The following is a 72,089-nucleotide window of genomic DNA, read 5'->3' on the forward strand; positions in this document are numbered from 1 at the left end:
AAAAAAAAAAAACTAGGAAAAGTAGTCTTGTACAATAGTAGATTTATTACCATTAAAAGCCAAAAAAAATACGGAATAAAGTAATTAAAGAATTTCATAATGAGGGATAACAACAAAAAGAAGGCTAAAAAAATAATAAAAAAATAAATAGAGGAAGGAGCAAAAATTTAAGACACAATCAACCAAAACAGAAAAAAGAAGGCAAATAAAAAAAAATGGTACGGAGAAAGATGTAAAAAGGATGTGAAAAGCTAGCAAAGAATGCCTCTTTACCATAAGCCAATAGAAAGCTTGATGTCCTGCTTTTTTTAGGGACTCACATGTAAAAACAAAGCATGTGATAATGTTAAATTCCAAATTTTAGGAAGGTAACCGAGAGTGTAAGTAAAAAAAGTTAAAAAAATATAGGGAAATAATAGAGAAAGAACAATATCTTGTCAAAAATCACATGAATAATAAAAAAAGAGGTTTGATATGATAGGACACTAAAATGAAATTTTTCTGCTTTATACATATAAGAACTTGTGCAGAAAATTATACACAATATAAAATGTATACAAAATATATGTAGATAATAATTCAACAAAGTCAACAAACAATTTTAAATGTTTCATGCCAGACATTATTTATATTTTTCTATATAAAAGGGAATGCTTCTATTATGTATTCTGATAAAATAACTATCTTCAGAACAAACATCTCAATTGAATTAGTTATCAGGAAGTGAAACAACTTTGTGATCTTGACAGGTTTGTTACAAAATAATTCTTTCTAAGTTTTTAATTGTTTTTTTAAGCATGAATATTATTATTTTTTAATTTATGGTATTTTATTAAAAACATATTAATTTTTTATTTACATGTCATTAAAGATATGGATGATACACGGTTTAATGTTATATTTAATGAAGATTTTGATGATGATTATAGAAATGTAATGAATCGCGTTGTAGACCAAATTAATTATTTTGGTTATGAAAGCAATGGTGCCTCATTAGGGGATGGTGGTAATGATGACAAAAACGACAACAACAACTAGGATAATGATAGTAATTTATGACGATGATGACAATGATGATAAAAGTAATAAGGATGGTGAATTTTTTTTAAGGAGACAATTTGATATGAAGAAATTAATTATATGCATAATTGGAGCTATAAACATGTATTATATTAATTATATTTATAAAGAACCTTATATGGTTTCATACAATATAGAGATACATTTGTTGAATGAAGTTTTCAGAAGTTATTGGAAACGATGTGTTATCATGTTTAGGATGGACATAACCACTTTGTTGAGTTTGTGTAATGATTTAGAAGCGCAATACAACTTAAACCCTTCAAGAAGAATGAACATTATTGGAAAGGTGACAATGTTTATATGTACAATAACATTAGGGGCTTCGAATAGGGAAGTGCATAAAAAATTACAACATTCAAGTGAAACTGTTTAATAACTCTAACATAATCACAAGTTGATCTTTCCTTACTTTATTGTCAAGTAAAATAAGCTCTCTACTTGATCTCTTCTCATTAAAAAAACCTAGAACAAGCTCTTTAAATTCAATTGAATGAAAACAGTAAATCAAGAAAGATATAGGTTGAATCAAGAAACAAACACAAAAGCTTGTTATATTAGTCTTGAGTTATATTCCATATGCAATCAATTGAAAATCTCCTATAATCTATAGTCACAATATGCGACTTATCTTTACAATTATTTACAAAATGAACCAAAATCATATTGACCTTGTTACGCACCCAAATCAACAATATAACAATTTATAACAATAAAATAAGTAGAATATAAACAAATTCAATAGAGAGATCAAAGAAAATTTTGAAATTTATTGACTAAAAATAAACATGTCTAAAGTTTCGATATCACCTTTAACAAAAGAAATATCTAGTTATACATGCTTAAAACATTAAACATCAAATTCATAAAGAAAAATATATATAAAAAGTAAAAGATGAAAAAATTAGATGAAACTTAGTTATGGTGGCTAAATCTCCTTTATAAAACTTTTGTCTTTCTTTTGATTTTCACGCGTGTTCTTTTCCTTTACTAGCTCCTTTATTTATAGTAGTTTACATAATTTCTAAGAAGTTCTATTCCAAGTTGAATTATACTAAAATTAATGTTTATCTCTTTTTATAACTTAATCTTTTAATGAGATCACATCATTGAACCAATAAAATAATTCCACGTGGCTCAAATAACATGATCAACAAATAGATCATAAGCTAACTAATTCCTTAGAGTGTCATTTGAATTTTCACCCAACTCATTTAATGACAAGATTTAGGCTCTTAAATCATTTCTTTTAGGTTCAATAACATAAACTATGCCCAAACTCATTTAAAAAATAATTAGGATCCAAAAAGTGTACTTTGTAAACCCTTAGCCTAAAAATTGGTAAAATTAAGAGGTAAAATTGTTTAGATTTAGAAGACAATTTCCATTAAATTAATTTAAATATTTAATAAGATAATGTAATAAACCGATATGTGAAATGTTTGTTAATAAATATGTCTTGTAAGCAATCAATCGGTTACACATAACACTGATTTTACTCATATAAAACATATTTATTATTAATAAATGATTCTTTATCTTTAATATTCATTTATATTTGATTAATGAATCTAGAGTAAAGATAAAGTTCATGTGACAAAAATGTTTTGCAAAGAAAATTATTAAGTTATAATTATGAAATTCTTATTGCATCAAAGCATTATTCTTAAATATTCCTAGTTAATGTTCAATTAAGATTGGACATTAATTAGAACTATTGAGGTCGATGTATATTATGTTCCTTTCTTAAATAGTTGCTCTCATAAACTGAGGTATGAAGGATACCTAAGACTAATATGCAGGATCTTATCAAAGGACACGTATACTAAACTAACTCATAAGAGAATTCTATATGGAAAGATCACCTATGTATATGAAAAGGCTCTTGTGATACTTATGTAAATAATCCTTAGACTTAGATCATTAAGTTATCTTATATAGGGAGTCTTATGCTTTAATCATGACCATACGTTTTTCTAATCAATAGTAACAAACAAAAAGATATTAAGTATAATATAAACTCTATGAAGGTCTTTGAGTAGTCAAGAGAGGATTCATCACCCTAGATGAATTAGAAAAAATGTTTCATCTGTTCTCAAATAGTATTAATTGTGAAATGCTTGGCTAAAGTAGAATGAGTTTTGAAAAGAGTTTCAAAATCTTATTCAAATAATCAATTACTATAATATTGAGAACTAAAATGATTTAACAAAGTAAATATGTTTCATTCTATAATGTCTAAATCAAAATATTTTTGATAAAGGGATAATAATTACATTATAAAACTGATCACTAAAATGTTAAGTTAACCCACTTATAACTTTCTTATATTTGGAGGATCATGACATGTTGTTAAACATTGTACTTGATCCTTAAATATAAGTCAATCAGTTATTGAATTGATAAAAAATTAAAAATTTTAATTTATTTAATCTTATTTTATTTATGATTATGATTTATATTTGAACCTACTTATTAACGAACTTAATGGGTCTCACACATAAGAATAATTTGTCATAAATTAAAATGAGATAATTAATCAAGTGTGACTTTATTGTAAATAAATTTTAGAAATTGAGAACTATAATGTAATTAATATAAGAGATTATAATTCTACACTTAGAAAAAATCAAGTAGGGACTTCATTGAATAGATTTATAAAATTATCCTGAAATAATATATGTGATATTATATAAAGGGTAAATTGATATTTTTCCTTTTATAAGGTTTATAGGTTTTTCTATATGTAAAATGTTATGCTTCTTATTTTCTAAGAGAAAAAGATGAGGAAAGTACAATACATAAACACCTAAAACACAAAAATAAAAGAAGCTAGCACTCTAAAGTATAGTAATCCATTTCTTCTAAAAGGGTTTGAGAGATTTCTTGCTAGTGGTTTGTGTGGATTACCACTAGAGACCTGACACTTAAACGACTTGTGGTTAACATCAACCCAACCTTGAATCAAATATTCAAGGAAAAAAATATATATATTTGATCTTCAGGTAATCTTCATATAAACCCTACACAACTCTAGATTTATCTAACATGATCTCAGAGACTCACAAAATTTTTTATATTTACCATTTTTGCTGCGTGTATGTGTTTCGGAAAACCCAATAATGTCAACTCAGTGACAAATTATGTAAATTCCCTAATTAGGTAAATTAATTATTTAAAGGAATTTTTTTAAAAAATTAGTGTAAAAATAGTAGCAGTAGTAGTAGAAAGACTCTAAAATCATGTGTTATCTATCCCTTTATTTTTTGTCTTAATTTCGTGTATTTTTTTATCTAGTTTGTTTTAGTTCAATTAGTTTTCTATCAAATTCAATTCAAATTTATTTTTTTTTCCAATTTGGTTTGGTTTTAAGATAAAAAAAAAGGTTTATTTATGTTCACATTAGTATATTAAAAGCTTAAAAAAACAAAGAGAATTTTTTTTTATAAAAGTGGAGTATTAGAATCGGGTTATTAACAAATTATTTAAATTATGTATTTGAGAAGCTCTTGTGGTAACTTCGAGTTATTAGAAGAGTTCAAGAACTAAATTGGGTTTCATATTAAAGTTTTAGTTCATTTTTGGGCTGTTCAATATATGAAAGTTTCGAGCAAATTAGGCATACAACTTTAGTTTCTCTTGTGGCATGTAAGAAATGAAATGGTAGATCATCCTTTTGGATCGAGGAGGTTTTCGATGTGTTGAGATTAATAATGAAATTATGATTTGAAGGGTTGAGGAGTCGCCACCTAGTATTATGGTTACTAGAAAACCTAATTGCAACAGTATAGGTAAGGGGACTAGTTGTGCATGGAAAATACACATCACTCCCAGTGCACCCTATCTAAGGTAAGCTGCATTATTGATTAATTGTTTTTTTTTCTAAATCATGTTTCTATTCGTTTGTTGATTGAAATTTCAAGAAAAGGCATTCTCAGTAAGAAGGTTCTTAAAGATTTGAGGTAAACCCCCCTTAGTAGGTAGATCTTTAGCTCTAGGGGCTCAAACAAATTCCCCTCAGTAAAGAGGTCTCTACCTTATTAGGTTAAAACTTTATCATTTTAATGCCTAAATCTTAATGGTATATTTATTTATATTTTGTATCTTTAATACCTGAAGATATACTTTACAATATAATTTTATACCTTCAAATATTAAAGTTTACAATTAGTTCCTAACATTTTATTTTTGTCAATTCTTTTAATTTAATACTGGAAATATGGATTACATTATAAAATTCATCCCTCAAATATTACATTCAATGAAATAATTGAAAAACATGTAAGGGACCGCCAAATAATCTTTAAATGGTCCCCAGACAATCAACAAAGAAAACAATCAAAAATTTGTTATGACATGTTTGCCAAATACGTCTTAAAAATAAAAAAAAAATACATTTTTCCTTTGTAAAATTTTGTAAGCCCAGACAATGCCTTAAACTTGGAATGGGCTTAGCCTAGCCATGTGAGTTGGGCTTCCTAGCCTGGCCCAATCCCTTAAATAAAGTTCAAAGCTCATTTATGACAAAAATAAGATTAAACATGCTTTTGATATGAACTTCGTCAAGAACATGAAGAACACCAAGAAGAAATCCAGAAATTAAAATACTATCATAAACCAAATTGTATCAAATAGAAAGTATAGAAATATGCAAAATGAAAAACCAATACACAATAATGCATTGAATATCAACAACAAACCCTGATTATAGCAAAATCAAAATTGACATTCAAGAACCTTATCCAAACATTCAAATATATTATGGGTCGATTGGCTTGAAATAAATGTGTAAAGGATGAAATAATAGAATAAAATAATCAATCATTGATTTTAGCTTTGACTAAAGCTTACAAGAGAGGCTAAAATGTAAAAACAAAAATGCAAGAAAACCTAAATCTGGGTTCAATAATAACAAGAATACCAACCCAGAAGCTCATGCAAACCTATAAATATCTAAGAAGCAAAAACCCTAGAAACAAACCTAAAACCAAAAAATGAGACTTAAGCATTGCGACTATGGTTTAAACATGTTATACAAAACTTGTGAACCATTAGAAACAACACGAAACTTTAAAAATAGAAAAAGCAACAATCAAAATATATTATCTATAGCAAATCAGAAATTCATTCTCTTTGGCATAAAAATTGTTTCATTGATCATTCTCATTGTCCATAAGCTCAAACATCATGCTTACAACTTCAACAAACTCAGGAAACCAGAAAATCACCCCAAAACAGCTTAATTTTGAAAACCATGATGGTTTTTGCTAAAAGGTTGTTATGGAAGATTATTATTCTTTATTTTCTAAAACCTCTCCCTCTAAAATAGGTGGTATCCAGTCCTTTTTTATCTTCATATAAACAAAAATCACATATGAGAGAATAGCCTGAGAGTCTTTTCAATCATAGTGAATTTTTCTTCAGTCATAGATGATTGTGTTGTGTACTTTATCAAGATCGTTGTAGAGATTGAGCTATAAACATATCATTTATTGACCTAAACCTTATAAAGGGAATGCAGATTTATCATTAGGAACAAACTATACTAGATTTAGAGGTCTAAAACTCCACATTCATTGATTCGAAGGTGAGCTCTTGATCAGCTTAAATTTGTCAATATAGAGGTAGCTGATCAGGAATAAGATATTGTCGAGTTCATTTAGCTAAATGAGGTAAAAACATGTGATAATGATAGCCAATCCTTGTATAATAGATGTTTTTAAGTCGAGTAATGGTGGTTAGAGCATCTAAGGTGGTCAGAGATGTCACGTTCATTCGCTTGAAAGTGATAACTTGATCAGCCTTCTCGGCTGAAAGAGATGATAAGATGGTTAGACGACGTGTCACTCGTTTCTTCATTAAAGTCTAAGTGACTCTTATCGTTCCTTTAAATCCTTAAAATTAGGGTTTTTAAAATAGGATTTTAGAAATATTATAATTTAATCTATGTCCTTCCAATTTAAGCATATGAATCCTCAATTAACCCTCTTAATTTTGGCAATTTCACCGCTAGAAACATTGATTTAAATCTTTTAATTTGATCATCCTTTTCCTTTTGGTATTTGGCTTCTAGATTATGCAATTTAACCCTTATCAACCATCAACTTTGAATTTATTTCAAGTAGACCCATGATTTGATTAATTTCAGTCCCTGAACTCACATGTCTTATACATTTTGGTCCTTGGTTTTGAAATTATTCAATTTGACCCTCAATAAGCCTTTAATCTTTAAATTTATTTCAATTGAACCCTTTATTGTAAAAATTTAGCCCTTTCAAGTTTCAATTATGTCCATAATCTTCTAATCTTTGCATTAGGTCTCCAAATTTGATTTTTCTTCAATTGAATCCATAAAATCTATCAGAAGTTAAATTAAGCCCATGAATTTAGTTAATTTTTCTAATTTTATCCAGATTGACTTTTAAACTTAATGTTTCTTCAATTAAATATTTAATTAAGCCAATTAAACCTATTAAAAGTTTAATTAAGTCCTTAAACCTATTAAAATTTTAATTAAATCCTTAAACCTAATTAATTCTTTTGATTTTGGTCAAGTTGGATTTCAACCTCCATTTTCTTTTTAGTAAGTCCTTATTCAGTCCATCATGTCAAAATATCTTAGTCTGATTATTTTGGTCTGTCGTGGTTTGAGGGCTTATCTTGTCATGTCCCAAAAATATTTTTGGATTTTAATTTTTTAATTTTTGAATAAAAAATAAAATGTGTTTTTTATTAAAAAATAGGGAATCAAAAAGTGGATTATGAAAAGTTTGTTGTTTCGATAAATAGTTTAATTGAGGATTTGTTTGAAACATATTTGAGAAAATCTATATAGATTGGGTTCGATTAGTTTGATATCTATTCCATTATTCATTTTAGGTCTAATTCTTGATTCCACAGTATTTATTTCATGTATATTTTTCTTGTTTCCATAATTCAGTAACGTAATTGCTTGTTCTCGTCTTGTGTTTCCTTTATTGTTTCCATTGATTGAATTCATTTGGTTGAACTTTGTAATCTGAATTTTATTGATTGTTTTGTTTAGTTCTTTAAAGAGTTAACTAGGGTAATTCAAGAGGTAAAAGGCAAAAAGGTAAGCATTATATCATGAAAAGCCATAATTTGAGTGAAACATAAGTGGAATAACATCTATTTGAGTGTTAAGACATGAGAGAGTATGCAGGGGAAAAACTTTCTTGTTACTAGCTTATTTTGCATACTGAATATATCATCCAAAAATGAACCACCATGTAAGGAGAGGAAGTTGATAATTCTTTTGTGTTTTAGGACATGCAATAATAGTTAGAGCAAATACAATTAATGTTTAGCAAGATCACAAATTAGTTAGATCAACAAGAAACCATGATTATAGAAGGAGGACCACTACAAATGTTCCTAATTATAGAATGCTATAGAGGTGAGTTACAACACTTATAGATGAGTATATTAGTGAGAATGAGGATGATGATGCAGATGAATTTGAGCAGGCTTCATTCAACCAAGGGCAAATATTTCAGCAACAAGGGGGTTTTGAAGATTGAAGGTTTCAACCACATGCCTAGGGGTTTAGCCGTGGTTTTAGGATCCATGATGGTTTGGATAGAAACCTAGGGAGCTTCAAGATGAAATTTCCTACTTTTCAGGGGAGGAACAATGCATAAGCATATTTAGAGTAAAAGAAGAAAGTTGAGTTAATTTTGAACTATCATAATTATTTAAAGGGGAAACGGTAAAACTTATTGTTATTGAGTTTACTAACTATGTTATAATTTGGTAGGATCAACTTGTTTTGAGCTAAAAGAGAAATCATGAAAAGTTTGTTGAAACTTGAGAGGAGATAAAGGCAATCTTGAGAAAAAGATTTGTCCTTAGTCACTACTATATGGAGTTGTATTAGAAATTACAAGGTTTATCTCAAGGATCAAAGAGTGTTGATGATTACCATAAAGATATTGGGATCACATTCTGAACTTGAAAAATATATAGAATATGTTTATTTTCCAATGTAAGTGGTGAAATTTCGGGCTCAAATTGGTTCATGGACTGACAGTAAACCCAAACTCTCTAAAACTCTCAAATCATGACCCAAGCCTTATTTGAAAACAAACAAACATATTTGAACTATTTCCATTCATTTTACAAGCCTTCAAACTCATCAAAGCTTCAGTTGTGTTAATCTGACTTATTAAGGCACTTTGTAGTTGTTTCACCTGAACTCTCGTCATTGGACCATTTAAATGCTCATACACATTAAAATTAACCCCTTCTATGTTAGAATCACAATGCATATAATCACCCTCAAGTTGAAACTAATTTATCCTCAAATCAAAATCATTAACATCTTCCAAGTAAGGTGACAAGTCTTTTACATTAAAAGTAGTTGAAACATTGTATTATCTAAGAAGGTCAACCATGTAAGCATTATCATTCACCCTTTAGTATAACTCCTACTATCTATAATCATATATATACCTTATTTTCAACATTACATCTCATATGAAAGTTGTTCTCTCTTTTCTCCTCTAAATCATTATCTTTAACCTACACATTAAATCCTCACCTAACCACAAATGACTCTCCCTCAACTGCATACTCAACATCAGCACCACTAGAATCTTCAAGTGACGACATTTTCTCCTCATCACTATTGTCACTTTCAGTTACAACCTCCCCATAATTTTTCATAACCATACCTTGCTTATTTAGACATTGCAAAACAATGTGACCTGCTTCAAAACAAAAAAAAAACATTTTATATCACAGTTATAAGGTGTTTGAGCTTTATATTTACCTTGACTATCCATGAAGATGTCTTTCTTGTCTTTAGGAGGTTCGAGCCTACTACTCATATTTGACTTGGATTGGGCAACCCCTATATCCATCTTCCAATTAGGTTACCATATTACAAAGAACCCAAAATTTGGCTAAGCCATAAGCTTGCCTTCCTCTTAAATTGTTGTTCCACTTTGGTAACCATATGCATCATATCTTATAACTCCATGGTGTTGTAATTCCATAATGTTTGTAATCTTGTGATTAAAACCATACACAACTTCAAATGGTGAAAATTTCATAGCTCCATACATACTATGATTATAAACAATCTCCACAATAGGCAAACAAGTGTCCTCACTCTTTAATTTTTTACTTATAATAGCTCGCAATAAAGAAGAAAGACTTTGATTCACTACCTCGATTTGTTTATTGGTTTGTGGATGACACGTCGTATTGAATAGTAGTTTCGTTCCAAGCTTCCTCCAAACAATATTTCAAAAATAGCTTACGAACATTGCATCATGATAAGATACAATACTTTTAGAGACTCTATGCAAACATACAACTTCTATAAATAACAAATCAACAATTTTTACAACATCATTATTCTTGTGGCAAGGTATAAAATGTGACATTTTAAAGAATCAATCAACCACATCCATAATTGAATCCTTTTCACGTTGTGTTCTAGGCAACCCAAGTACAAAATCTATGCTATTATCCATCTATGGCTACTTCAGAATAGGTAATGACAAATACAACCCTTATACATTCTCTTTTCCCTTAGCCTTTTTGCACACAACACAAATGGCAAATCATCTTGTAAACATCCTTGAACATATTAGGCCAAAAGAAATGTTCTTTTATCATAATCTAATAATAATCACTCACTAAATCATTCTTAGAAAATAATATAGCACCATACAACTCATCAAGTCTAGGTATAGAAAATTGATACTTAAATGTTATCTTGTTAATTTCATGGTATCGTCCTTCTTCAGCTCAAGCAAGGTAAGCACGGAACATGAACTAAGTGACTGTCGCACGTAGCCTTTCTTTAAGAGCTCACCAACCAGTCTTTGAATCTTTTTTTTTCCTTATCTCATTTACACTTATAGGATGGTTGATTAGGAAGTGAAACTCTCGACACCAAGTCAATTTGATGCTTAATCCCATTAATAAATGGCAAACCCTTAGATAACTCTTCTGGAAACACATTCAAAAACTCCTCAGTCAACTTTATAATTTTTCTTGGCAATTCCACATTCTCTACTTGCAATAATGGTTTCGCCCATACTATGAAAATAGCTCTAATCAAAGCTAATGCTTGCTTGATATCTCCCTTCTTGGCTAACTAAGCCATTTACCTGATTTCACCTCTTTTTGTTGGCTTCACAGTTGATCCTTTTTAACTTGTCGAGAACTCAATGGCAATAAATTCACCTTCTTTCTATTTAGCATAAATAAGTAAGTGTTTTTTTCGTCCATTATAGGTCATATCTTTATCAAATTACCACGGGCACCATAATAAAATATGGCTAACTAACAACAGAGCCGCATCACACAATACCTCGTCATGATAGGTTTTGATGGAAAAAGGCACATGAACCTGTTTTGTTACCCAAATCTCCCTATTCTTGTTAAGCCACCATAAACTATATGGTTTGGGATGTGGAACAATAGTTAAACCCAATTTCTTCACCAAAGTAATGGATGCAATGTTAGAACAACTTCCATTGTCAATAATCATTCCACACATCTTATCCTAAATTTGACATCTCATATGAAAGATGTTCTCACAATGTTTTTCATTAACATTAACTTGTGCATTCAAAATCCACTACATTACTAACAAATCCCCTTATGCTAGCTTATATATATTGATGGTTTTTAATTTAAATATTATAGATTTAACTATTGCTATTACATCATGAAATAAATAATACTTTATATAAAATATTTTTTATTATTCCATTAAATTATCTACAATTCCATCACATATAAAATACATCCGACAAGGACTACAGTTTTCATAAATTTCTTAAAAGTGCAACAACATTAGGTAAAATATAATCACGAATAAAACACAATTAAAAATAAAAAATATATTTTGTTTTTATTTTGCTGGGTTGGACCTGGTTCAATGTATTTTTAGCTTTGAACCGGACCCAGTCTGGCCGGAACAATGGAGAATGTCTCCACTGTTCACATGAACAGTGTAGCTATGTAGCTATGCTCTACTGTTCATGGGTTTCTCAGCACAAGAAGCAGCAAATAGTTGTTTCTTGTAAACCTGTGGCACAACCACATTTGATGGTGGGCCCTACCAATAAGAAATTGCTTTTCTTGCATTACCAAACAATAATAATTGTGGTTGCTGTGAACCTCACCCATAACCACAATACCAAACGGCATCTTAATTACGTTGTGGCTGTAGCAAGCGTGTGTGAATTATTCACGCATGCTTGCAGGTAGAAGACAACCAGGTCACTGGTTTAGGCCAGTGACCCAGCTAGGCCTGCTGGGTCCAGCTCAACCACAATACCAAACGACATCTTAATTACGTGGTGGCTGTAGCAAGCGTGCGTGAATTATTCACGCATGCTTGCGGGTAGAAGACAACCAGGTCACTGGTTTAGGCCAGTGACTTAGCTAGGCATGCTGGGTCCAGCTCAGCCATATGGGCCTAGCCTGAAGAAAGAAAAGGGAAATTTTTCTACTGAATTTTGCTTAGTATTGATTTGTATTTTTATACCGTAAAGATATAAATCTAGTATTAAAATACCCAGTTTTCATCAAAACATTGAAAAATTTTAAAAAAATATTTTTGTTTTCAAGCATACGGCTCAGTATCTCAAAGAAAAAAAATCATATCATATTTTCATACAACAAAAATTCAAAAATATGCATTAGCATGCATTTTGGCTTTAATAACCAGTTTATTAAAGTCACAAGAACTTGGCCAATATTTCAAAAATTTCAAAAAAATTATTTGTTTTCTTTTAGTATCTGGGGTTACGACCTTATACGTAAAACATATTCCAGATATTAAATTCTTTTGTTGACGTTAGAACGGTTAGGCTTTACCCGATAAAATAAGGATCTTTTTACCGAGGAGGACTTTTTTTAAACCATAAACGGACCAACAACTAAAAAACACGACAAGACCTTAGATTTTATCAGACAATAAAACAATGCAGCTTGCCTTAGGTAGGGTGTATTTTGGGTGCTAATACCTTCCATTTACGCAATCAGTCCTCGTATCCGATCTTTGAGACCAGTTAGGGTTTCTAGTGACCAAAATATTAGGTGGTGACTCCCACTTTATTTTTCCACAAATAAAAGATAAGAATTTCTTGTCTCCCTATTTTTTCTAATTTTTCTAGGATACCAGCATTCTAGGATTTGAGAGTGGAATTTTTTTCACTGCGACGCTGCACACGTGCGACACCCCTCGAAACTTTATCTCTTTCTTCAGCCATTGTATATCAATTTCTCATAATTCACACACAAATCTAAACAACAATGTCTTTCAACTCATATCACAAATTCAATAAAGAATACAAATGACCACGACAATTAGTAAGGGAAAACTTGTTCCAATCCAAATCCAAGTCAAAGAAAATAATTTGTTTCAGTCCACAATCCTTGATATTTGTAATCTCAAATCAACCATATACAAAGCCCCAAATCAATTTTGAAACCTTGACTATGATACCAAGATGATATGCCTAAGCTTCCTAACCCGAACAAACTAGTAATTTGATATGAAGATGAAGAAACGTAGGTTTGGTTATATAATTTTTTTTCTTATAGTATTTAGGCTGGAAATTATATAATTTGTAATGGAAATGAGGGATAAAGTCTGAATGAAACTCTTTGATAAGTTAAAGACGTCACAAAAGAATTCCTATCAAGATAAAGACGTCATACTCTTTGTAATTAAAAGTGATAAGTCTGAATTGTTCTTCAACCAATCCTTGAAATGGAGAACTAGGAAGAAAATTCTCTAAATAAGAAGTTGAAAAGTTTTATATCATCTAAAAAGTGCCTAATATTTGGTCTGAAATATCATTATATATTTGGAACAACCTTTTAAGTCTATGAAATACCAAAATGATATAATTGAGACCCAAATAAATAACTTTGTTAAAAAAAACTAGAAAAATAATAAGTAATAAACATTTTTTACTTGTAGAATACATACAGACACAAAAAATAAAACAACAATAACTTTTCATACAAAAATCCAATGCATGCATGGTTGGGCAAAATGAAAAGATGGCATTCTGAACTTGAAAATCATATAGAATACGCTTATTTTCCAATGCAATAAAATGTGAAAATTCAAGCTCAAATTTATCCACAGACTAACTGGTAAACCTCAAACTCTCCAAAACTCTCAAATCATAACAGAAACCTTATTTGAAAACAAAACAAATATATTTAAACTATTTTCATTCATTTTACAAGCTTTCAAATTTATTGAAGCTTCAATCGCGCTAATCTAACTTGTTAAGGTATTTTGTAGTTATTTTACCTGAAATCTCGTCATTGGATCATCTAAGTGCCCATACGCATTAGAATCAACCTCTTCCATGTTAGAATCATGATGCATATCACTCTCATCATCATCATTTCAATTCTCATATCGATCAAGATCCTCCTAGAGCTACTAAAATTGCCTTATCATTTCATCCATTTTAAGGGCATGAATGTCTTTATGAAATTCTTAAACATGATATCCATGAATAGCCATGGTTGTAAATCTTAAGCTTTGATACCAACTTGATATTGGGATGATACATATAGAGTAGAAACAATATACTTACACAAATGATAGTTATGCTCACCAATTTAAGTTACAAAACCAAAGAGATATAAATGCAAACAACTCATCACTCTAAAGATACAAATTCACTCACCACTTTAGAGATACAAAGTTAAGGGATAAAATTTCACCACTTAAAATGATATATATAACCGAATAGGGCGTCAAAAGGTCAAGTCAAAGAGTTTTTCAATTCAATTTCTTCAAAAAATATTTAATACAGGTTTGAATGATCATTATATACTTGGAATAACTCTTCAAATTTAGAGATAAACCAAAATGACATAATTAAGACCAAAGTAAATTAATTTTTATAAAAAATAGATAAATAATAACTAACACACGTTTTTTACTTATTAAAAACCCAGACACATAAAAAGTTTCAAAACTAAAATAGCCATAACTTAGTATATAGAATTCTAATGCATACATGGTTGGATAATCTGAAAATATCACATTTCAAAATTTAATATAACATAAGATAAACTTGTTTTATCATTTAATGAAGAGAGAAGAATTCAGGCTTAAAGTTAGCTCACAGGTAAGACTATTAGAGGACTCTGGTGACAATAAATAACATTAAAAACTTTATTTATTTGTATTGTTAATATCTAAATTTTAAGTAATAGAATATTAATAGAACTATTAGAGGACTCTCATGTCAAATCACTAGGCTTCCTAGCAATTTGTATTTTTTGAGATTTCGTCTACAATCTGTTGTATTTTTAGAGATTTGGTCTCCAATCTGTTATTGGTCTCAGGCCATAACTTAGTAGACAGGGTGATGTATTTAGGTGAAGGCTTATTAGTAGTATAGTTCAATATTTTCCCTTCTTTTCCTTTTATTTTAACATGTTATATGTTAATTCAGTTTTGGAGACTGAATTAGAGAATTGTATAAGAACTAGAAAATAGCGTGGAGGGATAAAATAAAAGGAAAGATTGGCCGGCATGTGTAATGCACGCCCCCAACATAAGTCACTCCCAATTACTTGGACGACACATATGACCCCCCCTGAACTTCAACAGTGGCCTTCTATGATGTTATTGGATTTTTTTTAATGATGTGGTTTGTGTGCTGATCAAGAGCTTCAATGTATATCGGTGTTTTATTCTCTCTTTCTTTCGTTGAAATTTGTGCCTTTTTCTTTGTTTGGATGGCTTTGTTTGGGTCTCCTTCCGTTTGGGTCTAGTTCCAAATAGAAAGGTTGTCTTTTGAAGATAGCTAAGCTGTTTGTTTGGTTCAGACACAAACAGAAGAGCTGTCCAGCACAAACAACGCTCTCTTTTTTTCTTTTTTTTTGGTAGCCCATCACCATCAAGTTTAAAACATAGGAGGTAAGGCAATTGCCGCAAACACAGGAGGCAAAAAGGTAATGTTGACTTAGTTGAGCTATCATGACACCATCACCCTTCCAAGAAGGTGGCAAGTTTAGATAGCCTAGTCTTAAATATTTGGACCCTTGGAGAAGGTGATTGGTTTAGATAGCTTTAAATATTTGGACGATAATCAACAACAATATGTGAGATTATAAATTTTTGCATAAAAAGCTAAAAAGCCTGGACTCGGAGAAGTGAAAAAAAGTTGGAAGATAAAATGAAATTACACCAGAAAATGCAATGCACACTCGGCTATTCATAAAGAAGAAATAGGACGATATCGTTTCTTCTTGAGAAAATGAACTAGCAATACAATCATGCAGTCCCCTAAAGAACTCTACCTGCAAAATAAATCCTGTGGACATTGCCCTGCAAAGCTCTACTCTTGCAGGTTTATTCCTCATGATTCAGTTAAAAGGACGGGAGCAAGATTCAATAGTGTAGATAGTGATGCCCATTTATGCGAATAAGCATAAACGTGCAGGGGTTTATTTAGCAACGAAGTTAATATATGTAAGGAATGCCAAAGTGAATGAAGGATCTTCCCTTACCCTATGGCATTATCAGCCAAAGTAGTCGGTACATGGTCAAAGTATACTCTTCTACAATCAACAGTAAAGTAACAAGTAAATAATTAATACATTGAGAACATTAACAAATAATTAGAAAAATATCTAGAATTATAGAACTGGACAGCACCCTCTTAAAAATACAGCATATATAATCAATCCGGTCATATTTACAAACCCACAACTCTAGTTTTCTCCTACCCTACAACTGGTTCAGGCCAGACATCATATCCTCTCAACTAAAAGTATAAATCCTGTGATATATACATGTCAAATGGAGAGAAAGAAAGAATAAAAGAAAAATTACAACGGCAAGATCTTTGGCCAACCTGGCAACTGACCTGAGCAGGAGCTTAGAGGATTAATAGTCAGCATTATGAGCATTGAGCATTTTTATGGTCGGACAAATATGTATATTTTCCCTGGAGTAAAAAATGAAACAGATGAAGCTGCTCAGGGAAGTGGAAAGGAAATGAAAACTTCCAGTGTCAAGGCAAGGCAATCAGGCAATCTTGATGGATGATGTCAGAAACCATCTTTCGTTTCTGTTTATCAGAACTTTTTGGTGAAGCATCAGAAACCAGCTCCTTTACTTCCATACTCCACCTTTTCTCCCCACAAATACCTGGACCCCAATGATACCATCGTATAGCCTGTCATTGCACAAGGAAAATAATGTATCAACATCTGTTGTTTAGGAAATAATATCAAGTCTCTCCAAACTGAAGATCGGTTTCTTTCCTTTTATTCTTCCAAAAAACATGGTTTACAAATGCACACTCAGAAACTTCTTGTTTGGCTCAGTGGGTCATAATCATAAGCATCACCAGCTTTGACAAAACGACCCTTCACACGCCTTCTTACATCTGCCCTTGCTTTGCGAGACGCATACCTCACTTTCTTTTCAAACCTATGACAGAATTAGCCAAGCCGTTAAACATAGGACTGCCATAAAGTGCAGAACAAAATGCAGAGGATTCTGAAAATCCACAAAAGTTTCAAATAAAGTACAACCATAAAAACCAGAGTTCAGAGTCTAGGTGAGCAAAATATTTGTGAAAATCACTAAAGAAAAAGGTTACTTGGGTATACAGTATGGTATGTTCTCTTGAATTCTCCTCAAACCAGGTCAGCTAAAAGAAAGAACTTATATATGCAGTCATTTATCTTCACATGTGAACTACAAAAACAAACACAAGAAAAGGATAATTTATACACTCAAATGCATGCGTTGTGCTATTTCTTGTGAATTGTATGATATCTTAAGACTGTATTGCTGCACTATATGGACATATTACATGATGATAAAATACAAGAAGAGAAAAATAATATTGCACACAATATACATGTACAACTAAGTGAGAAAATCAACCAAATAATTTTTTGTACTAAAAATAAACAAGAGCAGTAGATGTTCACTTGGTGTTTGTAAGCAAACCAGTGAAATAACTAAAATCAATCGAGAAGATGAGGATTTAAGTTATTGATCAACGATCAAGTCTTATTCAAAACATGAGTCTTTTGCAGTTAACATTGGTGAATGTTGCAGTATAATTAGAGTTATAACACTTACAACTGTCAAGAGGTGGTGCACGAATAGGAATTGCACTAGGATTCAGGTTCTAAAATACTTTTTTTCCATTACAAATTATAAAAGAACTAGGATTTATAGTTTATGTAAAACTCGATCTCTATAACATTATAAATAGGTCGTCTAGTACCTGGAAACAGGAGTCAGCCCAATATATATGATTTCTTTACAAGCTTTCTGAAATTTATTGATTTCATTGATTTCTTTTATTTATCGCAATTTAGAACTTTCTTTTATCTTTATTGCTTTACTTTTTACTTGGTTTGTAGATTTCTTGGCATTACACACCTTCATCTCTTAACCTATTAAACCAAGTTAAGAATTCCATTTTGTTTGATTTGCGAGATTGTCACCTGCCTCAGCTCGGGATTAAATTTCTAAATGTAGCTTTTCGTCATTGAAAAAAAAGAACAAATAACTAGCATATTGTTCGAAGAATTCATCAATTGATTAACACCCTCATTGGGACCCATTTGTTAAAATAATAACATATTGGTAATCATGCCAAAAAAAACATGGTAAAAATCATGATTATATTAACTGACAATCAATCAGTCCATCCAATTGATAAAGGTCATTTCCCTGACACGAGGAGTCTGAAAACAACTCACAAACATATAGGCCAATGGAGTAGCCTCCATCAAACGTGTCACAGGATGGTTCTTCATCATCTAAGTCACCCCATCAACAAAGAATTGCACCTGGACATAACCATAATGTCTTAACGATGCCACACTTCCCAACATTATTACCTCTACCAATTAGTGGTGGATATGTTAGTGTTTTTATACCTCCTACAAAACCTTATGATGGTAAGATCAAATGCTCACAACTGACTGGGCTCTTTCTAAAGGTAAGTCTTTTTATCATAACTTAAATCTATCTAATGATGATTTAAAAGTTATCTAGTTAAAAATGGAAAATACAATTGTCATAACTTACCACAATAATATTGCTATAGTCAACAAGACCATGCAAGTTGTGGCCAATCAGCTCAATTAAATCTAGAACAAGCTCAAATAGAGTCGATTAGGCACTCCTTTTGACTAGTTTCCGATAAGGCAAGTCCTATGATATACTTCGATAACAAGTATCTAATAGAAATGTTTGGAAGTTCTTAGCCACGTCCTATGTATCACATGACCACACAATAAACAACACAACAAGCTTAGCCCAAGTTAGACACAATCGGCCACGAGGTACCACCTGCACCGCAATTGTATAGGCAGTCTCAAGCTAATTACAAGGCTCACCCACCTTATCTACAACCATCTCAACTAGTACTTTTGCAGTTTAGTGCTCCATAGACTGCCTTTAAACTAGGCAATCTCGATCTTTAGATGCCTCAAGGACCTGTTGTCAACCAGCAAGCAACGAGAAAAATTGATAGGGTTGAATTAACCCAACACTTAAGGAAAATAAGGCTTAATGTTGGACTTATAGCCAGATGCAAAATAATCATTCATATCCTGAAGTGATTGGCATATTAAATCCAATTCTCAAAGAATGAAGATAGCTAACTTCAAATAGTTTTCTAAGGAGAACTACCAGTCAAGAAGGAAACACATCACCAAGTTTATTGTAATTGTGATGACAGTGTTGCTAATGCCTTTTTGAAACTAAGTTTATTTGGTTCATCAGTGACCAAGACTGTCTTTCACAGGTTTTCCACACTGCCACCCAACTCCATCAATAGCTAGGAAGAAATGGAGGCTCATTTTCATAAGCATTTTTATAGAACCAAAAGTAACATTGGCTAACTTGGATAATCCAAGACCAAGGGGGAGTTTATAAAAAACCATGTCCTTCGTTTCAGGATTCTAAATATAAAGTACCCTATAACCATAATAGAACAAAAGTGCAAAAAGTTAATTATGGAAAGGATGCAATGAAGCATACGAAAACGATTTGTAGAGACCAAGTACTAAAATATTTACACCCTTATAGATGATGTTGTTCGATTAAAAAAAAATGTTGTCAACCAAGCAAAAAAGAAGACACTTAGAGAAATGTACCTAGTTGGCTACTTAAATGAGGTCGCAATGACACATTCAAGCTTTGAGGAAGAGTTTGAAGAAATTTAGTAGAAACAAATATTGGTCACAGAATTCAAAGATGAAAAATCATTTGAGATTGTTGCAGTAAAAAGGCCGAAAAAGACTAACAAACCTACTAGTAAAGAAACAAAAGTAACCATAAAATAAAATAAAAATACTCATTTGACATCAAGAGGGCCCAAGAGATATTCAACTAATTGATGGAGGAAAAATCAAACTTCTGAGCAATCACACAATCTCCGTTATTGAGCAAACAAAGGGGAAAATAAACTGTAAGTGGCATGACTCATGAGTAAATTATACTAACAGTTGTGTCATCTTTACGAATCATATCGACAAGGCATTAAAAGTTGGTAGCATTCACTTTTTGAAAAAGAAAATGAATCGAGGCGAGTCCCCGGTGCCTTTTATTTTTCCAAGCAAGGCAATTTAACTAGGCGTTGCATATAAGCAAGAGGTGTATCGATCATATTAAAGCCAAAGAATTGACAAATTAAGAGAGAACCAACTTGGGCAAGTACTTATTGTCAGTGTTGTCAAGAGGTGCTCCAAGCAAGACAAGGTGAGACCCCAATGCCTTTTATTTTTCCAAGCAAGGCAATTTAACAAGGCATTGCATAGGCGCTCGCTTGGAATGCAAGCACCAGGTACTAAAGCAAGCACTCGTTGAAATTTTTATTTTTTTTTCTATTTTGTTAATTAATGTGTTTTGACATATTTGCCCGTATTCTTTCTATCCACCACCACCACCAAAAATAATTTAAGGGTATAGTTGTAAAAGTAAAGAGTACGGTTTAAAAAGAAAAAAGAATCATCAAAATGGAGCTGCAAGCACATTTAAAGAGAGCATTGTGGGTCAGTGGCAGCCAAGGTTTTTCAAAAATGAAAAACATTGAAGAATCAGGTACATCTTTATTAAGAAGTATAGGAGGAGCATCAAATTCTAGTTCTGGATATGAAGTGGGATCAAGTTCTAATTCTAAAGAAGTGCCTTATGATTTAAGTGATGATTCAGATGATAATCTTGAAATGGAGGATATGGGAGACTTGAGTGAAGGAGATGAAAGTGCAAATGATGATGTTGTGCTGGAAGATTGATGATGATGATGATGATGATGATGATATTTAAGTTTAACTATTTTAATCTACTTGCTCTTTTAAATTGCCTTATTTTGTTTTTAAAGGTGAATAGTATAACTTTTTAATGACTGTTGAAATATTTTAAGTTTCCCATTGATTTTCTAGTCTTAGTTTTTAAAATATATATTTGTGATTTATATATTATACTATTATGCATAAATTTTATTTGAATTTACAACTTAGTGCCTTGTTTTATCCAGGTGTGCGCTTGAAGTTTTAGACATTTGACAGACTTGACGCCTTAGGGTGCCTTTCACTTTTGACAACACTGCTCACTGCAACAAGGAATGCCATGGATTTGTCACTTCTTACCATGGCTAGGAAGGCTTCCACATAGCATCAAAAAAAGAAGCTATGGAATTGAGTATTCATCAACCTCTCTCCAATACAGATCAATCGAGGGTCCAGGGTTGTCTGTGTATCACTAAACTCGTGGAATAGGTTACAGCCCATAATTGCACCCACCATGAAAGGATGTTGCTCGCTCTTGCCTTGGCATTCCTCTAAGGCCTTGTAAATTTGGCTAAGGACAAAAGGCCCTAAATCATGGTGCAACCTTCTACTAAGGCAACAATATCTTCAAGATGCCTTTGAAGGCTTCTTGGACCTGGAGTAGATTAGTAATCTACATACCTAGTATAGCAAGAAAGCAACATGCTCACACTGAATTGCAAGGTTCCTTTCTTTCTTCTCTTGTTTTAAACAAGCATCATACACAAGAGTAGCAACTAATTGGTCTTCAAATTGACTAGTTAGCACTTGTTAAAAGACACATAATTCTTCACCCTCTATCCAGAGGTCTCTTATCATGGAAAATCAAAGAGGATTACAGTCTACATCCCATACCTAAAGTTGAAGACGTTACCAAACTTCGACCAAAAAGAGTACACAACCAACATCACTTTGTTTTGTTTGATGGTGATCCTATAAAATTGAATGGCATTGAGAATCCTTTGACATTTCCACTTATCACCAAGGTGTTGTTCAATTCAGTTATAGTCAATTGGTATAGTCAAGTTTCCACTTATCACCAAGGTGATGTTCAATTTAGTTAAAGTCAATTGATATGATCAGAAGAGGCTATGTTAGGCCATGTTGCAATTTATTTCTTCCAAACATCAAGGATGACATGATCATCTTGAAATTTTTCTCTTTTGATGTCTGATGGAAAGAGAAGCCCTTTCAAAACCAATTTCTTTTTGGTAGCCCTTTGCATTCCCCAATCATACCCTCTAGGGATGCAAAGGGCCTTACTAGATTTTGAAGGACAATTTCTTTTTGGTAAGGCCCTTTGCATTCACCATGTTGCAATTAACATTGGGGATGCAGTGACATTTTGAAAACAAGTAATTAGAGAAGGTTTTAAAGGAGAAGTGTTGTTGGCCATGACTTTTTGAAGAAGAAAACTTAGGTTTTGGGGAAACTTTAGTTTTTGTAGAAAAATAGTAATGATTTTGGGAAGAATATGAAGAGCTGAATATAAATTGATAGAGAATTAGAACGACAATTCTTATAGCTCTTAAAGTATCACACGAAGGCAAAACAACGCTTCATTTTGAAATTGCTTACTTGATTGACATGTTAGAAAGTGAAACATAATCAATATTTTAAAGTAGTGCTTCATTTGCCACATCAGTGATGGTCATTTATCAATCAATTTAAAGAGGCATGTCGACATTACTTCATTTTTTCTAAATAAAAGTAATACAGGAGCATTGCTTATATAAAAAATAAACAACCACGTGTTGTTTGATCAAGAGCAGTAGTTGTTCACTTTGTGTTTTTGAGCAAACCAAAGAAGATAGGATTTAAGTTACTGAACGACGAACAAGTCCTATTCATTACAAGAGTCTTTAGCAGTTGACTAGCAAATGTTGTAGTATAATTAGAGTTGTAATACATAAAACTTCTAGGAGAAGACGCACAAATAAAATGTATAAATTGTGTGCTAGGATTCAAGATGTAAAATCCTTAATTATCATAGACAGTTTGTATAGGACTAGGATTTATAGTTTATGAGAAACTCAATTTCTTTATAAAATTTCTGCAAGTTCTCACTTTTTTTTTACTTAATGTAATTTACAGTTTTCCTCTATATCTTTCTTTTATCTTTATTGCTTTACTTTTTACTTGATTTATAGATTTCTTGGCATTGTGCACCTTCACCTCTTAACCTGTTAAACTCAGTTAAGAATTTCAAACTTCGTTTGATTTGCAAGGTTGTTACTTGTCTCTGCTCAAGTTTAAGTTTCTAAGTGTAGTTTCTCCTTGTTGAAAGGAATGAACAAATAACGGGCACCATATTGAATGAACAATCCATCAATTGATGGACTATAACATGATAAGATTTTTTGAAAAATAAAATAAGGAAATAAGTATGAAATATATGCAAGTCTCATTTTGGGAATCACAAAAAAACTCCAAGTGAACCTACCAAATAGATTTTCATATTATTAGATTGATAGCATACTTACTTGCGTGTCTTTTTCTTTTCCATGTAACGCTTTACCGCATCACTTCGGTTAGCTGAAGGTAAAGGACTCTCAGGGCATGGGGGACACCATGAAGGCTCTCCCATGAGAAGCATTGAAGATGCTCCACAGTCTTGATAATCTCCAGCATTACTCTCTCCAGTAAGGCCAGAAAATGATAGGCTGGAATGGCCTTGCCTTGCCGTAAAACAAAGGATTGGTTCAGTCTTAGTACTAATCATAGAACCAGGAGATGGTGCGTTGCTGCATGTTGGCTGTATTGTGTTGACCAGTCCAACTGATGACCCCTGGAGAAATCAACATTTAACTATGAATGAAATAAATAAAAAATGTCTAATGCTAAAAGTGTTTATAAAAGACAAGTGACCATAGGCAGGTAGATTTAAAATTGTAGTAGCCATGCACATTATCATGCAATCGAAGGTAGGTAGAAAATGCCTCGGAGACAAAGAGAACATGTATGAGAATTGGGAATCAGGACCAACTGCTAGGTAGGTACAGTACCATGAGGGTCAATTAATCCTGAAATGCATGCACTGATTTATTGTTCAACAAAATTCGTTGTTGACAACTAAAATGATGCCATACAAGTTGATGGCAGTTTTTAACCCCATGGCAGAGCATTTTCCTACTTCCATTCCAAAATCAACTAGCCAATGTTGTTTGATAATTACTTCAATCTGGTTCCAAGATCAGTAAAATCAGGAATTAAGATTGTTTCAGCTTAACGATGAACATTTCTTCTGCAGCACATGTGAACACATTGCCCTTATCAGAACATTTACTTCCCTTTTCCCTTTAGGCAAGAATCCATAAAACACAAGGTGAGATATAGTGAGAAATCAATTCATGAAATATATATCAACAATAAAAGTATTCTTTTCAATCACGTCAGAGGGAAGTATTTAAACTATATAAATCCCCCATCCCCACCCAAAAAGAAGGGAAAAAAAAACCTATAAATGGAAAGGAAATTGACCGAAGAGAACTGCTGCAACTTAAAACTGTTCAATATTATCTTTTTCCAGTGACTAATTTGACATATTAAAAAATTAAACAAAAAAGACATGGTAACCCCGAAGTATACATTTATTTTCAATTGTTACAACAAGGAATAAACAAATCAAAAGACAAAGATACATGCACAGAAAAAGATAAAAATATAAGAAGAGAACCTCAGCTGCAACTGCACCCTGACAATTGGAATCAACAATGGGCATGTCCTTTGTCCCAAATAAGCTATCAATGCCACCATTCTCAAAAAGCTCTTCTGAATTATTGAGGGTAACACCAAATAGTTCTTCATAGTTTTCAAGATTCAAATCCATTTCAGCCATATTGAAGTCCTCATAAAGATCAGCATCTTCATAGCGTGCAGGACACTTAGTCCCAGGACAGTATAACTGCAGATGGATAGAGTGAAATTTGCAAAAGGTCCTTAAGAAACAGAAAATAAAAATTTCACATATCCAAAAAGCAAAGGTAACAACTCTCTCTCTCTATCTCTATGATCACGCATGTGTGTTTATTTCAGTTTGCTAACTTGAAAAGATGAAATGAAGTTAGGCTTTGACTGACTATGAGCTTAGATGGATGTAAGAAAGCTCAAAGACCAGACATTCCAAGTGCATCATTACCATGCATGTAGAAGGCAAACACTATCACAAAATTAGTTCTGAGGTTAAAAGAACCTTTGAATGATCGAGAATACTACAACAATATAACCTGTTAAAATTTCTAAACAGAAAAATCATATCATTAAAAAGAGGGATGAGATTCCCAACTACATACATTTTCTCAGAAAGAATAGGCTTTATTTAGCAATTTAAATTTTAAAAGCCAGACTGTCAAAGGTTAAGCATACTGCATAGACAAAAGATTGGACACGATAACAACGATTTTCTTATGAGGAAGTTTAAATTTATAACATTCTTCATACCCAGAAATCTAAAATGTGAAAACGATTAAAGGGGACCTAAAATGTGAAGATGACTGAGAAAAGTAATTTTACTTTCCTGCAAGCCAAAATTTAGATCACCATGTTGCTTATTAGATTGTTCATGCAACCAAATGACAGACACCTACATCCCTACAGAATAATTTAATTACACCTACAAGACGGTAAATATATAGAAGTACCACATACCTTTGGCAAAGATGAATTTGGAGATCTGGTTGGCTGGTCTAAATTGTTTGGCACAGAGCTTGATTCAGGTACTGAAGAAGCCTCATGCCAAACACCTGATTTAGCTATTTCACACCTGTCATTAACCCCAGCAATTCCAGATGCACTATGGCAAATAGTATTCTCTGTCGGACCCCAGGTGTTTTTGGTGCTATTTTCAGCAATGCTCATTAAACCCAACTCCTGCTCACAAGTAGATCCACCCCCAGAAGGGAAGTCTAAAATGAATGGCCATTTTGAAGAAAGCTCAGAAACTGATGGACAGCCAAAGTAACAATTGATCGTTTGCCTTTTACGTGTGGAAGCTGATGTTGAGGAGCCATAGCCCATCCAATCACAATTCTGACAAAGAGAGATTCTTTCTTCCACGTGTCTAACTAATGCAGGTTGTGAATTGCATCTTTCACATAAGAGGGTCCGTGAGTGACGCTTGGACAAGGCATTAGCAGAATGAACAATTTGATCGCATGATAAGCATAAGCATGCAGCATCTGACCGGCAATAAACCATGGACCTTTGCTCCCCACAAAAATCACAAATATAACCCATGATTCAACTCACTATTGACTCAAACCAAACTTCACCAATACTGAAACCTCTAACTGCACTAATTTGCAGCTAAAAGAAGCTACCTTCTTTAGTACACCACAGTTCCACAAACGGATTTTACAGTTTTCGGATTTTAAAACAACCTTCAAGCATTACCTAATATGAAAAAATGTTATTATTTATGCTAACAAAGATGAATTACAAGAAATCAGATGAGAGGTATGCATTTCAATGAGATAACTGGATTGTCACTCTACAATCAAGACTAGATGGGCAAGCTTCATTTATTTTAGATAATAATTTCTACACAATATGAAAGTGAAAAACAAGAGAGAAAAGGCCAGTTCTAGAACAAATTAAGCTTCACAAACAACCAAAAGAGGGGGCGGAAAAAGACAACTGCAAATGTTTAACTCCATTAAACAAACAGAAAGAGCATGATCTATCCAGGGAAATCAAAGGCTTTGATTATGAACACTGCATGAAGCAATGCAAGTTAAGAAAAAATAAAGAAAACAGAAATCTTTGATGAAAATTAACTACTTTTCCAAGCCCTGACCTTTTCTTTCAAAGAAAAAAAAAACTGTGTGAAAAACAGAACCAAATCCAGTAAAGCAACAAAGCATACCTTTTCGTGTCAGAACTGTTTACTACTTTAAAAAAGAAAATCAACTGATTCCACTTGATGTTTTGCATGGAAACAGGAATTAAATCCAATAATGGAATTCAACCCAAAAATACACAAAAAAATTAAAAATCAGCCAGCATCCAAAAATAGTAAGTACCAAAACACAGAATCAAATAACCTGGTGATAAAAATGGAAAGGAATTGGTAATAAACAAGCTCACAAACAAAAAATCCATTTCTTACCTTCTCAACAAACAAACAGAATTAACGATGGAAAAGATCCAGAAAAGCAACCGGATAAGAGAGTAAAGAAAACAGAATTATTACCCGAATGAACAAGAAGATCGGTCAAAGAGCTGTAATTCATGCAACAAAAATATTGAAAATATTTACAAAGCTGAAGAAACCCTACAAAGATAAGAGCCCTCTTAAAGCCCACTCTCTACTTATATATACATTTATTCTTGAGGAAGGAATAAAAAAACCCAAAAGAACAAAGCAAAGCTTATAGAAGTGGTGGTGCAAGAAAGAAACGATGGGGGAGGGAGAGGGTGGGTGGGTGGGTGCGTGGGTTATGATCGCCCATGTGTGTGCTTCGCTATAAAAAAAAAATTGCAAAAGAGGAGAGATACATCAGCGTACGAAAAAGGATCCAAGTTGTGGGTGGGGAATAGTAAAAGTGGGACCCTTCCTTCCTTCCTTCTTCTTTTTCTTTGGTCCCATCCTATAAAATATATTGCCTTTTCCATTGACTACTCTTTTACATCCTATAAAATATATTGCCTTTTCCAATAACTACTCTTTTACAGGCTCCTTGCTATTTGGTCACGGGATAGCAGTGCAAGTTCACGGAGGAGGAGGAGGAGGTGGAGGAGGTGGAGGAGGATTCCTAATTCCGCGTCGCGCTCTTGGAAGCGTCCTAACCTTTTTGTTTGCTTTTATTTTCACCAAAACAAAAACCATTTTTTTATGTGTTTTCATCCCACGAGGTTAACATGATTATAAACCTCTATTAAATAAAATATATAGTATATAAAAACAAAAGTCTTTTTATATACATTATATAAATTATTACAAATATATTATTTGTATATATTAATTAGGGTACGAAAGTTCACCAATTATAGCAGGTTTTCAAAACACATACACACCATAAAAATAATAAATTTAAAATATTTTTGAGATTTTTAATGATCTCGTTAGACAGATTTATTGGTTTCTTAAAACATATACACGTAGAGAAAATGATAAATTTAAATTTTTTTAAGAGTTCCAGGAATTTTATTAAACAAATCTAAAGTTGTTTAAGGTTTATGCGAGAGGATTACCTAAAGATCTGAACTTTTTTCGGCTTTGAATATATACTTCAAAGCTGAATTGTCGCAAACCACAAGTCGTTCAATTGTCCGGCCTCTAACAGTAATCCAAATGAACTACTAGTGAGAAATCTCCTCAGCCTTTTTAAGACAGAGAGATTTATATACCTTAGAGTACTAACTATTTTCTTTTATGTTTTAGGTATTTCAACACTGTACTTTACTCACCTTTATCACCATCCACAAGGAATAAGAGGCATAATATTTTATTTATAGAGAAACCTGAAAACCCTATAAATAGCAAAGTATCAATTTGTCCCTTAAATAATATCAATTTGTTTATGTTTAACAACCGATACTTTGACATCAATTCAAAATATTAATTATATGTGTTTGACTACTAATTGGATTGATGAAGGTTATAACTTGAATAAAAGAATTCTAAACTTTTATCAAGTTTCTAATCATTAAAATGAAACAATTGGTCAAGCGATTGAAAGTTGTTTGTTGGAATAGGGAATTGATAACATTTTAACAGTTACAATAGATAATGCAAGTTCAAATAATTTAACAATAAAATATCTGAAGAGAGTAACAAATGGTTAGGCAATTAATATAATGTCAAATGATTTCATGCATGTTAGATGTTATGCATATATTGTTAATCTTATTGTATGTGCAGGATTGAAAGATATTGATGATTTAGTGGTTAAGATTCATAGTGAAGTAAGGTTTGTTAGATCTTTCTCTTTCTAGACAACTTGTTTTTAACCAATATGCGGAAAAGTTGAAAATTGAAAGTAAAAAATCTTTTTGCTTGGATGTTGTAACTAGATGGAACTCTACGTATATGATGTTAGATGCTACTGCTAAATTTGATGTGGTTTTTATGAGGTTAGAAGAAATCGATCCTAGATATTTTAGATACTTTGAGGTTGATTCAAATGGAAAACAAAAAAACTTAGGTCCTCATGTTTTTGAAGATTGGGAAAAGGCTAGATCTTTTGTGAAGTTCTTAAAACTATTTTATATGGTTACATTGAAATTTTTTGGCTTGTTGTATATGACATCTAATTTTTTCTTCCATGAATTAATTTCTATGCACACAAGCATATCTCAACTTTGTGGGAAGTGCAGATGTTTATGTAAGTAAAATGACCAAGAATATGATGACAAAATATAAAAAATATTGGGGGGATTAAGATACACAACTATTTGTTATAAATGGTTGTTGTGTTAGATCCACCTTTTAAATTGACGTATGTGAGATTTTGTTTTGGGAGATTGTATGATGTTGAAGAGACTGAAAACTTTACAATGAAAGTTAAAGATACTTTGCTAAGGTTGTTTGAGTATTATATGAATGTTGATGAGGATGTTGAGGTTATTTATAATGTTTGAACCAGTATAAATAAAGATGTTAATGTTGATTTAATGGTGATAGATGATATGCTAGATGACTTAACTTCTCAATTCAAAAAACATTTAGAGGAAGAAGGTAGTGCATAAAAAAAAATAAGGTTAAGAGGTATTTAAGTGATGATTGTGAGAATCTTAATGATTTTAAATTAGATATTCTAGGTTGGTAGAAATGTAATGCTACAAAATACAAGATTCTTTTGAAGGTGGCACAACACTTGTTAGCTATCTCAACATATTAGATCTATTTCAAAACTCTTTATCCCCATTAACAGTGCAAACACTTGTTTATTGTCAAAATTGATTGTGTTTAGCACAAATTACAATCAACATTAGAACATTTATAGATTATATTGAAAATTCCGAGATAATTAAGTCAGGTAACTTTTCTTACAAATTTAAATCTAGTTATTTTATAATTTATTTACATATGTTTAATCTAACATTTTTAATTTATGATTTTGTAGAATTTGGTGAAAATTTGAAAATCTAAACTAATTGTAAGTAGTATTCATGATGTTGGTGTGATGCTGAAATATAATTGTTTGGGTAATTGATTTACTTTATCTTGTTAATTCCCTTTAAAATTTTGCATTGTTAATTTTTTTAATAGTTGAACTCTAATATATTACTAATTTGCTAATGTTTCTTTATAGTATTATCCTTGCTAAAAATTTTTGTTGTTGCTATTACTAAAATTTTTTCTTTAAACTATGCTGGATGTTTATGATAATTTATTGTTGGCTGCAAATGTATCCACTCGCTAATGTTAACTTTTCTAGTGTAAACACCTTTTTTTATTTGATGTGTCCAAATTTAATCATGCATCATTGATTTGGATTTTGCACATTAAAAATAGCAGCATATAAAGCATTTCAAATTCATTGTAGCTGATATATATTTAAGGATTATGCCCAAACTAAAATCTTATGACAAACTAAACCTAACAAGAAAAATTTAAAGTCCAATTTAATGTAAGCCTAACAAATTAAACCTAACAAGAAAATTTTAAACAGTTTGATTAAAAAGCCTACAAATTAAACCCATTAAAAAAATTTTAAAGCCCAATTTAATATAAGCCCATTTAAAAAAATTCTAAAAAAGCCCATATCTGACAGGATTAGGTTTCCCGATTTTATGTTAAAAAACCAAACTTCACTGAACCAAACCGGTTCAGTTTGAATCGGATTCCGGTCCGGTTCGCTCTATATTTTTCAAAATCAATCTAATTTAGTCCGGTTGGTTTTTTTTGTCCAAGCTGAACTGAACCGTGAATAGCCCTAATTTAGGTAATTAAACTTTTTATTTGACCAAATTAACTTTTCAAAATTATAATTTAACCCCTAAACTTTAATTTCCTTAAATTAAAGTCCTAATTGAACTAAAAAATTAATTTTTCTTATAATTAAGCCTTCAATAAATTCTATGCAACCCTAAAAAATTTCAAAAAAAATGTTGGGTGTAACAATTCTTCAAACTTGAATATTTTGATACATCACAACTAATCTTTGATAATTTTTTGGCATTCTTTATGTTCTTCCCATAGATATATATTCTCCAATTTTTCCATTATTTTGTACTTTTTTCTGATTTTTTTGTTTTTTTATATATAGGATCCTAAAAATGTGTAACAATAAAAACAAAGACTAACAAGTGAAAAATTAAAGATTGATAGATATATAAAGTCTAATTATAGATCATTGCTCTAATGTAATTGATGAGAACATGATGGACAAGAACCCTAACCCACGATCAAGATAGAAATGCTAAAATCATGTTGATAGAAAACTTGACCTAATGATTCTTGAATCAAGGAACTAAAGTTATTAGATGAGAATGAACACCATAAATACAGTTAATTCTTTGATAAGTTCTTAAGAGTTCAATGAAGAACTAAGAGTATGAATGTAAGTAAAGACAATTGGCTCGTGTTGAACGCTATAAAAATAGTTAATCTTTAATAAGTTTTGAAGAGTTCAATAAAGAACCAAGTAAACAAAGACAATTGGCTCAGGCTACGCTACATGTTAGGCTAAAAAAATTTGAATGTAAAAAAGGAATGTTCAAGTTGTAGGGAACTCTTTGATAGTGTCATAAAACTCGTCCTAGTAGGTCAACCATGAAACCTCTCAACCCGACTTGCTACCTAGCCCGAGTTTCAAATTAAATTGTGTAGAAGTTGCTTTGACATGATCTAGACAACTTGACGAGTGGTTTGACTTAAAAAATAATTCAAGATGTGTGTGTATATATATATATATATAATGATATTTTGGATCAACCCAGGTCAACCCAGGTTTACCTTTCAAACCCGCGACTTGAGTCATGGATTTCACTAGATTTAATAACTTTATTGTTTATTTAATCATATGATAACAAGATAGATGTTTGCAAAATCAAACACTAACCTAATATCAAAAAAACTCTTTGATAGTGTCATAAAACTCGTCCTAGTAGGTCAACCATGAAACCTCTCAACCCGACTTGCTACCTAGCCCGAGTTTCAAATTAAATTGTGTAGAAGTTGCTTTGACATGATCTAGACAACTTGACGAGTGGTTTGACTTAAAAAATAATTCAAGATGTGTGTGTATATATATATATATAATGATATTTTGGATCAACCCGGGTCAACCCAGGTTTACCTTTCAAACCCGCGACTTGAGTCATGGATTTCACTAGATTTAATAACTTTATTGTTTATTTAATCATATGATAACAAGATAGATGTTTGCAAAATCAAACACTAACCTAATGTCAAAGTATTTTTTTGATACCACAATAACCTCATAAAAAAATTTAAAGCAAATCATGAAACTCAATTTTCAATCAACCCAATAAAAATGAAATTGAAAAACAATCAATGAAAAAAACTAAAGAACAAAAAAAAAAAACTTGAGTTAACAAGTCTAATTCCCGACCTGAGTCATGAACTTCACTAAATTTAATAACTTTACTTTTTTAAAATTATTTTTTTATTTAATAATACAATAACAAAAACAAATATTCACAAAATTGAGCACTAAACCAATACCAGGATGTTTTTAGAAACTATGATAATCCTCACAAAACAAAAATAAAAAAATCATAAATTTTAATTTTCAATCAATAAATAAAATTGGAAAAAAAACAACTAAACGACCAAAAAAAAGTTACTTTTTTAATAAATAGTATTTTGTGAGTATGTGAAAAATGAATTAACTTCTATTTCAGTTTTTATTAATAATTAATTAATATTTTCTATAAAAATAAACTGTTTTTAGGTTCATTTACACAGGCATATACATCTAAAGAATAGTTTGGCAGTTTAATGACTGTTAGACATTATATATGATTAAATATCCGCACAAACACCGATGTATATCTCCATTTGAAAAGAGAGGAGCGGAGCACCATTCAAGGGTCAGCAGATGAGCACTCCGTAACACATCGATCCGTATCTCTAATGCTGGATAACACGGACGACTTGATCGTGGTGACTGTCAAAAACCAAACCTATTCTGATACTTCCGGTGATTTGAGGCTCGGGAAGGCTCCAGAATCCAGATTGTTTAGCAAAGAGGTTGTAGAATTTAGACACTGTAATACAGAAGATTATCCCTAACACCAAAAACAAAAGCAAAAGATTATCCCTAACACCACAAACAAAAGCAAACCATTACTTTTGTATCATTGACATCAAGAAACCGGAGATTTGAGGCACAAGTGCAAAATCGTTTCAGAAAAAGGAAAATACAAGGGATATTAGCAGATTTTATATCATTGACATCAAGAAAAATGTATTGAGAACAGAGCAGAGCCATCACTGAACAAATAGTGCCACAGAAGTCCAACAATATAAGTTCTATGCCCAGTAGTTCAGAATTGGATAACATTTCCATGCTTTCTGAGGTGATAAAGCTCTGTTTCAACATGCAACAGAATGAAAACTAGAGAAATTAATATTATGACTCCCTGCTAAGCAATTAATCAAGCAAGCAAATCTGTTACTTGAGCTCACAAGATGACTAAAGAGATGAAATTTTAGACACTTGCAATAAACAGGTTCCATTGGCGAACTGCTTAGCCACTTGTGCACTGACGGGTTCTTTTGGGTGATAGAGACATCATTTGGAACAAGGGCAAAAAATGCTAGGAAAAAGCCAAAAAAACAAGGTCAAGCAATGCATAATTAAACTGAGCATAACATGACTAAACTGAAAGATAGGAACAATCCTAATCTATGATAATATGGAAAAGAAACGGAATAAGCCAAATGGAAAATTCGGAATTATCATATGAATAGATTCCAGGTTAAAACTGTCTTCTCATCATAGTACATAAAATTGAAAGAATTCGAACCCAAACTTAATGTTAACATCAGAGACTTGTGCTGCTACTCCAAACATCACAAGTGAGAAGCTTGTAGCTCAACATGCAAAAAGGCAAAACTATCCTGCATGCAATCTGTTTATTTAACAAAAGCATTACACAATCATTAATTCTGTAATACAATAGAAGATTTAACAGGTTTAAAGGTTTAATGGACATGGAGCAATTTCTTTTAAACTAACAATACCAAAGCCATCGTTTCAAATATCTAATATTGAAAAGCAAATATAATAATGGTTAATTTGTATCCAACTAATCAGTGTGTCATACCTGTACCATCAGTATATTCATTCGAACTCAAATATCCTTTAAATACAATAATAGTGCACATATTGTCGAAAAAAACAATGATACATTAATATACAGCCAAAATAGCAATGGCATCCATCTCTAGAAACACCCTTGCCGAGAGAAGCCCCCCCACCACCTTCCCCAAAAACATGCTGGACAGGCTTTCAAAAAATAGAAAAAAAATATTTTCCTAGCTATTCTACTTGCAAAGTTCCAGAAACAGGTGTTTATGTTTTGGAGGCTAAATCTTTGCCAGGTGCAAGAGACAAAATGTAAATGCCACAACAAATTTGTATGGAACTCACATTTTCTGTAGCATTGAAAAACAATAACATGGTCAAAACCCAGCCATTGAAGTCAACCGACATCCCATTTGAAGCCCTGAAGCTGATACTGGGACAAATGTTCTGTTCGTGTTTCCCAGTACTGCAATTCTTCGCCTTGGTGCTCCAAAGAATTTTCTGTATCATCAATATCATCGATTAACCTTGACTTAATCCATGCTGCTGCTACATCGTCACTCAGCTCCCTTGGCATGCCCTTCACTAATTCGTCCAGTGCATTCAACAAGTTGGCACGACTATATAGTTCAATCATACAAGTATAATGTTCTACAACAGGAGTTATCCCATAGTGTTCTCTCATATATTTGAAGTACATATCACCCTCTCTTACTTTGTCAGTCTGTAAACAAGCGCATATGACACCTACAAAAGTGATTGCATCTGGCCGTACATTTGCCTCCTCCATCTTTGTAAAAAGAGAAAGGGCCTCCTCCCCATATCCATGCACCCCCAAGCTAGTTATCATAGCATTCCATGTAGCTAAACTTTTTATTTGCATCTCGCGAAATACTTGCCTGGCATCATCCAAACTGCCACATTTGCTATACATGTCAATAAGAGCAGTCCCAAGGAAAGCCCCAAGGTCGAACCCGTTCTTGAGTGCATAATCATGAATCCATCTACCCAATTTAAGACTTCCCAACTCGGAGCACGCCTTTAACAAATTAACCAGAGTAAACTCATTGGGCTTCACATTAGCAAGCAACATTCTCCAAAACAATTCAAACGCCTCATGAGGTCGTTGGTTCCTCACATACGCATTAATCATTGCCGTCCAGGAAACGACATTGCGTGTTGGCATTTGATCAAAAGCCCGTCGAGCAGCATCCAGATCTCCACAAACAACAAGTCCTGCAATAAAAGTGGTCCACGAAACCACATTTCGAACACGCATTTTGTCAAACACCTTGCGTCCATAGCCCTCATCCCCGCAGCTGAAATAAAGATCCATCAAAGTGTTGTACAAAAACATGTCCTTTGAAAACCCAGTTTTAATAGCAAGGCCATGGACCTCTTTCCCTTTTCTGATGGAACCGGAGGCCAAACACGCCTTAACAACGAAAGGGAAAGTGAACTTATCGGGAGGAAAGCCACGGCGAATCATGAGGTTATAGAGAAGGAGAGCTTTCATAGAATATCCATGAATAGTGTACGTCCTAATCATGAAATTCCAAGTAAAAGTATGGGGTTCTTGAACTTGATGGAAAAGTAAAGCAGCATAATCCAATCTCCCATAAGAAGAACAGAGGTGGATCAATTTCCTAACAAGTAATTGATTAGCAGAGAGGGCATTGCGGATGATCTTACCATGGACAAGTTTGAGATGATTGAAACTGGTGCAGTTTTGGAGTAAAAGGAGAGCTTCAGCAGAACCAAACTTAGGCCAACATGTAGAACTAGTGTGATAGTGAGAGTTCAAGAATGGGCTTCTTCTTCTGCTGGATATAATAAGAGCATCAGGTAGAGTAGACGAAAGGCATGCGACCATTATTCTTTTCACCGCTGGTTTGGTTGTTGGACGCTTCACCGCTCTGCTAGCTGCGTATTGACTGCAGTTTGTTTATTCTGCTAATGTTGTAGTGGAATAATATTATTGTCTGGCGATAATCCTCGGCCTCACAGATCGCACGGAAATTATCGCATGATTTTGGATAGTGTATTGAGGATTGAGCGAGGCCGTGTCAGCTTTTCCGTTTATTCTAATGTTTATTCTAACGCTAACTTCCTTGGAATGGGATATAAAGAGCTTAGGCAAAAAATTCCAAACTAGTTGGCCTAATTAAAATATTAGGTGTTGAGATATCCCTACAAGTTTAATAACATGGATTGTAAATATTTAAATACAAATAGTATAATGTTTGATTCATTTAAGCTTTCTCCTCAACCCATGTAATAAGCTTTAAGTTAATAACTTTCATGTTGGTTGACTTTAGGGCATTAGATGTTAAAACACCCTTTCCTTTCAGGCTTAATTACTTAGGTTAAAGAAGTTACAAAACCAACTACTATATATATTGCTTAGGAATGAAATATTATATATATAATCTTTCATTCCTTTAGTTGCTATTTTTGACAAAAGAACACAAATAATGTAATGATTCAATTTGCAACTCACAAACATGTGTCAAAGTATGTGTGTAAAAATGATGATTATAAATACTTGATAAATAAATATATGAGCATAATTAAGTGATAACAATATGAGAGTTTTTAAAGTTGACTAATTCAAAAAGAAGTGTATGATAAAATCCTGTTATGAATTTTGCAAATAACCATTGTAAAATATTTATTACAATACGTCTCAAGAGTCACCTTAAGAGTAGAGTTCCTTCTTACTCTATCATCCTCACAGTAACAATTATGTCAAATGATTTTAATAACATAAAAAAGAAAGCTTTTTTTTTTCCCTAACTATTTCAACTATTATCTCCTTCAACTAAAATGAGATATTGTCCTCAATGTTTAAAGTAAAAAAAGTAGAGTATAGAAGATATTACCTGAAATAGCAATTACTAAAAAACCTGAAACAACAATTACTGAAAAACCTTAAACACACTTAAACAAATATAATAAACAATGAAATAGAAAATAATATGTTATGGATAAAACCAAAAGACATAAATATTTACATACTAAAGCTCAAATTCAATCTATGTTTTTTACAACTTTTCATGATTGACTAGCCTGTTTGATTCATAGATGCATCATTTTAGGGATGAAAGTTTGTAGTTGGTCAATCAATTGTTCAACAATTGTAGTAGAAATTATGATTCGTTGTGCTAAAGATGTAATAAACCTTTTTTCCACAACATGGTCAATAAAAGACAACAAATTATTATAAAAAACTATTAACATTTAACAAACCTATAGGTTTTTGGTGAATGTTCAGTTGGGTCTAGAAGAAAATATCAAATATCTCTTCTAATGTGCCCAAACCATCTAATAAGGAAATAAAAGCATCATAATGTTCAAGCATTGTACCTATTCATTCAGACATTGTCAAGACTTTTAGTTCCTTTCTAGTTGTTTTTCAAGTGATATTCTCTTTGGATAAAGCTTTTGAGATGATACCTAAAACTTGACTACTCATAAAAATATAATTGTTGACACATTCCCCACTAACCCATGATTATCTTTTTCATGCACTAAATGAATCTTTCTCTCAGCTAGTACCTGACCAAGATGATTTGTTGATTATAAAAACTCCAAATACTGGATCCACCAAAAACATAAATATTTTATATTTTATGAGCTAAAGATCCTTCCATTTCTATACTCTTTTATACTCTTTAAATATATAAGTTGAATAAAAATGAAGGGAAAGGTGAAAAGATTTTATAGATATAAAAAAGGAAATGCAATCATATCACCTATATGGATAGACTAATTGGAGGGTTTTTTTATTTTATTTGTGTTAGAACATGTATATGTACAAGTAATTGTGATTGTGACTCACATCTTTCCTAGGTTTTATCTTCAAAAATGGCTTAAACACTCTCTATAGGTCAGGATAGGCTTCCTATACAGTTTTTTTAAAAAACTAACAAACAAGGTCTTTTTTAGTCAGATTCTCAAGACTATGTCTAGCATATTCTTTATGAAAATAGGGTCGTAAATCATGAATTTCACGATGAACATCTTTGTTGTTATAGAATTAAGGCAATAATAACACATAAGAGGGTGAATTAGGTGTTCCACTAATTATGTCAAATAATGTAAATAATCACACTAAGCACATATAACACAATAACCAACAATATAATTAAAGTGTTTAATGTAAATAGATAATGAAAGAGAGATTGTAAACTTAGTTTTAAACATGGTTCGGCAAGACTACATCTATACCTTAAGTACCAACCTTACTTGAGTATTGTACTCTTTTACTCATCTAAGTGAAAGATACAATGTCCTTGATGAATTCATACCAAACAATTACACCACTTGAAGATGTCATCTCTTTAAGATTTTTTCTTTGATGACAATACATCACAAATACCAAGAGTTTACCTAGAATCTCAAGTGTTTACAATTATGATTTGTTTACAACAAGATACACTCTCTCAAAAAGTAGATTATACAGTTGAAAATAATCTTTATAGTTCACTTAATAGAACTTAGGATGACTAAAGGTGTGTAAGTGTAATGCTTGTAAGATTTTATACTCTTATGCTAGAATATGAAGATTTAATTTAGCATAACTTAAAGTATGTTAAAATTGATGATTTCTAGTTCGTTTTTCTTTTAGAATAGCTTCTATATCATGTGTTTAGAATCTCTCTTTAATTTGCATAAAAGAGAGCTATATATATGTTTCCAAAAGAAACTAGCCATTGGAATGCCTCTAGCGGCTAAAATGGTTGACCGATTTAAATGAATATATTATTCGATCAATTGGTTCCTACAAAATTCCAAGTGTTCATCACAGATGAACAACAGTCAACCGGTTCTCATGGTATGCCCATATGGTTGACCAGTTCAGCTTAAAAATCAATTTTGACAATTTCAAACCTAGTAAAACTTGAACAGATAAAATATATATCAATCCTATTTATGCATACAATGTGAAGTGTGAGAGTTCATTTTAGTTTGCTATTGAATAAGATATAAAGATTTAACAATAAGCTCTAAAATAAATCCTTAATAGCTAAGTCTTCACTTCTTTGTATCTTAGACTTATGGATGGATTTCTTCATTCAATTTCACATACTTGTTAATGTGATCTTATATAAAGCCTATTTAAATTTAATCCCATCTAAACTTATCATTAGTCCATTCTCCATTTGATTGTTATCATCAAAATATAAGATATTATAAATATTAATATGTGACCCATAGGTCAATAATATCTACTAGGATGTGTCTCACGAGTCAATAGAGGATTATCTAAAGACTCCTTACTTAGGCCATCCTTAATGAATTGTATTTTATCTTCATGAGATATAGATATCATTCCTAAAAAATGACATTGTGCATTACAAGTCAATCTAGCACATCTGTGATAAACTTTTAATTGTTTTGCATGATGTTTCTTCACAAAAATGCGTTTACCTGTCCTAGGCATTTGTGAAATAAAAGAATTGGAAGACTCACCTGATAATTGAACCTTTACTTTAATTATCTAATGAATATCTTCAGGAACTTCATGGTACATTAACAACCTCAATCTCTCACATTTAGTACGATAAATTTTTGTTATGTAGAGTGATAAAATACCTTTTCAATTTATCGAGAGTGGTATCCATTTTTTAGATGAGAGGTGGAGAAGATATGTAAAGAAAAAAGAAGAAACAAAGCATTGAACAATTGATTAATAAATATGAAAACATATATAAGTTATCATGAAAAACTGAAAATAATCGACTTGAGAGTCATGGAGTACCGTTATCTACCATTTGACTGGGGTAGGAAAGAGACTAGCAAAACAAAAAGTCACACAAAAACAATGTGAGAGAAAAAAAATTCAATCTTTGTAAAAAAAATTTATTCAAATCAATGAATCCATTCACCTTAAAAACATTTCTATTATTTAGATTCTTGATATTAAAGGTTTTGTAAGGATACATATGTTTCACAATAAATAGACCTCTCTATTTTGATCTTAGCTTTTTAGGAAGTAAATAGAGTCGAGAATTATAAAGCAAAACCTTTTAACCAACATCAAATGTTTTTCTTAAGATTTTCTTGTCAAGAAACACTTTGATTCTTGCTTTATGAATTTTTGAATTCTCATATGCATCATTTCTTATTTCATCAAGTTTGTTTACTTGTAACTTACGCAGTTGACTAATATCATCAATGTTTGAATTGAAAGCTTTAATAACCCAATAAGCTTTATGTTCAAGTTCCACATGCGAGTGATAAGGTTTCTCATAAACTAGTCTATAAGGTGACATATCTAATGATAAGCTCAAAGTGCATTATCAAGTCTTTTTTATTAGGGTTCATACCTATCTTAGAGTGTTCGAATGATTCTCTGGAACCCCCTTAACTAATAGATGCTTCAACAAGATTTGTTTGATCTTCCTATTAGCAAGTTCTACTTCTCCACTTGTTTGAGGGTGATAAGGTGTAGTAACTTTATATGTGATTGCATATTTCTTCATTAAAGATTCAAGTGGTTTGTTGAAAAAATATGTTCCACCATCACTTATTATGGCATGTGAGATTCCAAATCAACTCAAAATATTACCTTTCAAAAATTTGATCACTATTTTGTGATCATTATTTTGACTTAGAATTGTCTCTATCTATTTTGAAACATAATTTATTATGACTAATATATGCAAAAAACCAAATGACGAAGGAAATAAACCCATTAAATCTATACCCTAATAGTTAAAGATTTCAATGACAAGAATAAGATTTAAAGGCATCATGTGATGTTTTGAAATAGATCCTAACTTTTGATAATTTTAACAGATTTTGTAGAATGCAAGTGTGTCCTTGAACATAGTGGGCCAATAAAATCTACATTGTAAGGTTTTTTTAGTTGTTTTTTACGAGAAATGATCCTTTCATGCCTTAGAATGACAAGATTTAATGACACTACTTACCTCATTATTGGGAAGGCTTCTTCAAAATATTTGATCAGGACAATACTTGAATACATAAAGGTCATCCTTATAAAAGTTCTTCACTTTGCTAAAAAATTTTCTTTTATCTTGGGTATTCCAATGAGCTAGCAAATCTTCTATTGCAAGAAAATTGATAATATTAACAAATTAAGACATTATAGGAATGCAGAATAAGGATTCATTAGGAAAGTAATCATTCATTGGTATCATATCAAATGTGGACTCTATTTTAAATCTCGACAAATGATCAGCGACAACATTTTTTTATGCCTTTCTTGTATTTGATTATGATACAAATTCTTGGAGTAATAAGATCCATCAAACCAATCTAGCCTTAGAATCCTTCATAGAAAGAAGATATTTTAATGTTGCATGATCATTAGAAACAACAACAAGTGAGCTAACAAAATAACATCTAATTTTTTCACATGCAAACACTATTGCAAGTAATTCATTTTCAATGGTGGAATAATTCATTTAAGCACTATTTAAAGTTTTACTTGCATAGTAAATCATATAAGATTTCCTCTTTTTTTTATATCCTAAAACAACACCCATGACATAATTACTAGTGTCACATATTATTTCAAAATATAATGACCAATCAGGAGGTTGAATGACTAGAATAAAAGTAAACAAGTTTTTAAGTTTAACAAAGGCTTATTCATAATATCCATTCCATTCAAAAACATTATCCTTTGTCCACAATGGCTTAGATATTACACTAAAATATTTGATAAACCTCCTATAAAAACCAACATGTCATAAGTATAATTTAACATCTTTAATAGATTTCAGTGTTAGTAAGTTGGCAATTAACTCAATTTTAGACTTGTCAGCCTCAATTTTGATTATAATACAATGTGATTAAGTATAATATCATTTGTTATCATGAATTGATATTTTTTTTCCAATTTAGGACAAGATTCTAATAGAAAAATAATTATCAAACCAAAAATAGAAAAATAATCCATGAATATTTCAAGAAAATATTCAACCATATCACTAAATATAATAAACATGTATCTTTGAAATGTGGATGGTGCATTACATAATCCAAAAGGCATTCTTTGATATACAAAAGCACCAAATAGACATGTGAAATTAGTTTTCTTTTGATCTTTAAGTGCAATATCAATTTGGTTGTAACTTGAATAGTCATATAGGAAACCCCTTTATCATGAGCATTTGATGGGAAGCTCAGTTCAGCATTTCTACAATGAGGCAAGGATTGCTGAAAGGATAAAATAGGGAATTAAGTCTAGGCATATAGCTAAGCCAGTAAAAAAAAAGAGAAAATGAAGTGAACAATTTTAAAGGTAGGTATAAAGGCAAGAAAGAGAACTACCATAGCCCCCAAACCACCTACCTTTCAAATTACAACATTAACTTTCCCAAACCTTTGCCCTAAACCAAACCAATAAATCAAATAGCCCATCAAACAACTAGAATAATCACAAAAAACAAACACAATAAATATCCTAAAGAAACTACGACCTCTATCAATGACCTTGAATGAGTTTTATGCCAAATTACTAAGTATTAGGCATATAGCTCTTATCTCTGTACCACTACTACAATAAAGACAATAATTTATTATTATTCACTTTTAATATAAGGATAAAAAAACTTATATGTGGTTAATATCCAAAATATTATTGAGGGTAATACAACTCATTCCCTTCTAATATAATGATAAAAATTACAAGGAGTTTTGTCTGAAATATTATTTGGAATGACGCAATAACCAATAATTTCATGTTTATCCCAAAAAAAGCCTCAATGATAAATGAGAATATTTCAACCTGTGTCCTATAATATAAGAGTCATGGACATTTGAAATACCAAAGAGAAAAGAGAAAAATGAAAATCAATGAATCTTTTTGGGTTTCTAGCTATGGTTCTTTCAACCTGTGTCCTATAATATAAGAGTCATGGACATTTGAAATACCAAAGAGAAAAGAGAAAAATGAAAATCAATGAATCTTTTTGGGTTTCTAGCTATGGTTCATTTGCAGTGCATAAGATGTGAATAAACCTGTTTTCTTTAGACATCTTTCAAACCAAGTTCTTGACCTAAAAAACCAGAGTTTGTTCATCGTAGCAATCTCATCATAGATACAATGATAGAAATAAAACACTATTAGACTATAGCAACCACAAACGAAGAAAAATAATGTAGTTTATCTTATGTAAAACGTATATTGTTCTAATACATTCTCTTTATGCAACTAGTCCCTTGCCTAGAATCTCTAAAAATCAGTTAGGATTTCTAATAACCATAATACTAAGTGATGACTATTTATCCAACCAAAAACCTCTTAACCTGCCCATAAAGAGTCATCCCGACGTCGCACTCTCGTGAGGGTAAGATAGTGTTTATGCTAAATTTAAATTATTATAAGTGTTATAAATCTCTTCAAATTATCTCAAATATAAGTATGGATTTTTTGAATCTAAGCCATAGAAATTTGATAAAATATGAATGATACATGAATTAATTGAAGTTAGAAGCATTATTGGATCCATGTGGTCTCTAAGTGTTATAAGACGATTATTATCATTATAAAGTGACTTGTTAACTTCTTCAGCTATGTTTTCTAAAGAAGATGAAGAATTTCTAGAAAGTTTACAACTTAATGTGCATGAACAAACTTTCATTCAAGTGTAGAAAGAAAAGAAAAAAAGAAGAAAGAAAAAAGAAAAAAGAAAAGTGAAAAGAAAAACAAGAATAAAATTTATAGTTTGTATATTAAATTACCTCCTTAACAATGACATTAAGAACTTGACATGATCAAATAATTGATGTCTTTTTTTCAAGTATGAGAGTGTCAAAGTAATAAATAATTCAGGAAGACCAGGGTCGATACATAGGGATGTTAAGGATACAAAACCACAAATAATAAAAGAAACAAAGTTAAAGAGATCTAAAAGATATGATATTAATGTAAAGATTTAACAAAGATAAAAACAATTGCTAAAGTTAGAAGATCCATTAATAGTATTTCAAATAAATATAGTTCAAACTCTTTCTATTACTCAACTATAAACCACTCACAAAAAAGATTCCAATCAGATAATTTATCATTAATGACTCATTTTAAGTTATTAACATGATCATTTTGATTATCTTTAATTACCTTGTTTGAGTAACCCTAACACTTGTAAATATTATCAAGTATTCATGGTGCTAACTTATGTTAACAACAAATCAAGATCCTTTCATAGCACAAGTGTAATTCTTCATGTGGTAACCTATGAAAGAATCAAGTATTTGTTATACCAATGATTATACACCATGAATCAAGACTCACCACTTAACAATGACGGTATTAACACTGATTAAGATAACAACTACAACACATGTTAATAGCAAATGTTTTTGAATTTAAACATTAAAGTCCATGTTGAGTTTGTACTATACTTGTTCTTACACCATTAGTGTAACCTTCTCCTCTTAGAAAAAATAACCTTAAATGAATATAATGAAGAAGAAAAACACAAATAAATAAGATAAGAACATAACTATGATATAAATTAACATGAAATAAAACTTAAATATTACAAAAATATAAAAAAGAAAGCAAAAGCATGGATCTATTATTCAAGGATTAAGACAATTATAACACCTAAAAGGGGATGAATTAAGTGTCTCACTAATATTAATAAGTAATGCAAATTAATTCAAATAAACAGAATAACAAAAAATATAATTAAAGTGCTTAAAATAAAGAGATAAGAGAGAGAATTTGCAAAATTGCTTTTAATATGGTTTGACAAGCTTACATCCATACCTCAAGTACCAAACTACAATTGAGTATTGTGTTCCTTCACTAGTCCACGTTCAAGAGTGCATTAACAACTTGATTAATTCACATCAAGATTTTTGCACCACTTGATAAATCCATGCCAAGATTTTTCCACTTGAAGATATGCCCTCTTCAATATTTTCCTCACTTGAAGATATACATTGTTCAAGATTTTGCCTTAGTGAAATTACCTCATCAATATCAAGAGTTTTTATCTAACTTAAAGGTTTACAAGAGTGATTTTTCTATCAAATTTAACTCTCTTAATATAGTAGATAATACAATTGAAAGATCTAATATCTTTATATCTCATAAGATAGCACTTATAGGAATTGAAGGTGTTTAAGTATAGTGAGAATAAAATTGAATACTCTTGTGCAAGATTATGAAAGTTTAATACCATCAATTAGAGTATAATCAAGGATTGATGATTTTGAAGTGTATTTACTATTAGAATATCTTGTATATCATATAAGTTTGGAATATCTCTCTAATTCTGTAATTAGATAAGCTATATATATATTTCTTGCAAAAACTAGTCATTTATAGCCTTTATAATCCCATAAACGACTAAAACAATCGACCAGATCAAATTGATCACTCTAATTGGTCGATTGTGTAATGACCCGACTTTTTCAGAGCCAAAATCGATGGAATTTTTTTTATCGGCCGATTCTAGTGTTTTTCACCATATCATTCTGCAAATTTATAATTGCATTTCATTCGTTAACAAGACACAATCCATATAGGATAATGTAAATTAACATTCCCATAAAACATATTCTCAATACACCTGCCCATAATATTTTATTTTCATACTCATAGGTTTACATTATATCATATCAACATACTAATAAATTCACATTCATGTTCTAGTCGTTATCATCACGAGTTCATACAAGAGTTCGCAAGTTACACAATTAGTACTTTCGTTATCCTGACCTTATGTAATTTCACAACATGACATCCTCATAAGAAGAATACCACATACATATATTCATACACATCATTTCTACATGATCGCACATTCACATCCATGTTCCATTTCATTTTGTCATTACAAGTCTTTACAAAAGGGGTCGGATGACTAATTGAGGGATTTACACGTTTGTTCATACAGAACTCATATCACCCATAACATGTGAATTTATAATTCTTTTCAAATGAATGGGCCGTGAAATGGATTTCCTTATGCACCATGTTGGTATGATGTCTCTGTTACATCACAAGGTAATTTCAAGCATTATAGGGAATTTTAAAAAAACATAATAAAGCAATATTAATGTTACATTTCACTCATGGATCAATAAAGCATAATTCTTTCATTTCTCCGTACTTATGGAAGTATCACCCTTAATAATTCTTACTGAGGCTAATTACAATACTCAAACCCAATCATCCATCTCAAATACCGTTAACTGAACTAACACTATTCTCAATTTAAAGCATAACAATCGTAGTTCTTTCATTTACTTGGTATATACAAAACATAGTACCCATGAACTCATCAACTCTTGAAACTAACTCATAACTCTCAAATCCGGCAATCCTCTTAGGATGCTATTAGCCGAAGCTAATCATTTGTGCATCCCAGTCATCCACTTAGGATGCCATTAGCCAAAGCTAATTATTTATCAATCCCGGTCATCCACTTAGGATGCTATTAGCCGAAGCTAATCATTTATCAGTCCCCGTTATCCAATTAGGATGCCATTAGCCGAAGCTAATCATTTGTCAGTCCTGGTCATTCACATAGGATGCCATTAGCCGAAGCTAATTATTTGTTTGTCCTGGTCACCCATTTAGGATGCTATTAGCCGAAGTTAATCATTTTTCAGTCTTGGTCATCCACTTCGGATGCCATTAGCCGAAGCTAATCATTTGTCAGTCCTGGTCATTCACTTAGAATGCCATTGGTCGAAGCTAATCATTTTCCAATCTCGGTCATCCATTTAGGATGCCATTAGCCGAAGCTAATCATTAACCCATCAAACGTTCCAGAGGCAGTTTATGTAATCACTATAACATGATATTACATCCTTTATAATACATCAACAAACATTTCATAACAGTTTAACATTCAGTATAACACAACAATAGGCCCTTCATATTTTTCATCCAACCATTCATGACAGTTAATGTTCAATACAATACAACAATAAATTCCTCATAATACTAATACAAAAATTCATCACAATTACATTCAATAAAATATAATAGTTGAGCCCTCAAAACACTCATACAACCATTTTTCATAATTACATTCAACAAACTACAACAGTAGATCCTTCGAAATACTCATACAACCATTTGTCACATTTACACTCATTAAAATACAACAGTAGGTCATTCGTAATACTCATACAACCATTCATCAACATCCCAAATTGATAATAGCCCAATCAACATCTCATAGTCGGTTTAATATTCATCGCAACACGATAATATATCCACCTCAAACAGGTAATTTCAGAACATTAACATTTTCATCATTGTTTCAACATTCATCAAGAACTCAATCAACATTTCTTAGTTATTTTAACAATCATCCAGAATTCAAATTCAATCAAACACTTCATCGTCATTTCATCATTCAACAAGGATTTAATAATATATCATTATAAGTAAATCATTTCAAAACATAAACATCATATGAGAAAAAGGTGGGAACCACCTAACTGTTCCACCCGCAGGGTGTCCTTGTCCCGACAAAGATCCGATCCCGGCCGCACTACCTAAGACATCAATGGCCACAAATCAGTACATTCGTATTTAGTAATCACCCAACTCGTCACCATGCATACTTTAAACATAAACAAGTTCATATTCCACTGTTTCACATATCACAATCACACAGTGCAACCATCTTAACCATTGGCCTAATTCAAATACGTAAAACTATTGCAAAAATTATTAGCGAAACCTGGTTCGCTGGTGACGCAGATTCATCAGCGACTAGATTGCTAGTGTTACCTTGATTCGGTAGTGAAGCAGGTTCGCTGCAGACAACATGATTCGATAACAAAAATTGATTTGTTGCGAACAACGTAATTCGATTGCGAAAACAGATTCACTAAATTCGATAGAGAAAATTGATTCCCTGTGGACAACACTATTCAGCAGCAAAAGGTACTGCTGGCACCACAATTAGACAGCAAAAAATGATTCAATGCAGACAACTCAATTTCGACAGTGAATCATAATTTTGCTGCAGACAACATCCGTTTAGCAACCAATCACAAATTCACTGCAGATAACACCCCTTTCGGGAGCGAACATTGATTCGCTGTAGACAACTCATTTTTAGTTGCGAATCATGAATTCGTTGAGGACAACTCAATTTCAGCAGCAAACGCTGATTCGTTGCAGTCAAATCAACTTCAGCAGCGAATCATAAATTCGCTGCAGACGACAACCTTTCGCCAGCGAACACTGATTCACTGCAGACAACTCAATTTCGGTTGCGAATCACAAATTTGTTGTGGACAACTCAATTTCAATAGTGAACGCTAATTCACTGCACACAACACAATTTTGGCAGCAAATGCTAATTCGTTGCAGTCAACTCAATTTCAGCAGCGAATCACAAATTCGCTGCAGACGACAACCTTTCCACAGCGAACGCTGATTCACTGCAGACAACACAATTTTGACATCAAATGCTAATTCGCTGAAGACAACTCAATTTCGACAGTGAATCACAAATTCAGTGCAGACAACACATTTTCGATAAAAAAGCATAAATTCACTGCAGACAACACCCCTTTCGGCAACGAATGCTAATTCACTGCAGACAACTCAATTTCAACTGCGAATTACGAATTCGCTACAGACAACGTAATTTTAACAACGAATGCTGTCGCTGCAGACAACACAATTCGGTAGTGAAAATTCCTTCATTGCAGATAACACAAATCGGCAGCGAAACTAATTCATTGCAAACCACACAATTCGGTAGTGAAACTAATTTGCTGCATACAACACAATTCAACAGCGAAACTAGTTCGCTGTAGGCAACACAAATCGGCAAGGAAACTAATTCGCTGCAAACACTCCAAATCAACAACAAAACTAATTTGCTACATACTACACCCTCTACAACAAAACTAATTCTTTGTAGGCAACACAATTTGGTAGTAAAAATTCCTTCGCTACAGATAACACAAATCATCAGCGAAACTAATTCGCTGTAAACCACACAATTCGGCAGCGAACTAATTCACTGCAAACAACATAACTCTGCACATAACATCATATTAAAAAATTGTTATACAATTTTATCAAACATAAGAAGAAATGTATGTCATTAACACCAACATACTTTCAGTTTTGGTTTCAGTAGGGTCTAAGGTCCCAATGACTACACTATTTTATACATAACCCTTTCTAACACAAGTTCTTATATCATACATGCAAGAATCAAGATAATAACACTATCATGCATTCTGTTTTAGTTCAAGTATATCCTTAAGAGTTCAACAAGATCATAATTTCTGCATTTCTTCATCTCTCCACATTTCATTCAAGTTCATCAATCATTCATTGGAAGTCCAAGCATTAACATCAATAAAAATTCTGCCTTACTTCACTAACTTGGTCGTTCCTCTTCTTAAGTTTACACCCTCAAAATCACTCATACTCACTTAGATTTCTTTGGTAAGAGTCTGCACATAAGTTTTTATATTCATCATTCCACTTAGATCTTCCATTTAATTATTTCTAAAACTATGAGTGCATGAATACTAAACCTTTTCTTCATCCCCTCGTTCTGAAATTGTGAGGCAGCAACCAGCCAAGGAAGAATAATTCTCTTACCTCATATCTTTGACAACTTTAGAGCAAGTTTTGGTGACATGGTTCTTTCCTCAATCTTGGTTTTTTCCTTTTCTTCCATCTCTGTTATATAACGGGTCTATCACACTCCCTCTCCTCTAATGGTTTTAGTCATCAACGTAACTCCCTAGCTTTCTTCTTCTTTAAACACTCAAGGTAGGGGACATGCAACTGGTATAGGTGTGTCGTCTTCTTGGAGAAGGTGGTTGTTATTGCAGTCATAACTGCTGGTCGGTTATAGGGAAGGGGTCTAGACTCTTTCTCATTCCATGGCTTCAACCACTTTTGTCTTTCCCTTGGTCACCTTTCTTCTCCAACATTCAAATAAGGTGCATACAGCTGGGTATGCAGCTGTTGCAGGAAGATTTTCAGGGAGAGGAAGAAGGCCAAAGCTTGCAGTCTATTTTAGAAAGAGTGCCCCTTTCTCTCTTCATGTTGCATTTATACCCCTCTTAAATGCAAAGGGGTGTTTGGAGGGCTGGATAAGGTTGTTCCCATCCCTCTTTTAGGGTTATCTTGGGCTGGTTTCTATCCTTATTCTCCCCTAGGATAGGCCGGTCCAACTCTATTTTTTGTTAGATTTTACATTGTCGCTGCTGATTCAAAAATTGGTAATAAAAACTGCGTCGCTGCCGATTCAGGAATTGGCAGCCAACTGTACTGCTTTCGATTTAGAAATCGGTAACCAAAAACTATATCGCTACCGATTTGGAAATCAACAGCCAAAAACTTTGGTGGTGCCGATTCATAAATTAGAAGCAAAATAGTTTACTTGCTGATTTAGAAATTGGTAGCCAAAAACTATGTCGCTGCTGATTCAAAAATCAGCAACCAAAAACTTTGCCGCTGCCTATTAAGAAATCAGCGGCAAAACTACGTCGCTGTCGATTCAAAAATTGACAGCTAAAAACTGTGTCGCTACTGATTCAGAAATTGATAGCGATGGTGAAGTCATTTCGACTTTACTTCTCTCTTTTTTGGGTGTTTACATTCTCCTCTCCTAATATAAATTTCGTCCTCGAAATTAAAGGGACTCGTATTGATAGTGCCTCCAGATTCTCAGAACAACACCACAGTCACCGATTCTAGGTCATATATTAAGTAATTCTTTACGTGAGTCTTGAACTGTCTTGACACATAAGCGATCACTTCTCCATATTGTGTCAAATCACACCTAAGTCCTTTCTTCGAGGGTTCACTACAAACTAGCAAACCTTTGGTATTTTGGAATATAACAGTTCTAGTATGGTAGTCTATTTGGCCTTGTACTCACTCGGCTAATCATGTTTAGGTTTATACCAAAATCATGTAATTCTAAGGGGATCGAGTCTACTTCTGTTTCATACCGAGCTGGACTAACCCCTACTCCCACATACATAATATTTGTTTCAACCATGTTCCCCATCGAGGTTCTAGTTACGAGTCTCGTTTTTACTACTTCCAGCCCTTTCCCCTAATTTGGTGGCAATTATCCTTGTACTAAATAAGTGGGTAACACCCAATTCAAAACAACACAAGTGCATTAAATTTATTTATTGGTAGTGTACTTGCTACCACATCGGTTGCAACACTAACTTCTTCCTGTGTTAGGTGGAAGACTCTTCCTGAAGTCCGGTCATTTTGTGCTCCTAGCCTCCCTCGGCTAGAGTCTGCCCCTGATTGGGAAGACCTCATTAACCTATTCACCATGATGGACTGTTGGTAACTTTGACTTGGCTGTTGCATACTCTATGTATGCCTAATGTTTCTATTAGGGCATTCCTTTCTATAATGACCTCAAACATTCCACTTTTTTTTCTTCTTAGAAATGGCAGTCTACTGGTAAAATCATCCCCATCTCTGTTTTTACTTGTTCCTTGATGTCCCTACAGATCCTCTCTAATATAGGCTTCCAAAGCTTGTGCCGCCTCAATCAGTTCTCTCACTGATTTAAACCATAAAACAATCAACCATTGCTTCAATTCTTGTCGAAGCCCATTTCTCAGCTTCTTAAACATGTGTTCTTCGTTGGGGATGCAGTGTAGAGCAAATAGTGAAAAGGTCATGGAATTTCCGCTCATATTCCAAAACCAATACTTCCCTTGTCTCAACACCAATAATTCTTATTCCTTCACTTTTCTAATCCACCTTTTGGTTATCAAAGTATCTTGTTTCCCCCAAATACGGTTCGTAGCCCATTTCTATCATGCTTTTAACCAATTGTACGAGTAATACCATGTTGTCCCCGCTCTTTCTTACTACCCCATCTCTATTAGGGGTATCTTCTTCGTCCGGTTGGGTACCCGTTTTGCTTCAACTCTTATGGTTCTTTCCTGTAAGAATCCAGATGCTCTTGTCAGAATGTTGGAAGTAGTATCATCCAATGGATCCTCATCCTGCCAATCTTGAGTTTTTCGGCCACTACTCCTTTTTACAAAGGGTGTCTTGATTTGAGCCCTTTGGCGAATGCACACCATCTTGAAATAGATCACAACAACATTATTTTCATCAATCCTCAGGATCCAAACCAGGCGCTCTGATACCAACTGTAACGACTCGATTTCTTTAGAGTCAAAATCGAAGGAAATTTTTTCTGGGTGTTTACAGATTGATTCCTATAAAATTCTTACATGTTCATTACTAATGAATAAGCGGTCGACTGGTTCATTTGGTTATACCATATGATTAACCAATTCATGCAAACTTCCAGTTTTGACAGATTAACCTAGGTGAATTTTTAGAACCGTATATCTTTGATTATATCATATTCTTTATTAATCCTTTAATGCATGCAGGTTCAAGTGTGTAAGTTCATTTTAATTATGCTAGCACTTAAATTAAATACTTAATCTAAGTCTTTACTTTGTGATGCAACCATATTATTCGATAGTTTTACCCATATTTACCTAGTATTTTGCCCATGTTATATATATATATATATATATATATATATATATATATATATATATATATATATATATATAATGTCTTGATATTCTTTGTTTCATGTTTTGAAGGTACTTTTGGTTGTAAGATTAAAAAATGTAATAGCCCACAAAATTCAATTGATTTTGATATATTGTTTATTCATAATGAATAGGAAATGAGGGTGATTTTTTTTTTTCACATTTCATTGGTGCATTGCATGGTATCATCTATCATTTCAATAATCAAGCATCTTTAAGTATTTATGTAAGATACACATATATATAAGATATGATAGTACTACAAAAGGAAAGATACATGTCCATTACATTCATAATATGAATTTTTCATACACACCATAATTTACAAGTCACAAATTTGAATATCAACATCATAGAGATTTTACAAAATGCAAGTCGTCTATTGCATACTACTATATAGATTTTACACATATATATAAGATATGATAGTACTACAAAAGGAAAGATACATGTCCATTACATTCATAATATGAATTTTTCATACACACCATAATTTACAAGTCACAAATTTGAATATCAACATCATAGAGATTTTACAAAATGCAAGTCGTCTATTGCATACTACTATATAGATTATTACAAGATACTTATTCTGAGATTGGTAAACGTCATGGTCATAAGACATCCCTGTAACAAACTAAACTTAATGTACGTGTATAAACATTTCTTATAATATAATTGAATAATAGACATATAATCGTGATTGGATTAACATTTAACAAAGTAGGTTCCCATTAATAACTTCCTACTGAGTCTATCCTTAACATTTTACTTCACATTTTTATACAACTTTATGCCGCATTGTTTTATTTTAACTATGTTCAACAACAATCGATAACATGTATTATGGTCTAGGAATCCTTGTGTATATAATAACATCCTTACATAACAATTCACTTTTAACTATGATTAATTTTGTATATGTTCCTTTAAACATTAATTCCGATTGTGAATGACACACTAACTCTTTGCTTTAAAGTATCAATAAGTACTTTCAAATAAGATGGTTCACAACACTCATAACCGGTGATCCTAGTATGGATCCCATTAACCGGAGTTAACCTCATCCTTTACTCTCAGCTATCCAATGTGGATATTATTAACCAAACTAATTTTCTTGTAGTTGTTCTCGGCTATTCAACATGGATGTTATTAGTTAAAGTTAATCTTATCATTCTTTCCTGATTATCCAACATGGATATCATTAGCCAAAGCTAATCTCATTATTTATTCTCGGTTATCCAACATGGATACCATTAGCCGAAGCTAATCTCAACATTCTTTACAATTCATGAATATTTTTTAAAAAACTGAATTTGGGTAGCAGTATTATACAATAGTACTTTAAAAATTAATAAAATCAGATGAAGGTGGAAATCACCTACTTGTTGGCCTCGTAGTATGTCCTCGCCCAGTCAAAGATCCAATTCTAGGTGCACCTCCTGATACATAATGAGACCATTAATCAATATATTTTTACCTTATAATACTTTAAAAACTGAGTCATCATGACACTGAAAATCATCAATGAAACTAACTCACTTTGATGTTTCTTTTTCCCTAAGTTTATGCATAAGGCCAATACCAAGTTCTTTTTCCTAAAGTACTATACCATAACCTATTTATGGACCTCGACCATAATACAATTCATCTCCAAGGCTATATGAAGTACGATTAATCATGTAATGTTTTCAACCTATTACAACTTCACTCAATCATCAAATATTATTAAGGAGGTTCCATTAGTTATCATTGTATTCATGTAGGTCTTTCTTTCCTGTTTTCTTCTAAGATGTTCAAAACATATGCCTTCTTTCTACCAAGCATACTTCGTGTTTTTACCATATCATATCATCTATTTTCCCATATATTATAACATGGTATAATGTGTTCTATGCATTTCAATTAATGAAGTTCTACTAAACATATTCAAGAATCATATTCATTTCTACAATCTCATCTAGTTCACCACAATGTTGTCAAGAAGCATTTAATTAAGTTCAAGCCTTAACGTTTTATATGTTTTCCTTTTCTCTTAGCCAGGGATTAGTAAAGCATATACTTGTTGATATCTCATGAGATTATGGTTGGAAATTATATGAAAAAAAGCGATACTTGATGAGAAGAATGGGCAAAGTTGCCAAAGATAGACCATTCGAAAGAAAAAGAAAAGAAAAGAAAAGAAAAGAAAAGTTTTTCCATTGTGTTCTGAAAGCTTTGTGTTGACGGAGGTTGAAATCAAAAGAAGTTAAGTGTTGGTGCTTAAAGATGGTGAATTTATGTGTTTTGATGATATATCATGTTTCAAAATTTAATTTTTATAGAATGCTCTACTTCATTTGATTTTAACCTTTTATTTTCCTTTCTTTTACCATACCTTAACCTTAGCCTCATTACAACAAAAAAGTAAGACCTTTTAATTTATGTATAACTTGTAATATTTTAGTAATGGAGATGAGATTGAAGAGTAAGCTTATGGTAAAACATATTCATTGATTAAATTAGAAAGATTTAAACATATAAGCTCTAAACACGTGAGTATTGAAAAGTATATCAATGAGAGAACCTATCACTTTGACATGACATAGATTTCATTTAAATCTCAATAATTAATTGAGTTTTGAAGTCGCATGTAAATAAATTCATGAAAATTTATGTTTTATTCCTTCATGATTGTATTCTTGTTTATAATACATGTACTCTTGGACATTAATGGGGGATTAAGAGATTAGTCATATTTATTTTATTTATTTATTTATTTACATTTTGGACTTCCTTAAGTTTGATTTTATCTCTCTTTTCGGAGGACAAACAAGAGCTAAGCGTGAGGGTATTTGATACAACCATATTATTTGATAGTGTTACTCATATTTACCTAGTATTTTGTTCATGTTTTATATATAAAATGCCTTGATAATCATTATTTTATGTTTTGAAGGCACTTTTGCATGTGAGATTCGAAAAGAAGTAAGTTAGAGATAAAATTCAGATCATGTTCCAACCCATGTTGAATATTGGCATATTTGACCTCTAATTGATATTTTATGCAGAACTTTAGTTGTAGAGGTCAAAATAAAGTGATTTCATTGGTATTAGAAAGCTAACATCCATATAGTTTTATATGTATATGGAAAGAAAAATAAAAAAAGAAAGAGGATGAAAATCACAGCTTTCAAAAATAAGTCCCGTATTGTGCCAATTTTGACCTTCGACCATTCTGACTTGAATATCTAGAGTTAGAGAAGTCCATTTGATGCAAACTTAATTTTTTTTTCTTGACTCAAAGACCTATCTTCCTACCAAATTTTAGTAGAAAATTAAGCTCATATGAGAAAGATATGATTTTTCTAAGCGAACCTATAAATATTTCCAACATACAGGTTTTTGGAAGAAACAAGTCCAACTTACTTAAATGTAGATTGTCTACTTTGAAAAGGAATTTTTTTTTGGGAGGATACAAATGAATTGGAGGGATGTGAGAATTAGGGTTTTCTATCAAATAAAAAGAAAAGGAGAAAGAATTAGGGGCAACCAGAAAGATAAAAAAATCCACCCTTTTCTCCTATACCCAAAATTATGTTCTCATCTATTTTATTCATTAGTGTTTCAATAGACATGCAAGGCTAAGTTTTTTTTTTTTGGTTGAAAGGATACAAAAACCTTTGGATTTAAAAAATTATGAGATCTATTCTATCTTTTCTTTTAAGTTTATACAAAAACATTAATGTTTTTCTATGCTTATTTTCTATAATTGTTTAGTTTGATTGTTAGAGCGAACTCTAAATTATTATTCTAAACCAATCTACTACTAAGTTTTCTATCAGAACCAGAGTTGTGATAATTAAACTTGTGAAGCAACTAGGTTTAATAATTATGACAAATTTATGTTGTTAATCTTAGGAAAAATATTCAATTAAATCGAACATAGACGATTTATCAACCTATCTAGTTCTTAAGGCTTCCATTGAATAAATTACTAGTGCGAACACTATGGTTATTTAATGGTTAGTGTTAGTTACACTGCATATTGATTAAGTGACTAATGTTAAGGAAAGATAGATATTTAGAATATAAATTGACGTATTGTTTTAGTTATCAATTTTGATTTTTGTAGATGGACGTTTACTTGAGATCAAGGTTTTTCTCTTGCTAAGTTTTATATTTATTTAATTTAACTTGATTAGTTTATTTTTTTTACCATAGTATAGCCTAGATAGTCTCAAAACCCCTCTAACTTTGAATCATCTAGCATAAAGACTTGAATTAGATCTTTCTCATGAGATCGATTCCTTGCTCTATACTATCTTATTTGTTTAAGTTAAGGTAATTAATTTGTGTGACCATGACATCACAATAAAAACCCAAGTAAGGTGACCTAAGGTTCTTACATCTCTTGATTGTGAAAAGCTAAATGAAGAGGTTAAAAGATTAGGATGAGAAGAGTATACATACAGATTCTATAATAAAAGAAATTGATACATGTTAAAGAGGAAATCCTAGGTAAGGCTGGCCTATTAAAGAGGTGAAGAGAGGATGGAATGAGATGATACAATGTGTTACTTATGACCTTGACAAACACTTAAGATAAAATGTTTAGGTTGAAATTTTTTTTTAGAAATGGTAATATCATTGCTTTGTATCATGAGTTATAGAACTTACTTGATTATAAACTTAGAGGATTAATGTATGATTAATGCATGATAACATGTTTATAATGGAAATGATAATTCACATGAATAAACTTGAAGGAATAAAAACATTATGGTTTGGCAAAAAGGAAAAAAAATGAAGGAAGTTTCCTTGTATGATGAACATCCTTAGAGAAATAAACAAGATAGTAGAAGTTGAGTTCATATATGATGTGAGAATAGTTGATAGCTTATGTTTTATGATTTGGAATGATATGATTGAGAATGATGAAATAAATACTTGGTATGAATGTCCTAAGTTTCAACCACCATGAAAGCTTATAAAGAAAAATCCTTGAAATGTGCATGACTTACAACATGGGTAAAGTAAAGAAAAGATAAACAAGCTTAAAATGGCTTACTAAGAGTAATATGTTTTAGGTTGGTTTTTTGAGTCAAATGGTTAAAATTCCTAGTTCCTTTATCATCTTCATGTATACATGTAACATGAATGTAATCTTAATAAAATATGATGCAAGTTCTAGAGATATATATCTTTGAAAGAACGCACAATCAAAGAATATAATATTGAAGGCTCAAAAACTTACATTGATACAACACTATTAAGTCAACATGATATATTTTCAAAATTAATCCCTAAACTAATTAAACTTTAAAACTTGCATGCGCACTCATTCATTTAATTTATTTTTTCATCTATCTCAACTAATTCTCATACATAATACTAATATTCTCATAAATCAATGGGAGTTCAATAGATAAAACTTAATACTTAAGGTGGAAAAAAAAAACATAAATATTTTTTTACATGAAAACAACAAAGAAAAGGAATATAAGAGAATGACAAACATAAAGTAAAAGGCGAAAAATAAAAGATAAGGGAAAGAGAAAGCAAAATTTGAATATTTTTTTTGTTGGGTTATCTCACAATAAGCGCTTTTGTTTTATGTTATTGGCTTGACATAACGCATGTTCAGACCTCATAAATTGATTCAACTAACTCCATGAGAATAATGAGTTCTACCATTCAACCTTTATAGAAAGTTTTCAATCAATGGTCATTGACCTAAAGCACTTTGTTTGTTTCTAAACTTGTAATCTCAACTGTACTATAAGGAAAAACATTAGAAATAACAAAGCGTCCAATCCACCGAGAGCACAACTTACAAAAAAAGTTTTAAATATGAATGGTAAAGAAAGACTTTGTCTCTAACATGAAACTCCTTTCTTGTAATTATTCAGTCATGAAGACTCTTGGTCTTTTCTTTGTAAATCCTTGTATTCTTGTAGGAATCATGTTGTATCTCTTCCAACTCTTGCAATTGCAACTTCCTTGCAATCCCAGCAACATCATAATCAAAGTTGCATTGCTTAATGGCCTAAAAAGCTTTGTGTTCCAGTTCCACTGGTAGATAACATGCTTTCCCGTAATCATCCTATAAAGTGACATTCCTATAGATGATTTATAAGCAGTCTGATAAGATCAAAGTACATCACCCAGTTGCATACTCCAATCTCGCCGATTAGGTTACATTGACTTCTCCAAAATGGACTTGAATTCTCGATTTGAAATCTTAGCTTGGAAATTTGTTTGATGATGGAAGGCTGTGGAAGTTCGATGAGTCATATGGTACTTGCATAGTAATGCTTCCAATGAACGATTGTAAAAATGAGTGTCACGATCACTAATGATAGCTTTAGGGATTCCAAACCTTTCAAATATACGAGTCTTGACAAAATCTAAAGCAACTTTAGCATCGTTAGTTCATGTGACTTTCACCTCAATTAATTTGGACACATACTCAATAGCAAAAAGGATATAAAGATTACTAAAAGAAAAAAGGAAATAAACCCTTAAAATCAATACCCTAAACATAAAAAAATTCACATACAAGAATATTAGTTAAAGGCATTTGATTCTTATGAGTGATATTGTCAGTTTTTTTATATTTTTCACATATTTGCAAAAGTGATATGCATTCTTAAAAATAAAAGGCTAATAGAGACCACTTTCAAGTACTTTATGGGCTGTTCGTTTTGCTCTAACATGCCCACCACTAGAATGAGAGTGACAAAAAAGGTGAGAATGTAATGAAATTCATCTTGTGGTACACATCTTCTAACTACTTGATCTGCATAAAATTTCCACAGATAAGGAGTGTCCCAAAAATAATATTTAGCTTTAACTCATAACTTATCTTTTTGGAATTTAGACAAACCTGAAGGGAATTCTTTGGTAACTAAATAATTTACCAAATCAGCATACGATGGTCTTGTAGAGGAATGTAACACATACATCTGCACGTCTGGAAATGTCTGTCTTACTTTTTTTATTTGTATATCCTTGATCCACAATCGGCTCAAGTGATCAGCTTTATAATTCTTGACACCTTTTTTGTCTTTGATCTCAAGATCAAATTCTTGTAAAAGGAAGATCCATATGGTCAATCTTGGTTTGGATTCCATTTTCTTCTAAAGATTTTGTAAAGCTGCATGGTTAGTAAAAACAACAACTTTCGTACCAAGTAAATTGGACTTGAATTTTCTAAAGCAATACCACTGCAAAATGTTCTTTTTTAGTTGTATGGTAATTGCATTGTGCTTCATCCAACATGCGAGAAGCATATGCAATAACATGCAAATTATTTCTTATTCTTTATCCAAGTACAACCCCTATAAGGTAATCACTCGCATCACTTATCATCTCGAAATGTTCATTCCAATTTGGTGGTTGCATGTTGGGGGCAAATATGACATGCCTCTTAAGCTGCTCATTATAGGCATTTTTATATGCTTGATCAAACATAAAAGCTACTTCTTTGGCTAACAATTTGCACAAGGGTGTTGTAATCTTCAATAAATATTTACTAAAGCGTCGATAGAAACCTGTATGACTAAGAAAATAACAAACCTCCCTCTTACACGAGGGGCAAGACTATGATGAAATAACATCTATTTTAGCTTTATCAACCTCTAAACCACGCAAAGACACAACATGCCCAAGAACTATTTCTTGTTCTACCCTAAAATAACACCTTTTAATTCAAAACAAGGTTAGTTTCAATGCATCTTTTCAAGACTTAAAGATAAATTTTCTAAACACTTATCAAAAGAATCACCATTCACCATCAAATCATTCATAAAAACCTCAATTATTCTTTCAACATAGTCAGAAAAAAAAAATACTCATCATGCATCTTTAAAAATTTACAGGTGCATTACACAGATCAGAGGGCATTCTCCTATATGCATATGTACCAAATAGGGATGTAAATGTAGTCTTTTCTTGATCTTCAGGATTAATAACAATCTTATTATATCCATTATATTCATCAAGAAAGCAATATAAAGACTTATTTGCTAGGTGTTCAAGCATTTGGTCCATGAATGGTAATGAGAAGTGATCTTTGCTTGTAGAAAGGTTAAGCTTTCTATAATCAACACACATTCTCGAACCACTTGAGATGTGAGTAGGAATGAGTTTATCATCTTTGTTCTTTACCAATATGATTCTGGTCTTTTTGGGCACCACATGGATTGGCACCACCCATTTACTGTCCGTGATGGGGTAAATAACTCTTGCATCCAATAGTTTCAAAATCCTAGCTTTCATTACCTCTGCCATCAGTGAATTCAACCTCCTTTCCATTTCCCTTATTGTTTTTGCATTGTCCTCCAATAATATATGATGTATACACATTGAGGGATTAATGCCTTTGATGTCGGCTAAAGTCCAACCGATTGATATTTTGTGATCGCGCAACAATCTTACAAGTTTTTCCTTTTGCGCACTTGTCAAACCTTTTGCTATGATAATATAGAGTTCATTGTTGTCGCCAATGAATACATACTTTAAGTTATCGGGCAAAGGTTTCAATTCTAACTTAGGTGTCTGTAAAATAGATGGCAAAAGTTTTTTATGTGAAAGTACTAAATTAACAAAAACATTATAATGAGGGCAGTTTGTAAAGCTTGCAAAACCAAGGCTGATTCTTACATGTTTTGGGGAACATATATTTTTCTCTCCATATCTTCTATCTCGATAAAATCAACATCATGGTTAAATGGCATACTTAATCTCGTAATCAAAATCAAGAACTTGCTGCACACACTCATCAATTTGGTCATAACATGTGATAGGATATACATTGTTGTAAGGATATTTCATTGCATTATAAAAGTTAAATTCAATTACTTAATCTCTTACTTTCATAGACAAAGTATCTTTACCATAATCAATTTTAGTATTGGCAGTTTTCAAGAATGGTCTTCCAAATAAAATACGACTGTTGGTGTTTGAGGAATCACGTTCCATATCAAGAATATAAAGTCGCATGGAATAACTAAACTATCAATCTTGACTAGGAAATCTTTTATCACACCAAGTGGATAAACAAAACTACGATTCAGAAGTTGTATTACAATACTACTTTTAATCAAAGGCTCAAGACTAAGAGAATCATAAACATGTTTAGGCATAACACTAATGGATGCACCTAAATCACATAAAGCCCTTATAAAGCTAGCATTACCAATAATACATGGGATAATAAACGCACTTGGGTCTTTTTGCTTTAAAAGCAAATTCTTTTGGACAACAACAGATACAACTTCACCTATATTTACCATTTCATAGCCTTTTAGCTTATAAGCTTTTTGGTAGTACAAAGCTCCTTCAAGAATTTGGCATATTTGGAAATTTACTTGAAAACATCAATCAAATAAATGTTAAGTTCCACTTTCTTGAAAACCTCTAAAATTTCTTTTTCTTTGTCCTCTTTCTTAGACCTAGAAGAACTCAAAGGAAAAGGAGGGATTTTCCTGAAATTGAAATTCATTTAGGGCCTACCTTTGGAGTATTGGTGGTTGTTTTAATTTGTGGAGGAGTAGATTGTTTCTTCTTTATGACCAATTCATTTTCTATCTCCTCCTCTTCCTCTATCTGGATTTATTTCGACCTTTGATCTTTAAGTTCATCCCCATTTCACAGTGTGATAGCACTAACATTCTCTTTTGGATTTAATGTTTGGGAGGGCAGTTTTCCATTGATTTGTGCTTCTAATTTTCCTATACTTGAAGCTACTTGCTCCATTTGCTTCTCTAAGTTATGAATACTTAACCTTATTTCCTATTAAAAAGACATGATATTTTTTTTATAAAGTCATTGTGTTAGAAGCTAAAGTTTTTATCATCTCACGAAGATCATCACTTTATAACTCTATAGCATTGAAATTTGTAAATGCAAGGGATTATCTCGCTTGATAATTCTATTAGGGTTGAAATCTATTAAGGTGGAATTGTCAGCCTTGATTGCTTTGTTGAGGTAGGTTTTCATAGCATATGTTCAGGTGATCTCTCCATCCAAAAGTGCACGTGTTACAAAAGGGATCATATTTACGCTAGGGCTGGCCATTGAATGCTCCATCAACTACATTAACTTGTTTAATGTAATCTTCTTGCATTGCTAGACACATATCTGAAGCATGGCTTTGTAACGTGCATATGCTACAAACTTTCACTTGCTATACATTTTCATAAGCCAAATAATGCATAAGAGAAGTAAGAGCATTAACTTTATTCTCAAGGTTAGCAATACTTACCCCAGTTACTCGTTTGCTTGAGAAATCTCCATGTGTACTAAATTATTTCGAGTTGACAGTTATATTTAAGATTAATGGGCGTGTAGTTTATAGTCAATGATACTACCACTTCAATGATACTATAGTCAATAGGCATCAGTCTTTCATAGAAATATTGAATAAGTAGTTAGTTAATCAGGTATTTGATGATGATGACATTGAATGCACAACTACTCAAATCTTTCCCAATACTCAGAGAGTGTTTTACCATGAGATTGTTGGATCCCACATATTTCTTTCCTTATGTTGGCAACTAGAAAGGCCGGGAAATACTTTTTCAGGAAAATCTTCTTCATGCCATTCTAAGTTCCAATGGAACCAAGGAGAATGGAGAAAAGCCATGTTTTTGCTGCCATTTTAAAGAGAAAAGGAATGCTTTAAACTTAACTTGTTCTTCATTAACTCTATATGGTTTCATGCCAATACAAACCATATGGAACTCCTTGAGATGAGTATAAGGGCCTTCTCTAGTAAGTCCATTGAATATTGGCAACAAGTGTATAAACCCAGACTTGAGGTCAAATTTGGTGTTGTTGTTGATGTTTATGCACAATGGTTGATTCTCTATCTTGGAAGTAGCAAGCTCTTTGAGTGTCTATTGTCGTGCAACAACCATGTTGTTGATGTGAGCTTCCTTTCGTAACCTGTGTAAAGTATTTTCTATTTCAAGATCAACTTGCACTTACCCTTGGTCAATAGAGCAAGTTGCAAGCATAAATAGTCAAGAAAACTCAAATAAACTAAAAATAAATCAACCACAAGAGAGATTAAAGCAGTGCAAGTAAATAAAAATCCAATGCTAAAACACAAAAATTGCCTAAAACCCCTAGAAAATAATGGAATTTGGCCTCGAAAGGGTGAGGCTAGTAGTTGAATGTCAAATAAACTACTAGTCTTACTTAGAACATCATTTTCCTTTAGGAAACTAAAATAACAAAGCCTAATTCCACCAAAAATTTCAATTTAAACGGTACCACATCGCAACACTTTATTTTTGTTTTCTGTTTCTTTTTTTTTTTTTGAACGAAATAAACAACAATCACAGCACAAGAATCACTTCCTCAATAACGGCGCTAAATTTTATTGTGATGTCGCGATCATACAAATTAATTACCCTAATTTAAATGAACAAGATAGTATAGAGCAAGCAAGAGGTCGATCCCACGAGGAAGATCAGTTCAAGTCCTTATGATAACCATTAAACAACTATAATGTTCGCACTAGTAATTTAATTCATTGGCAACCTTAATAACTAAATAGATTGATAAATCTAGACAACATTATTGTCTGCGGTCTATGTTTGATTTAATTAAATGTTTCCCTAAGATTAACAACATAGATCCATCATAATTATTAAACCTAGTCGCTTCACAAGTTCAAATATCATAACTCCAGTTTTGATAGCAAACTTAGTAGTAGATTGGTTTAAAATAATAATTTAGAGTCCGCTCTAATGATCAAACTAAATAATCATGGAAAAACATTCATGTTCATCATATGAACTGAAAAGAAAATATAGAATAGATCTCATAATTTTTTAGATTCAAAGGTTTTTGTATCCTTTCAACCAAGAAAAATAACTTAGCTTTGCATGTCTATCGAAAAACTAATGAATAGAACATATGAGAACATAATTTCGGGTATAAGAGGAAAGGGTGAAGTTTTCTTCTTTTTTCTGGTCGCCCCCTCTCTTTCTTTCTCCTTTTCTTTTTATTTGATAGGAAACTCTAATCCCCACATCCCTCCAATCCATTTGTATCCTCCCAAAAAAAATAAAAATAGTCCTTTCCAAAATGGACAATTTACATTTAAATAAGTTGGACTTGTTTCTTCACAAAACCTGTTTGTTGGCATAATTTATAGGTTATCTTAGAAAACTCATATCTCTCTCATATGAACTCCTTTTCTGCTGCAATTTGGTAGAAAGATAGATCTTTGAGTCAAGAATCCACCAAATTGAGTTTGCATCAAATGAACTTTCCTAACTCAAGATATTCAAGTAGGAATGGCCAAAGGTCAAAATTAGAATGCAAGACTTATCTTTGAAGGCTACGATTTTCATCCATTTTCTTTTATATTTTTCTTGTCATATATGTATAGAAAGGCATGGATGTTAGCTTTTTAATTTCACTAGAATCACTTTATTTTGACCTCTATAACTCAAGTTCTGCATAAAACATCGATCAGAGATCAAATCTGCCAATATTCGACACTGGTTGGAACATCATTTGCATTTTATTTCCAATTTACTTCTTTTCAAATCTCACATCCAAAAGTGTCTTCAAAATATAAAACAAGGATTATCAAGGCATTTTATATATAAAACATGAACAAAATACTATGTAAATGTGGATAAATAAAACTATAAAAAAATATGGTTGCATTAGGTTTCCTTCTCATTTTTCCTCATTAACTCAAAACAAAAAATATGAGAGTAGGGGTCATCTTTACCACAAGAATTTAGAAAAAATTTAGGGGAGTGTTTTGGTGGTTTTCTCCTTTTTCCTTTCAATTTTCTCCTTCTTCCTCACCTCTATTTTAGTCGACCTCTTATCTCCCTCATCCCTTCAATGTTTTTAGTCTTTTTTTCACTCTTCAACTCTCCTCTCACTCAAGTATTCAAGGATAGTGACATGCAAAGGGTGTTTTGGTGGAAATTTTGTAAGAGAGGAGGGCTGGTAGGGTTGTTTTGCCATATCCATGGGGAGAGGAAAGTCATCTCTTTCTTCTTTTAATGTATTTATTCTCCCTTTAAATAAGGGTAGGTCATGTTTGGATGTTGTACACTCTTATCCTAGTGTCTTGTAGGTTATTCTTTGATTGGTTTCCTCATGTTTTCTCCCAGGTATTGATCGATTTAATTCTTTTTCTTTACAAGGTTTTACATTCTCCCTTTCTAATTTCATCATTGAAATTAAAATTTGTGTATCATACCTAGTTCTTCAAACAATTTAGGATATTTATTTCTCATATCAGATTCCCTCTCCCAAGTTTCCTTTTCAATTTGCGAGCTCTGCCACAAGATTACGATGATATGAGTCTTTTTATTCTGTAATTCTTTCTCTCCCCAATCTAGTATCTTCATTGATTTTACTTCAAAAGTTATATCTTCCTTAACTTCTAGTTGAATTTGGGGTAGAAATCGTGAAGCCTTATTTCGCAATAAGAAAACGTGGAATACATTATGAACTATAGCCAATCGTGGGGGTAAGTCTATTTTGTAGGCTACAAGTTCGATACGTGTCAGGATTTCAAAGGGTCTGATGAATCTGGGAATTAACTTCCCCTTCAAACTAAATCTCAATATATTCTTTCACAAGGCCACTTTTAGAAATACTTTGTCTTTTGTAATAAATTTGAGAGGTCTCCTTCTAGTATTTATATACTTATTTTGTCTATATTGAACGGCCTTTATCTGATCTTTAATAATTCTTACCTTTTTAATAGTAACTTGAATTAACTCAACATCATACAATTTTTTATCCTCAACCTCTTCCTAGCACAAGGGCATTTTGCACTTTCTACTGTATAAGGCTTCATATGGGGCCATTCCTATTGTTGCCTGATGACTATTATTATATATAAATTCCACTAATGTTATATGTTCTTCCTAGTTTCCTCTAAATTCTAAAGCACACGCCCTCAATAAATCTTCCAGGATTTATATGACCCTTCTAGATTGACCATCAGTCTAGGGGAGGAATGTAATGCTCATATCCAACCTTGTTCACTGGGTATGTTGTATGCTTAGCCAAAGGCAAGAAGTGAACCTGGGATCCTGATCGAAGACAATGGACGTTGGGATTCCATGAAGTCGTACTACTTTATTCATATAAATTTTGGCAAGTTTTTCCTCCAGGTCTGTCATCTTCACAAGTAGTAATAAAGCAGACTTTGTTAAGCGATCTATGATGACATATATTATTGCATCATTCCTCTTTTCCCCCAGGTAGGCTTGGCATGAAATCCATGGTGATCATTTCCCACTTATATTCAGGAATTAGCAAGGGTTACAGCGACCTTGCTGGCCTTTGGTACTCCATTTTAACCTGTTGGCAAATACCACACTCCGCCACATACTCAACTATTTCTCTTTTCATGTTAGGCCACCAATAGTGTTGCTTCATCTCGTAGTACATTTTAATACTAATTAAACGTATCATAAATTTGGACTTATATGCCTTTTACAAAACCTTTTATTTTACAATTTCATTGTTAGGTACATACACGCACCATTCTATGATCAACACGCAATCATTTATAATTCTAAAAGAAGTTCTAATTTTAGCATTCACTCTACTTCCCATCTTTGATATACTGAATTCGATGGAATTGTTTGATTTTATAGGGGATCCTCTATAATTTCACACATGAGGGGTTATTTCTTGATTTTGTCCAGTCATTAATAACATGATTATTTTTAGATAATAGTAGATAGAAAGAACGCTCATAAGAAGTCCTATTGAAACCATGAAATATAGGCTTGCCAACCATCCACACCAAAATAAATGGAGTTTTCCAAAAAAACCTGCTAGTGGAAGAAGACCTCCTAGGGATAAGAGACATAGGGCTAAAGAAAGAGCCAAAAAAGAATCATTATCTTCATATTGTGCTTGTAATATATGTTCTCAATACGTTGGTTGTACCTTTAACTATGCTATTAATACCCATTCGTAATTCATGTTCAACCGAGCCCCCAATCTCCTTAACTCTGTTAGTGATCGTTCCTTCTATATTAGTGGCTTGTTCAGAGCCATTTTATTTTTTAGACTAAAAGCATCCTCTAACATGTTCGCCTTTTTAGGATGGTATTCTATTGTGCAGTCATATTTTTTGATGGGTTCTAATCTCCTCTATCGCATATCCAGTTTTTTTTACGACATTAGGTATTTTAAACTTTTATAGTCTGTGAAGATTTGGACTCCTCGAGACCCATAAAGGTAGTGTCTTTATACCCTCAAGGAAAATATCACAACTGCCAATTCTAGATCGTGTACTGGGTAATTTACCTCATGTGTCTTCAATTTTCTCAACGCATAAGCAATTACATTTTTGTGTTGCATCAAAACACACTCGAGTCCCTTTCTTGAGGCATCATTATAAACCACAAAGCCCTCGGTTCCTAATGGGAATGTCAACATAGGGGTAGTGGTAAGTCTCTTTTTCAATTTTTAAAAGCTTTCTCTACACTCTTTCGACCACTCCTATTTTATATCCTTTCTAGTTAAGCACATCAAAGGAGTTGCTATCAATGAAAACCCTTCAATAAATCTCTTGTAATACCTTGTAAGCCCTAGGAAGTTATGAATTTCAATTACTGTAATTAGCCTTTCTCATTTCAAGACAGCTTTAATCTTTTAGGGGTTTATAAGGATGCCCTTAGCATAAATGATGTGCCCTAAAAAGGTTACCGTTTTAAACTAGAAGTCACATTTATTCAATTTGGCGTATAGTTGATGACTCATCAAGGTTTGCAGTACTTGCCTTAACTGCCATTCATGTTCTTCAAAGGAATTTTGATTAGACTAAAATATTTTCTATAAATATTACAATAAATTTATCAAGGTATGGCTGAAAAATCATATTCATTAGATCCATAAAAAGTTTCGAGGCATTCTTCAATCCATACAGCAATAACAAAAATTCATAGTTCTTGTATCGAGTTCTAAAAGCAGTCTTCGACACATCTTGTTCTTTAATCTTCATCTGGTAATACCCTGATCTTAAATCAATCTTCAAAAACACACTGGCCCTCTTTAATTGGTCAAATAAGTCATTTATCTATGGTAGCAGATACTTATTATTAATTGTTACCTTATTTAGCTAACGATAATCTATACAAAGCCTATGAGTGCCATTCTTCTTTTTCACGAACAAAACCAGCGCTCCCCTAGGTGATCCGATGGGTTGTATAAATCTCTTATCCGGTAACTCTTGCAGCTAGATTTTTAATTCCTTCAGTTCTGTCGGAGCCATTTTGTATGGTGGTTGTGCTATCGGGAGGCACTTCTGGGAAGGTATTGATGGAAACTTTGACTTATCAGTCCAGGGGTAGTCCGGGTAGTTCTTTAAGGAATATATCTCGAAATTCCTTTACAATCAAAATATCATTTAACCTTGTTTCATCATTTTTGGAATTCAACACATACGTAAAGTATCCCGTACATCCCTTCTTTAATAACTTTCTGTTGCTCACAGCTGAAATCAGGTTGGTTGGGATAATAGTCCTTTCTCCCCTAAAGATCATTCTTCTACCCCATAATCCTTGAAAGGTAACAGTTTTTGTGTAACAATCTATCTAAGCTTTATGTTTGCTCAACCAACCCATACCTAGGATTATATCGAAATTGTTTAATTCTAAAGGTATCAAATCTACTTTTGACTCGTGTTTATCCATGCCAATTTTCACACCCATGTACCACTGGTTTGTACCACATCACCTAAAGGTATCCTTATTGTAAAACCTTTTTTCTACCTTTTTTGCTTCTTTCCCCAAATTGGCTACAATTCTACTAGTTATAAATAAGTGAGTGGCACTCAGATTAAACAAAATATGTATTTTTAAATTATTCATGTACAGCGTACCTGCCATTACATCAAATGTTGCTCCGACTTTTTCTTGTGTCGTATGAAAGGCCCTCCGCTGAGTCTGTTCATTCTGTGTCCTTGGCCATTTTCGACAAGAATTAGCCCTCGATTGTGTGGACCTCACTGGCTTGTTTACTGTGATGGATTGTTAGTGACTCTAACTTGGTTGCTTCATATTCTGCACTTGCCCGGTGTTCTTGTGTGGGAACTCTCTTTTAAGGTGTTCTCTTTCATCACAACAATGACATCCTTATCCTAGATATTGACAAGCTCTTCATCTATGACCCTCTCCTCGGCATACAAAACATTGCTCCAGGGAGACTGAACAATTATTAGGGTGTCTTTGTTCACAACATACACAATGCGGGTAGATAATATTTTCTGGTCACTAGATCCCCCCGATGGGTTAGTCCTTGAGTGTGTCTATCCCCCAATCACTCTTCAACCTGTATGTCGGTGCGAACCCACTAATATCCCCCCCTTTCTCTTAAATTGATTAAATGGTCCACTCTTCTTTTTTTTAGAAGTGGTGGCCTATTCATATAATAATCAATATCCCTTCTTTTACCAACTTCATACTGACCCTTATATCTTTCCCCAATGCATGTTTCCACTTGTTTTGCTTCAATTAATTCTCTTACTATCTTGAATTGTAAAGTAATTAATCCTTGCCTCAAACCATGACAAGACATTTTAAGGACTTATATTAAGACAAACTAAACATAAAGTGATCTACTTAACAGTACAATAAGAATAAGCATTGACATTATTACATAATTGCAATGGGATCAATGAGATTAATTAATTAATTAATACAAATGTTAAATTAACATCAAGCAAATTGACAAGAAGATATTTTTATGATAAATAGATTGGTACTAAATTCATACTCCATACCATATTTTAAACATATATAATTTTTAGTAACTAAAAACTAATTCAAAAATAGATACTTTTAAAATATTTCATGCCCAACGAATAATCATTCTAAACTAATTCAACATAGACACTCTCATTATTTTTCTCCTTAACTCACAAAATAGCCCACATTACATATACTCTAATTCTTTAAGCAATCTTGGCCTTAATAAAGGTGGTAATTTCTCAATAATAATAGTTAAAACCCTATCTTGACAAATAACATAAATAATATTAGTGTTAGCTTTCTCAAGCAAAATAAATATCCTTGTGCTATCAACACTAGTAGGGGATTTGATTAAAACGTTCTGGTTGATAAAAAAGGAACATGTAGAAGATCCCATTTACCAAATATCATTATAACTTTACAATAGAAAAATTCCTAAATTTTATGAACATTCCATTAAACCAAAACCCTAAATTTTCTTATGTCACTCAATTAAAAAAAGAAGAAATGAATATAGAGATGTTATAGACCAAATAATATCAACTCTCTCTCTCTCTCTCTCTCTCTCTCTCTCTCTCTCTCTCTCTCTCTCTCTCTCTCTCTCTCTCTCACACACACACACACAAAATAAGGATTTAAACCTTTAACAAAAAAAATCTAAAAATCTATATGTAAAAAATGTGTGTTAAACCCTGTGGAGAGAAGTGTTGACCTAAAGGTCAAATATTCATGTTTTATATATTTTGATTATAAAAATGAAATTAAAAATGGACTGATAATATGCATTGTTGAGAAAAAGTATTAAACGGGTTTATTCAAATAACATATCAACAAGCATGACAGATTTTATGATGAAATCAATCAAGCAGTCCAAAAAGGAAGCAAAGTGAAGACATAAGATTAAATGTTCATTTTAGTGTTCATATTAATCTTTATATCCTGCTTGATATCACAATAAAAATGAATTCACACATTTCACTTTGCATGCATTAAATGATTGATAAATAATCTAATATAATCTAAGATAAACAGTTCTAAGAATTTATCAAAGTTAATCTGTTAAAAATGCGATTCTACATGAATTGATCAACCATTTGGTATGAAAAAATGAATTAATCGAACACTTATTCATTGGTGATAAACACTTGGGGATTCTGCAGGAACCGGT

General features: G+C 32.1%; 2 protein-coding genes across 2 annotated transcripts; both read right to left on the reverse strand.

Moving 5' to 3' along the window:
• Window positions 1–16,769: 16,769 nt before the first annotated feature.
• Window positions 16,770–27,851, reverse strand: LOC133692021 (zinc finger protein CONSTANS-LIKE 9-like). Its single transcript, XM_062112677.1, has 5 exons — window positions 27,605–27,851; window positions 26,062–26,805; window positions 25,091–25,318; window positions 23,898–24,202; window positions 16,770–17,545 (listed from the first exon to the last, which is right to left on the reverse strand). The coding sequence occupies exons 2-5, from the start codon at window positions 26,647–26,649 to the stop codon at window positions 17,416–17,418; spliced, it is 1,251 nt and encodes a 416-aa protein (XP_061968661.1). The 5' UTR covers window positions 26,650–26,805; window positions 27,605–27,851; the 3' UTR covers window positions 16,770–17,415.
• A 5,354-nt stretch (window positions 27,852–33,205) lies between these two features.
• Window positions 33,206–36,733, reverse strand: LOC133691628 (pentatricopeptide repeat-containing protein At3g26630, chloroplastic). Its single transcript, XM_062112215.1, has 2 exons — window positions 34,980–36,733; window positions 33,206–33,612 (listed from the first exon to the last, which is right to left on the reverse strand). The coding sequence occupies exon 1, from the start codon at window positions 36,505–36,507 to the stop codon at window positions 35,032–35,034; it is 1,476 nt and encodes a 491-aa protein (XP_061968199.1). The 5' UTR covers window positions 36,508–36,733; the 3' UTR covers window positions 33,206–33,612; window positions 34,980–35,031.
• Between the last annotated feature and the right edge of the window lie 35,356 nt (window positions 36,734–72,089).

Source organism: Populus nigra, chromosome 4 (assembly GCF_951802175.1).
Source record: "Populus nigra chromosome 4, ddPopNigr1.1, whole genome shotgun sequence".
NCBI lineage: Eukaryota > Viridiplantae > Streptophyta > Magnoliopsida > Malpighiales > Salicaceae > Populus > Populus nigra.

Bases quoted from the DNA above. Each gene is read 5' to 3' on its own strand.
- LOC133691628 (XM_062112215.1), bottom strand. From the start codon at position 36,507: ATGGTCGCATGCCTTTCGTCTACTCTACCTGATGCTCTTATTATATCC.
- LOC133692021 (XM_062112677.1), bottom strand. From the start codon at position 26,649: ATGGGTTATATTTGTGATTTTTGTGGGGAGCAAAGGTCCATGGTTTAT. The intron at 24,203-25,090 runs GTTCTCTTCTTA...TGATTTCTCCAG, and splicing joins AGGGTGCAGTTGCAGCTGAG to GGGTCATCAGTTGGACTGGT. The intron at 17,546-23,897 runs GTAAGTATGCTA...ATTCTGTCATAG, and splicing joins GAAAAGAAAAAGACACGCAA to GTTTGAAAAGAAAGTGAGGT.